The 72,089-nt window shown below is 34.4% G+C and overlaps 1 long non-coding RNA gene across 1 annotated transcript; it reads left to right on the forward strand.

Annotated features, from left to right (window-relative positions):
• Positions 1 to 34,237: 34,237 nt before the first annotated feature.
• On the forward strand, positions 34,238 to 34,945 carry LOC129748617 (uncharacterized). Its single transcript, XR_008737776.1, has 2 exons — positions 34,238 to 34,534; positions 34,626 to 34,945. It is a non-coding gene; the product is annotated as an uncharacterized LOC129748617 (long non-coding RNA).
• The last annotated feature ends 37,144 nt before the right edge of the window (positions 34,946 to 72,089 follow it).

Here is a 72,089-nt window from a genome sequence, read left to right on the forward strand (position 1 = left end):
GCACAAGCATGCCTCGAGGGCCGCATGCGGCCCGCGGGCCGCGGGTTGCTCACCCCTGCTTTAAATGATGTTAAAGTGAAAGATTTGAACATATTAACATAAGCAGAATATTGCCACATGCCTCGTGTGATTCTTCAGTATTGTGCGTCCAATTGAATAAAGAATTAAATTTAAAATATTATAGATTATTCATCAATGCTGATTAAAGCTTAGATTACTGAAAAAAATCTGTGGTTTGACAAGTATAAATCTGCAATAATGCGATTTTGTAAAGCCTACATTAAAAATTCGTGAAAAATAAAAAAGAAACAGTATACTTAAACTGTCTTAATCAGTTCAAGGATACTTTTAAAGTTTCCAAACAAAACTAATTTAAAAAAAAACCAACAGTGATTAACTATTAATAAAAATTGAAATGTGTGGTTTGGTAATTATTGGCTGCAGGCATCAAACTTGAAATTTTAAGTGAGTTCAAAGACTCAAAGTTTTTTTTAAATACAATTTTAATATTAAAAAAAACTGCATTGGGATGGGATGTAAAGGTCAATTTAGTAATTAAGGTATTCAGCCCGTGGATAAGTTCTCAACTAGATTTTCAGAATTGAAATTTTCATTCATTCTCAATGCTGATTCGAGTATGAAAAGTTTTCAAACTTTAATTTGTCATTCTCAATTCTCAGTCTTGGATTTTTGAAAATTTGTATTTGAATCTCATGTATGAGACAGCTTTACAGATTTTTTTCTGTACTTATTCAGGACGGACAAATCCAGGCATAGGGTTTCTAAATGTTAAACTCAAAACCGGGTTATATTCAGGCAAATCCAGCCTAAATCTAGGTATTTTCCACAAAAAAAAAAGGAGAGAAAAGCTGAAAAATAAACACAAACAAAATGAATTTTTACCTAAGCACATCTTAAATTTTATCACACAAATCCAAAAATTCATGCATGCGAATTTATTTCGCTGGGACAAGTTGAAAATCCTGGAAAAAACCGGGCATTTCTCCTCGATATCCGGGCAACCGAACCGGACCTGGCATTCCAAATTTTTTCTTTAAAAAATATGGGCAATAGACTGAGTCGATTCGGGGTCATTTTTGAATTTCTCAAACCCTGGGGTCTTAAAAGCTTCGTTTTGGTCCAAAACTCATCCATGATTTTTTTTTAGAATTTTTAAGTAACGTTTACATGAGTAAATTTGATTTTTTATGTTTGTATGGGAAAATTGAGTATTTTTTACTGATAAATCAACATCATTTTTGTTTCGTCTGTGGAACCGAGCATGCTAATGGTTTTTGTGCCAATTTATATAACCTTCAAAGGAAATTTTCCACTGAACAACTTTGTCGAATGTCATAACTTCGTATCTTTTCAGACAAAAAAGTTATTAGCTATTTAACAAGTGTATGTTTTTTGATATTGATAAACAATAAATTCAATCGACACCACTGCTGAGTGCCAAGCGAGGCATTGCAGGACCATTTTTCATACAATACATCGCGGGGCACAATCAGTGGTGTCAATTGAATTTATTGTTTATCAATACCAAAAAACATACACTTGTTAAATAGCTAACAACTTTTTTGTCTGAAAAGATACAAAGTTATGACATTTGACAAAGTTGTTCAGCGGAAAATTTCATTTAGGAATTTTATAAATTGGCACAAAAACCATCAGCTGGCTCGGTTCCACAGACGAATAAAAAATGATGTTGATTTTTCAGTACAAAATATTCATTTTCCCTTACAAACCTAAAAGTTGAAATTTACTCATGTAAACGTTACTTAAAAATTTTGCAAAAAATCATGGATGAGTTTTAGACCAAGACGAAGCCTTTTAGACCCCAGGATTTAAGAAATTCCAAAATGACCCCAAATCGACTCAGTCCAATGCCCACATACATTTTTTTTTACATTATTCGAGCACTTATCAAGCAAATGGAACCACATTTGGCTTGGAAGGACATTTGAAAACAAGGAATGGTTCTTTGAATATTTACACCCATAAAACTATTAACTTGAACGCTACGTGAAAATGTACATAGATTTTTACCACCCTGAAAATCATGTAAAGTCAACTTGAATTACAGGTAGCAAACAGAGCTCGCGTAGCAAACAGAATTCACGTTATTTTCATATGAATTCATCTGGAAGCGTACGTGGGAAAGGGATTCGTTCTGCTACACGTAGTTCATTTTTACATTTATTCCGAACCTTAAATTAAAAAAATAAATGGTTTCATCTTCAGAGGAATTTTATTACTACGAGTGAGTTTCATAACACGAATTACAAACTTCTCATTTCCACTTACACGCTTCAACAACACATTAACACCTAACTATTTTTTAAACACTCGTAAAAAAAGGCATTCGATGAGCCACAGTTGCTGGCCAGCCTAGCAGCCCAAATTCCAAATTCTATAAAAATAACAAAAGATATTAATAATAACGATACAACAAAGTTCATACTAATTAGGAAATATCTGCTTTTCTATCACCCATAATGTCTCTATCTTCTTTCGCCAACTGTTGGATCCACGCCATATTGATTATTGTGTTCTTTAACAGAGATTTTTCGAGGATGAGCTTTTTAGAGTTACGTGAATTTGGCGGATCACTGGATTTTCAAGTAAATCGAATGTGTCTTTTTCTGGACAGCATACAACTATGTGTTTTTTTTTTCTTGAATACAACTATGTTAATTTCACTTGATGATGAAGTGATTTTTAATTAGCAACCAGGTGTTTCATATAAATCAAGCAAAAATTCACGTAATGAGCGCCTACGTGAAAATCTACTTGAATTTAATGTTTCCTTTTCGACTGACTGTAGTCATACTGCCTCTTTCCAGTGGGGTGAAAGTAAGGAGAGAGGGGGCTCCTTTACTACTTTCGCATAACTTTAGAGCTTAACAAGATAATGGAACCAAATTCGGCATGAGAAGGCATTTGGATACGAGAAAAGGTTATATGCTTATTTGAGACTACTTTCCCCTTCAAATGGGCTCAAATTTAGTGAAGAGTAAAGCTCTCGTACAATTGTTGTGCATAAACCAAGAATTTATCTAATAAATGGAACAAAATAAGACATGGAAAATTATTAGGGTACGAGAAATGGTTCTATGATTATTTGAAACACAACTATTTTTCCAGGAAGTACACAGGAAGTGAGACGGGGGCTCCAATACAATTTTGTTGGTATAACTGAAGAAGTAATTAAGCAAATAGAATATAATTAGACATGGGAAGTCATTTAAATACGTGATGGTTTTTTGGAAAAATCGTGTACTTATCAAGCTATAGAGACCATGAAATATGAGAGAGGTTGTTTGGGTACGAATAATTTGAAACCCCCAATTTAATCTCGAAAACCTATCAGACAAATGGAGCCAAATGTGACGTTGTTTAGGAACTTAAAAAGTGTCTGTAGTAGTTCGTGAGTTCTTCCCGCATTCTTAGGGGAAACGGGTGAGGAATCCATGCCAGTAAAATATACATTTTGGAATAATTTGAGAATCAATCGGAAGCTTATAAAACATAGCAAAAATTGCAGATATTGGAAAACTAATCTAGAGATCAAGTTTCAAAAAATTAGATTGAATCATTTTTGTAGTGTAATTCGAAACTCCATTCGACGATTTCATTTTAAACGGTTGCTACTGAATTGTGTTGAAATATGATATTAAATTAATCCAACACCAAAAAACAAATTCAAATAATTTTTAAAATATCTCAAATTATAACAAAAAGTCGGCGAGGAGGGTGGTACCTATTTTAGATTTCTTTCCAAGTAAATGAAACAGATATTTTCATATTTGATCTCTCAAAAAAAAAAAGGAAGGAGCATCACAAGATCAATCTTTATTGAAATACGATAGCATAATTGATTCTAAACGATTTTTTTTAAGACCACATTGCATTGATAGCAAGAGCTATCTGAGGTTTTGAATGCCCTTTGAATTGTGTTTTAAAAAGTTTTAATTTCAACCGATTTTGTAGAGTTAAAATAAACGGCCCTTGCATTGTCAATTTATTCGATAATAAAGTAAAACATAACTTCTAAAGAGTTCTAATTTCTATAAAAAAAATCCAAAATGAAAAATATCAGGCAGGATTCTTGCACAAATTGGTATTCTATTTTGCCATCCTTGAACTCGAAATGTTGAAATTCATATTTAGATAACTTTATTTCTGTCGTCCCTTTCTCTATTTCCAAACCTATTTATTGACGACTAGGACGTGGCCAGCGCCGTTATTGATGTTCAAAGAGAGAGCAACAGTTTTGTGCATTGAAAATGAGTTGCTAGTCACAAGCACTATTCTTTTGACATTTGCTCGAAATTGATGGCCTCGGTCATCAATAACAACCATTGGCAATGTGGAATTTGTTCTACTGAGCCACACCGGCGATTGTGGAGTTCGAAATGCATTTGTAAACTATCTTTAGTACGAATATATTAAACTCTCACTACACAGCAAAAAATAATGTAACGATGGACGATGTAATTTCTGGGGATTACGTATTTCTGTTGCAATAATACATCTAAATGATGTACACAACGTGAATACGTCGTGAAGTGTAATATCAAAACCTTCTATGTAATATCGCATCAAGTAGTCAATGTTTTCCTTTGTTGACGTTGGAATTTGATTTCATTTCAAAAATAAAGAAACGGATTATGGACCTCAGCTGTATTTGTTTGGCTTGTAAGTACTTCCAAAATTTATTAAAAATATAAGCAAACCCACTGCTTCAAAGCAAATTTCATTATTTTTCCATTTTTAGGAAATTTGGCCCATATGGATCAGCGGTACGAAACAAATTATTTGTCTCCAAACAGCCGGGTACATCAATACAATGTAAAATTAGGTACCATTTGCGACTCAAGTTATGTGCAGGTATTTGATGTAATATAGCAATACTTTTTTTGCTGTGTACTTAAGCGGGTAGTAGGGTCTAACACTTTCAAAAAATCGATTTTTTATTTTTTTTTATTTTCTTATTGTAAATCATTTTAAGAATGTTGTGTCAAATTTTCAAGTCAATCGAAGCAAAACTGTAGAAATTATAGGCCTTTATCTCCTCTTATAGGCCTTTATTCTCTTATCTAAGCAAAAACTTCAAACGCGTTTTTCTCGAAAGCACATTATTAAAGTCAGTGGACATCGTCATTTGAAAACTACTTTACCGATTCTTTTCAAATTTGGAACATATTTTCTACATATTAAATACCATACCCCAAAGTTTTTTTTTACTTTGGGAAGATTTTACAGATAAAAAATGGCGGATTTTTTCGTGAAAAATCGTAGTTTTTACTTCAAACAGCCACAGAAATTTCATAAATTTTTTTTTAAGTTAAATAAAATCGTTGGGGTCCAGAAAAACAGCTATTAAAAATATCTTGCTCTGATTTTTTGACTTCAGATGATTCTGTGCTGAGATACAGTGTCCACCGCAAATCCTGTTTTCTAAAAGGCATCCTCGAAAGTGCTCCGTCACCGGCTTATTTTTCAATATATTTCTACGAAAAAATTACTAAATGTTTTTTAACAATGCTTTGTATAATGCAAAAAAATTGAATACATTTGTTTGAACGATAGCTCTAAAAACAATTCGTGAAAATGGTGTTTTTTTTACCCGTTAGACCCTACTCTCCCTTTTAACTGAAAATACACAGTTTTAAGAAATTTATCAGTTCATTATAATGTTTAACTTCATACACTCATTACACTGAGTAGTCAATCAAGACAAGCTATGCTAATGTTTAAATGAAAATAATAAATAAGGCTAAACGTAGCGTTCGGTATACTAAACCTGAGCCTCAACTGTTCACCGGACAATATTGAACCAAATTTAGACACGTCCTATCCAATACAGGAACAGAAAAATAGGCCCAGATCAAGCCAACTCGGCCAGAAGTTCTGTGACCTAGTAGCCATTTTCCCACTGGCTTTGCATAGTTTGCACTTCAACAGCAGAACCAGTCCCGGATCACACCCGTGGACATTGAGTTGTACAAATTTATTTATCTGTCAAATGGGGAACTGGTATTACTGTGTATTTTTTTCTAGTGTCTAGTTTCTCATCTCTTAAATCAATTGTAGTTCCAACGATAAGCCTGTAGAAGTGTATCCAAAATAAAACATATTCCTAACATCGACACCATAATATTTGGATTGTGTTTTAGTGGCCAGCACAAAGCCTTTGAAAGCATTGCTGAGTGGATTATTAGGGCTTTTTTTCATCCAGATTCCTCTTCTGGCGTTTGGAATTCCCCGAGCAGATTTGGACCGGACGTGTCGCAATGTTTCATGTTTGAGAGGAAAAAAAATGTATATCTCTATCAAGTGAATATGACATGGCTCCCAAGTTCGTTTATCCACACCAGGGTGCTACCGTTACGATCCCAGGATTGAGGTTCGCGAGGGGAAGATCCTAATCACCATTGTCTCTAATCGAAGCCGATACCCATCAGGGAAAGCTGCCTGCATACGCGATACCTAACGGCTATCGGCTATCAGCTTTTCAGATTTACTGATTGGTTCCGCTTAGTTATTTTTTGCTTCGTTGGATATTTGTGGACTTCTGGATTACGGCCTTTTATGGCAACGAACGACCAATCAGCATTTTTTTTGCCGAAAGTCTTACTATGAACTATTTTAAGAAATGTTGTACATATTTGTAGTGTTTTAGATTTATTATGGTCTGCACATCTTTGTTAGAGCTACAGCATAAAAAGCTAAAGCACATTCTAACCTACACCAAAGCTCTAATAAAGCTAAAATCTTGCTCTGTACTAGAATCGTCGTCATGATTAATTTTTTTATCTTCGATAAATGCATTATGCTGTAGAATTTTGATCACCAAAGCATTTTTAAAGCTTTTATGTCAGCAATTTTATTTTTTTTTCGATTCCGTGAGTTCTGCGAGTTTTTTTTTTAATTTTTTCCAGGATTCACGCTAATCATGAATGATGATTACATAATTGAGACATGATCTGGTGAAATAATTAACAACAATGCAATGTTTTATAACCATATTATGAGCATTTTATCTGCTGTTAGCCGACATTTTAGGTAGAATGTATATGAAATAGTAGGTATTTAAAAAAAAATGCGCCTTGTCAAATCTTTAGAGTAAATTGTAATGAAATATTTTTTTAACGAAAAAAAATAAAAACAAATAGGGTGATTTGCCAATCGTTGCACAGCTAAGCAAATGATTTTGGTTTTTATGCTGTATTTTAGTGATTTCAATCAAATTCACTCGATTTTTTTTTGTCGATGCACTCATACAGGATTGGTCGACAAGATCCAAAAGTGCAAGTGTTTGAAAAAAGTGACATAAAAATTTAAAAAATCATTTAAAACAGCTTGTCTGTGCCCAATAGTTGCACAGGAAAATTTCATGTCGTGCATAATGTTGTCCGATTTTTTCCAATGGTTGCACATTTTAAAAATCAGCCACCATGTGGTCGAAGAGGCTGAAATTTGTTACGGAAGCTTATTATGAGAACTTCTACTTCAAATGCAATCTTATTTGGAGACGGCCCTTTTTGAGGGGAGGGAGGGGGGGGGGGGTTCCATATAAACCGTCCAATGCACAATTGGAAAATTCGAACCCAAAATCTAAAAAAACAAAAGCCGCCGGTTTGAGTATCTGGAATAGCATTTATCACACGTGAAGTTTTCTCGAAAAACTCAAATCTAACCGAAGCCATTTGAATGGAGTGTTATTTGACCTAATCTGCCCAGTGTTGTTGAGCTTTTTTCTTTATAAGTCCTACCAACATACAATTTTATGTCTTTAAAATCCCATAGAATGAACTGAAAGGTATTTAATGCTTAATTTTTCAGTGCCTATTTACAGGTAAAAAGATTAGAGAACGTGATCTGTTTTGCCCCCTTTTACCCCTATGAAGAAGATGTGATTTTATGAAACAATTGTTTTAGGATTCACTTGGAAGTCGATAGATTTTTACGTAATGAATATCAATTTAAAACTTGAAAATGGACACAACCACGCCCAAAGTTTCAAATCGTTTGACTGATTTTTGCTCATGATATAGAACTTTGTATAAGAATTTATCTTTTCGAAAAGTTAATTGATTTAAATATCTTTTTCATGTAAGTGGGTTTATTTGTAATTAATGTAACCTCTGTAGCATTTCATCAATCTTCTGGAAACAATAACATCACATAGAGCTTTCCGGTTGAAAAACTGTTTTGGATCAAATTGGGTTTCACATAGCTATGACTGTTAATTTTTCTGGATGATAAGGTAGTATTTTTCCTATTGTACAATATTCTGACAATATTATTAACAATACCAAGGGGTTCGCTTTTGACATGGAATACAATTCTTTAAGATTTGTCGTCTCGAAATTTGAGAAACAGATTTTCCAGAAAATTTTAGATTCTTTGCATAAAATAATGAGTAAAATGGTCGGGATTAAAAATTTCAAAATAAATCTGATAAAAAAGTAGTCTCTCAAAGCCATTGCAGTTGAGGTGACTGACATTTTTCAGATAATGCAAGTTGCCTGACTTTCATACATACATATGTTTTTTCAACGAGTTTAATAATTTCAAAACTTCAATATTTAGATTTGACGGTAGAAAAATAAACATATGGAAATATAAAGTGTCTTTGAATTATTGAATTAATTATTAAAAATCAACATTGAGTGCAAAAAATATGAAAATTCTGAGTGGAAAATAATTAATTGGAGTACAGAAATTATTCAAATTACTAGTTAAATGTCAATATCCACTTAAATGTTCAGAAAAAAAAAATCATATCAATCGACTGTTCAAGTTGTTTTAGTTGCATGTAGTCGATGAACGTATTCAATTTTGTATGACAATTAGTATGGAAGAAGGAATTTTCGCATAACCAAGAAATTCAAATAAGTTTGAAATTTAATTTGTTTTAAATTATTGGTTTTGCCCATTTGCCCAACTTAGGAAGAAGCAAAGTATTTCATGAGAACAGTTATTACCATTTAAAAATAAAAAATCGAAATCAATTGAAAAGTATTATAAAATTGCTGGATTTGCTTCCTGAAGACTTCAATAATTTCATGACATGTTTTTGCGAAAGTTTTAAATCAACACACTTATTGGCTATGCAAAGCAGTATAATGCGATTCTTATTATCATTCTACGGTTAACCAGCTTTCACATTAGCTGTCAAAACACTAAAATTAAAAAATATTTATCTATTTTAAATTTTTTGTATGACAACCAATATCATTTCTGAGGAACAAGTTAGGTTTAGTTTTGTTTACATGAAATGTATTGTAAGAACCAAGAAATATTTTAAAAATCCAAAATTATGTTTTTTGAACTTTCAGTACATCTCTAATGGTTTTTGAATCAAAATTTGGATTTTTCCGTACAAGCCTCCTTTCTAATTCAAAACAAGTTTTTATTAATCAGGACATAATCAATCCCTTCAACAATTTTTCTTGCTATTTTTGGCTGTTTAAACAACTAAACAAAGTTTTTGGAGGCAAACGAATTTATAAATTTGAAATTTCCAAATAAATTTTGCAGCGGAATTATGTATAACAATGGGGCAGGAGAAGATTGGGCGGACCAATTGTTGCACAATCCGACATTTTTTCTGGTTAAGTATGGATCATAATTTTTTTTCAGAATTATGGTGTTAAAATTGTCCAACAAACGTTTCGTATAGAAAACTGATACTAAAAATGTTTTGTTCTGACGTAAAACCTTATTTGCCGTAGAAGGAATGTTAAGCTTTTTGTTAACAATTAGCACAAAAACCGCGCGAAAAAAACAAGAAAAATTAAAACTGTCATAAGATATACATTTAACAGCAGAAAATATCTTAAAAGCCTCATTTCATCAGAAAACATTTCAAATTACATGATTCAGTATTATTTTTGAGGAAAAGTTGAAAAACAGCTGAAATATTGACAATTTAAGTCATGCTGTGCAACGATGGGTTAGGGGACAACGATTGGCAAATCACCCTATATTTTGCGAAAAATATTTTTCAATCAATATAAAGGGTGATACGGTCAAAATTTGGTAAAGGGAAAACACGTGTAAATCGGTGAAATCGTTTGTTTCAAAAATCTAATTAATTTTTTTTTTCAAGTTTAATTCGTATAAAATTCAGGAAAAATATTCAATTAGGCTTCCGCTTTTAAAATCCGAATTGCCGGGCCTTACGTTTAACACCTGCCATCAGATTTTGTACAGCCACCTTGTCCACCTTCTTCGCCGCATAAAGCCAGTTTGCCTTGAACTGCTGCTCGTCATTAGCAGTTTTTTTGGTCTTCTTTAGGTTCCGCTTGAAAATAGCCCAGTATTTCTCAATTGGGCGGAGCTCTGGCGTGTTGGGAGGGTTCTTGTCCTTGTGAACCACCTGCACGTTGTTGGCGGCGTACCACTCCATGGCCTTTTTACCGTAATGGCAAGATGCCAAATCCGGCCAAATCAGTACGGATCAACCGTGTTTCTTCAGGAAAGGCAGCAGACGTTTATTCCAACACTCTTTCACGTAAATTTCTTGGTTGACAGTCCCGGAAGCTATGAAAATGCTGCTTTTCAAGCCACAGGTACAGATGGCTTGCCAAACCAGAAATTTCTTCGCGAACTTTGACAGTTTCATGTGCTTGAAAACATCTGCTATCTTTCTCCTTCCTTTTGCCGTATAAAACTCTTGTCCCAGAAGCTGCTTGTAGTCGGCTTTGACGTAGGTTTCGTCGTCCATTACCACGCAGTCAAACTTCGTCAGCATCGTCGTGTACAGCTTCCGGGATTGCGCTTTGGCCGTCATATTTTGTTTATCATCGTGATTTGGAGTCACTACCTTCTTGTAAGTCGATAGTCCGGCTCGTTTTTTGGCTCGATGCACGGTTGTAGACGATACACCCAGTTTATTTGTGGCATCTCGCACAGCAAACAAGTGTTGCTTTATTACATCAAAAACGTGCATATAACTTGAGTCGCAAAACATCTCTAATCCTATTACATCATTTTCACATATACTCGATTGCTTGTAAAAGATGTAAAAAATTTCACCAAATGTATGTAATGTATCAAAGAAAACAAACGAGAGCATAGCAACGATGGAAGTGTTCTGTTGATGTTTGACGATTTTGTTATTAAAATGTTACAAAGTTTTATGAAGAATTGTGGTTCTTTCTTCAAATATAGTATTAACAAGGAAACAAAAACAGAAAAGCGAAATTATTATCAGTGAAAAATGTCTTCTCCATTTTTATTAGCTAATGCAGAGATTTTTTAACGTAGGGATGAGCAAGTTATTCAAACTTATTCTGCGGGTGCGATAAGTCAACTTCTTTGCCCCAATTCGGGGAAATGCTTCAGGAAGAAAAATATGTTCGATTTGGCTTTGAAAGCCAATCGCATCTCATCAGAAATAAAATGCTTGATTCACAAAACTTATATGCTCTCGCACCACACAAAAAAAAGGAGTTTGATTTGGGAATGAAATAATAGAAGATTGATTTCGAGACTCTTTGTATAAGTCAACTTTCTATAAAATGAAAAAAATTAGAATGTTTTATTGGTATCATACACATATTCTACATCGATCCGAGAAATTGATAACATTAGCGAACCATCAAAACTATCGGCCACATATTAGGTACTAGCAACTTCCGATTAGCACTAGATGAATAATTTGCGATTCCCCATAGTTTTTTCAGCTGCTTTAAACCGTTTCTTAACCGTTTTTAGCTTTCCGGTTCTAATACATCCAATATTATTGGAAGAGGCATTCAGGTTGCCCAATATATTGAGGTAAAGGTCAACATTGTCCTGATCATCCTGATCAATCTAAGCGTAATCTGAAAAACATATTTTCTTCAGCCACATTTTGAGATCCGGATAATGGAATTCCTACAAATAAAAACAAAAACTAAAGAAGTTTTATATCGATTGATTTGATAACTTTTTTGCTGAATATTGATAGTACTTACAAATTTTAAAAAAATCTCTGAGCTTTGAAAACCTTCCATAATATTTCGAGTCGTGAAAAACAATAAATGACAGCAGAAACAACCGTGGCTACTTTGGTGTAATAATGCATAGCAGGTTGTGATATTACACTACCAGACGTGCTCAAAATTAGTACATTATTATGTGTATAGCACCAAACCGAATAGCGACAGTAGGACTAGCGACGCTTTTTTACTAGCGAGATTTCTGTCATTCGCAGAATTGTTTTTCTTTTTTCAGTTCAGTAGGCGTTTTCGATGTAGTACTCGAACATTGTTTATGTTATTTACTGTACATTTTCCTTAGGCCATCAATCGCATGCTCCAGGTCTCCTAGGAAACTTGCGGTGCGTCGTTATTATTTTCAACGTCGCGACGTATGCGAAGTATCGCTAGTAGGCAAAGCTGCTATGATTATAAGCGCTCAAATTTTGGATTTTTTTCTGCATGCATAATATTAAGATGTAATATTAGCATCGAAAATATGTTATATTTTTCAAATATGAGAATTACATCGTTAATCACTAATAATACGTTGAGTGGCTTACATTTTTTTTTACTGTGCGGAGAGAGAGGTTTGGGTTTCGCTTGAAACTACCGGCAACTCTCTTTGTCGTCTCAGCGGCTTCCGGTTTTCGATTTCCCCCGATTCAACTTATTGCAATTTTGCCAGCTTTGCGTGCGAGTAACTCGGATTTTCGCGATGCGCGAGCAAAATTTTGATACGCTGCTCTTCTTCCTTGGACGGCATTTTGACAACTGAAGAGTGAATTTCTAAATAAAAAAAAGCATCATTCTACACACACACACACACCTTCAAAATGAGGGGTGTTCAGGTTTTTTTAAATGCAAAATTGAAAGAAATACGTCAAGTTGATAATGACCAAATTTTGACCGTATCACCCTTTAGCTTCATTATGGTCATTACTAGTTATTGTTTAACGAATTTATGAGAATGAATTGTTAAAATTTGACGTTCCTCTTGCAAGCCAATCAATTACATGCGTAGGATGAGTTCCTCATTTCTGGGTTGTTAATCATCAGAACAGTAAATGAGGACAGACTTTTTAAAAGAAAAAAAGTAAGGGATTGGTTGTGAATATCCGATTTTCGTCGGATTTCCCTTCCTGACGCCAACTAGAAATCCAGGATGGCATGTTTTGCTTAACTTTGAAATGCTATTAATCACTGAAAATCGCATGAAATCCACACAATACTGGCATCAGTGTCCGAGTTTGAAACCTTATACCCTTCTCACCAGAAAGCCTTATTTGAGCCATCCTTCACCCAACAAAAACCCCAATTGCCCGATAACGTTTTCAGTTTCGTAACTACAATATATTCTGCAGCTATCTAACCCGGATGAGCGAAAGTGATTTTTTGACCCTTTGCAACCGCGGCTTAAGGTACCGAAATGGTGCTGGATGGTGGTAATTTATAGCATGACCATAACTATCCATCTATTGCACTTTCCTACCGGCGGCGGCCAAAGCTTCTCGATCTCGGCCCGGGTCGAAAGAAGATGGAAAACTGATGCGAATTTGTTTAGCTAGTCGAAAGGTGCCTCAAATTGAAATATCGACGTGCCCGTTGCTCTAACTTAGTTGTTGGGTGTCGTGATGGGCAAAGGCTTCCGGCCAGTAGACCCCTGTCTGTCTGGAGAGTCTGAGATCCCAGCTCTGTGTTATACAACAGTCAATCATAGCGGAAAATTGTACTCGTCAGCAAATGGGGGATAATTGTTTGCAATTTCACTCTTACATTAGTTTATCTTTCAACTGTTGCGGAATTTGTGTTCGAAAGCGAAAATCAATTCGGAGCTTACAGCAAAGCCGAGCGTCCAGTCCGCCTACATAAAGTTGAGATCTAGCTAGATTTGTTGTTTGAGGTAAAGTTTGCAACTCTCCTTCAGCTAGACTAAGCCGCGAAAGATTGGTGTTCGCTTTTTTTTTTTGTCTCTCACTTTTTTCTTCACTCTCCCTCGAGTGGGTGTAGACCATTCATCGCTTTTAATTTCTCATTTCCGTCATTTATCATAATTGTTATTTATTATTGCTTCAAATTAGTCACTCAAATTGCCGACGACTGGATATTTTTTTGCATTCAACACCCGCCATCGTTTGGACCTTTTTTGATATTCCGATGTAGTCGCTCCGATGCTTGGTGTGTGTTCTTTGCTGGCGAGGAAACAGATCTCACATAAATATTTGGACGACGACTTCATTCGGTCGACTTGAAGTCCCCCTTCTTTTTGATGGACACGTGTTGTATCACATTTTTTAATTCTTTTGGGGCCTCCGGAATGGGAGGATTTGCCATTTAATATTCAGCAGGGTTGTTAGGTTGTGGTCAACAGAAGATAGATAATAATAAACAGTAGCAAAACATCAAAGAGAATCTTCCGCGTCGGAGGCAAGTGCCCGGTTGAGTTACGGAGTTGCAAACTTTAGAGTTAGAATGCAGGTGATCGTTATTCATAGGTTTTTTGCTTTTTTGCGAAAATCCACTTGAATTGCTTTTCACTTTCAAGAACATTGAAAACTAAAAAAACAGAATTAGTTTTGCAACTTTTATGATAAACTCAATGTTTTTTTTTTTTAATTTTTCAGTGAACTTATTAAGGGGGGGGTAGGGTCTAAGGGGTATAAAAAAAACACCATTTTCACGATTTTTTTCTAGAGCTATCGTTCAAACAAATGTATTCAAATTTTTTTGTATTATACAAAGCATTGTTAAAAGAACATTTAGTAATTTTTTCGTAGAAAAATATTGAAAAATGAGCCGGTGACGGAGCATTTTCGAGGATGCCTTTTAAAAAACAGGATTTGCGGTGGACACTGTATCTCAGCACAGAATCATCTGAAATCAAAAAATAAGAGCAAAATATTTTTAATAGATGTTTTTCTGGACCCCAACGTTTTTTTTTTAACTTAAAAATATTTTTAGGAAATTTTTGTGGCTGTTTGAAGTAAAAACTACGATTTTTCACTTAAAAATCCGCCATTTTTCACCTCTAAAATCTCCCCAAAGTAAAAAAATCAAAAAAGAAAAACGTTGGGGTCTGGTATTTTATATGTAGAAAATACGTTCCAAATTTGAAAAGAATCGGATAAGTAGTTTTCAAATGACGATGTCCACGGACTTTAAAAATGTGCTTTCGAGAAAAACGCGTTTGAAGTTTGTGCTCTTGCTTTCTTGCAGTATTAGATAGGAGGAGATAAAGGCCTATAACTTCTACAGTTTTGCTTCAATTGACTTGAAAATTTGACACAACATTCTTGAAATGTTTTACAATAAGAAAATAAAAAAATAAAAAAATCGATTTTTTGAAAGTGTTAGACCCTACCCCCCCCCCCTTAAAAAAGTTACGATTGTTTATGTAGCTCTCTCTTTACTACTCTTTATTTTTATGTATTTTGAAGATAAAATAAAAAAGAGTTCAACATTCTGAAAAAATCCAGACAAACATTTGTTCATTGCTAATACACATTCCCCAACTGAAATTTTCATTGGGTTGGGAATGTGGATTGAAGAAATGTCAGTTAACAAATATCAAAAACTTAACTGAGAATGTTTTTCGGTTATTTATAGACACTTCAACACTCTCACGTCATTCGTGTCAACCTGCAAAATATTGCAATAATTATGTATGGCACCAATACGTTTTCAAAAAAGATGGGCCACTTCTAAGAACAAGTCGGAGATTCGCAATTGAGGGTTTACTTTTACCATGCGATATTCGAGATCTCGGTTTCCAGGTGTCCAGATTTGTCTGTAAAACACAGACTTTTGACCCATCGTCCAGTTATTGATCAGACACAGATTTTGCCTTGATTTTTGCACAGAGTGCCCATTTTACAGACTTTCAAAATTGAATGTTGAAATCAATATTCATGTATCGGATATGATCCGTAAGTGCCAGATTATACTCGAACTCTCGCTTGTATGCATTGGTATTTCATTTGGTACCACATTTGTGATCTAACTTGTGCACAGACATGCCCAGAATATTTTCCAAATTGCCCAGATTTTTTACCCTCAACACCTGGCATCTTTGCTCGAGATACGATCATAAGATCACAAAGAACAAACGTACAAGCTAAAACAAAAAAAAATCAAAACAGTGTGTAAAATTTGCTGACATCCAAAAATACGTTCAAAATTGACTTAGAACAGTGCCGTCTATTGCGCCGTTCAAAAGTAACATATCAAAACGATCGTTGGAAATTTTACACAAGTTTCGTGGGCTAGCTAGTTCGTCTGTTCTCTGTGATACGCTTTAGAATTCAGATTTTTATACAGATACAGCATTTAGATCTCAGCGTTTGTGAATTTCAATAATAAATATTCATCATAAATCAATCGTTAAAATTTAACAATAACGTTCAAAATTGAGGCCATGTTGCTAAATGTTTTCAACGTTTTTTTTCAATATTTTTTCAAGTTATCCCTGAAAATCATGGAATTTAATCGCAGATACATTTTAAAATTATTTATATTCAGAGAATTTATCTGTTACAAAATCTCAATGTGGAGTTTATAAAATTTTCTGCAAAATTTTTCTTCTGTTGAAAAAACTAGTAACCACATGAAAAATTTAAATTCTAAATTCTGTCACGAACTTCAAATTTAACGCGATTTTTTTGTATAAAATAGTTTCTATTTAGAAGCACAATGTATATTTGAATTGTAAACTATGAACGTTTAACTTTTTCATTTTTAAAATTCATATGCTTCTACAGATAATGAAAAATTTGAAAATAAGTTCGAGAATAAGAATTTCAAGCTTATCATAGACATTTTTTTTGACATGCCAATTTAAACCCATTTTGAAGATGTCTTTTCTCCATTAAGTGCTCTACTTAGTAGTTGAGGGTTCCGCTATGAAAATTAAATGTTATGAAAGATTTTTTGTTTGTTTTTATTTCAGGAAGATAAATTTCAATATTGAAAAAAAAAACTTTTCAAAGGCCCAAAAATTAAACTTCAAAGTATTGAACATTAGAATAATGATGGGCACTGCAATTAAACTGTTGTGTTATTTACTTTTCAGTTCGTTACACTATTTAAGATTCAGACAGCTTTACAAAAAATTATATTTTTTATATGTTACATATTCTAAATTTGCTCATGGTACTTTAGAAGTTTCAATGCAATTTTTAAATATCCATTCTGTTTTAAATAAGCCCGTGCGAAGGACCCGTCCAAGGGGTGTTTTTCAAACTCAAATTTAGCTAAAAATAATAACAATTCCAAAATTCATAGTTAGTAAGGAAACGGTTTTCTAATATAATTTTCATAATCAAAAATATCAGAAATAAATCCAAACCTCCAAAACAAATCACAATGAAAGTTTCATATCAATGATATTTTCGATAATTCATTAATAACATTTTCAAACTGATGCTTCTTGTTGTGAACTTAAAATTTGCTTCAAAAAAATTAGGTATCTAATTTTAAAATTTTAAATAAATATTTTCAAACCCCTGCACTGTTGTGGTTCATGGACCTTATTGAAATATTTTTTTTGTATAACAAACTTACAAATTTCGACTCTCAACTTTCAACCCTTGTCTCTCGACTCTCGACTCTCGACTCTCGACTCTTGACTCTCGACTCTCGAACCTCGATTCTTAACTCTCAACTTACGACTCTTGCCTCTAAGTCCTCAGCTATCGATTATAGAATTTTGATTCTTGACTCTCGACTTCTGACTCTCGACTCTCGACTCTTGACTGTCAACTGTCGACTTTCAATGCTCGACTCTCGACTCTCGACTCTTGACCCTCGATTCTCGACTCTTGACTCTCGACTATTGACTCTGGACTCTCGACTTTCGACTCTCGATCTTTACTGTCGACTCTTGATTCTCGACTCTCGACTGTCGACTCTTGACTGTCGACTCTTGACTGTCGACTCTCGACTCTTAAGTCTCGACTCTCGACTCTCGACTCTCGACTCTCGACTCTCGACACTTGACTTTCGACTCTCGACTCTCGAACCTTGATTCTCGACTCTCGACTTACGACTGTTAACTTAAAGTCCCCAGCTATTCTTTATCGAATTTTGATTCTTGACTCTCGCATTCTGACTCTCGACTCTCGATTCTCGACTCTCGATTCTCGACTTTCGACTCTTGACTCTTGATTCTCGACTTTCGACTCTCGACTCTTGACTTTCGACCCTCATCTCTCGACTCTCAACTCTCGACATTGGACTTTCGATTATCAGCTCTCAACTTTCGACTGTTGATTCTCGACTCCAAACTCTTGACTCTTGACTCTCTACACTGGACTCTCGACTCTCGACTTTCAACTCTCAATTCTTGACTCTCGATTCTCATTTCCTGACTCTCGACTCTCGACTCTCGACTCTCGACTCTCTACCTTCGACTCTCGACTCTCGACTCTCGACTCTCGACTCTCGACTCTCGACTCTCGACTCTCGACTCTCGACTCTCGACTCTCGATTTTCGACTTTCGACTCTCGACTCTCGACTCTCGACTCTCGACTCTGGACTCTGGACTCTGGACTCTCGACTCTCGACTCTCGACTCTCGACTCTCGACTCTCGTTTCTCGTCTTTCGTCTCTCGACTCTCGACACTCGGCTTTGGCTCTGTTCCTTGCTCTAGACTCTCGACTTTCGACTTTCGACTCTAAACTCACGACTCTTGACTTTCGTCTCTTTCCTCAAAGCTTTCAACTATCGAATTTTTATTCTTTACTCTCGACTCTCGACTGCCGACTGTTGGCTTTCGATTCTCCACTTTCAATTCTTAACTCTTGACTCACGACTCTTTACTCTCAACCCTCGAATCTCGATTCTGAATTCTAGTGTTACTACCGTCGACTCGTGACTCTTGGCCTTCAACTCTCGCGTTTTTACCGTCAAAATTTGAAGTTCACCTGGACCTTCGACTCTGAATTCTTGATTTTCGAATATTTACTCTTGAAGTTATTCTTTCAACTCTCGACTCGTTTTATTGATTCTCGACTCTGTACACTACACAGTTAAAAAAAATGTAACGATGGACGATGTAATTCTAGCAGATGTTAGCCATGTGATGTAAAAATTTGAATTTATGTTATTATATTACACAATTTTCTTTTATTACATCTAAACGATGTACACAATTTAAACATGTCTGTTCGTGTAATATCACATCATTGTATGAAATAACATCGAAGCAACTCATACCTGTCAACAGAAAAAAAAATCATATCAATAACGTCGGAAGGGTTTTAGAGGCTCTGAGGCAACCGATTAACTGGTAAAATATTTCAAATTGTTTATAATTTATAAGCAAATCCGTTAATATGTGCTAATATTTATAATTTTTTGTTTTTAGGACATTTAGTCTGAAGAAATAATGTACAAGGAGTGTGAGAAGAAATAAATAAATGGATGGAGGGTAAGTGTTTAGATTATGTTTTCTTCTGCTTTCGGGTGTTAAAATTATATTGAAACCTTTTATAGGCTCAAAACTACATCCCGTTTCTCCCTTCATGTCCTGCGTTACCTATTTGAGGCATTACATCAAGATCCAGAGTTGAGAAAGCCGAGCCGAGTCTACGGGATGCTGATAGTTTCAACGATAAACTACATTGCCGGAATCTGTTGCAGAAAAAAAAAAACAATCAAACATTCGATTTACTTGTGGCTTATCTTACAGACCATCAAATGTAGAAAACTTTTGAATGATTAGATATTATACGCGATTGTGAACGCTGGTGGCTAATTTGGTGAATTCAGTCGAAAATCCGAAACTCTCATTACTGATCCTATCTAGTCAAGTAGCCATTAATCAATTGCAGTTAAGGAGTTTTTTTTATTAGTATTTTGCTGTAATGAATTTCAATCAGAAAGTGTTATGTTTGTAGTACAATTGAATATTTACTCCTCTGAAATTTCCCCAGTAAATTTTGAATATAAAATCCTTCAGAGTATAAATTATGACCACACTGACCAACAGCGATTTTCAAAAATTAAGTCGTTTTTACTTCCTCAATTTCATCATTTGAAAGCAAAGAGTTCGACAGACATCTAATAATTATAATTGCAAACTTACACATAATTCGGAAAGAACAACGACAAGTTCCGAAAATAATATCTTCCCTTGTATGACATCCAAATTTTTACAACGTTTTTATGCACAACGTTTCTGTGTTTGTCCACTACGATACATTTTTATGTGTAATTTTTTTTATCTTAACGATGTAATTTTTTAAATCAAAACGATGTAATATTAGGTAGCATTTGCGACTCAAGTTATGTGCACGTTTTTGATGTAATATCGCAACTATTTTTTGGTGTGTAGACTTTAAGTTTTCGAGACTTTTTAGGTTTTCTCTAAATCTTTACAATTTCGAGACGTTTCAGACCCTTAAGACTAAATGTGGTGATTTTTTTAAACTCTTGATATTGTTGAGACTTTTAAAAATCGTAGAATTCTGAAACTTTTAAGACTTTGTTGTTATTAAAAGCTCATTGAGGGCTTTGAGGCTATTTAGTCTCTTCGGAACATTGAAACTTCGAAAACTTTTCAAACTACTAATATTCTTGTCATTTTTGGACTCTTGGTTCTTTTGGTACAACGGGCATTCCTGGTACTCTTAACACCTAAGACACATAATTTTATTCAATTACTTGAGACTATTAAGATCGTTAGAACTTCCGTAGCATACGAGGCTCTTAAAAAATTTTGGATTAAAGGGTCCCTGATACTCTTCAAGTTCATAAGCTGGTTTCTCTTGGACCTTTGAAGTTGTTGAGGTTATTGAGACTCTTGCGATTTCTTTGTGTGATTATGCTTCTTGAGACTCTCGGAATCAATATTGAAACCTTTGAGACCCTTGTGATTTTCATGACACTTAAAACCCTCGAGCCTAACGAAATTCCTTAAAGTTTCGACACAATTTAGTCAACTCCTCAAATTCCACCCTTGCCTTACTTAGAATTTTTGAAGCCACTGAAACTCTTGAATTTCTGTTTAATCTTAGAAGTCTGAATCTCTTAAGACGCTTGAATTTTAAGAGAATCTAAAAACCATTTGAGACTCGTCAGACCTTCGAAGCCCTTTAGATCCATGTGGATTTTGAAATTTTAGAGACTATTGTGAGCTAGGACACAATTAAACACGCTCAAAATCTTCAAAAGTAAAATCCTAAGAATTATAAAACTTTTGAAATTTTTGACAATTTTGATGCTTTTGAGACTCAATTTCCTCAAAAATTCTAAAATTTTTGGCTAAAGCCCACGAAGCTTTTGCAACCCTTGACTTAAGACACTTTAGACTTTTAAGATTATAAAAATTGTTGTGACTTCTGAGATTTTGCTGTATCGTGAAGCTCTTGAAACTCTTGAGTCTCTTAGTCTTCTAAGATTCTTAAGACTATTGAGACTCTTGATGAAGATAAGAGTCATAAGTCTCTACAGACTACAGACTCAACAATAGCCTTTCTCAAACCCTGGGATGTGGAAAGCTTTGTTTTGGCTCAAAACTCATCCATGATTTATTGCAGAATTTTTAACTAACGTTTTTTGAGTGAATTTGAACTTTTAGGTTTGTATGGGAGCCGACTTATGGTTTTTGATGCCAATTTTTAAATTTTTAAAAGGAAATTTTCCGCTTCATAACTTTTCCAAAAACCAAAACTTCGTATTTTAATGGACAAAAAAGTTATTAGCTGCTCAGCAGGGGTATGCCTTTTGGCATTGAAAAACAATAAATTCAATTGACATCACTGCTAGTTCCTCACGAAGTATTGCTTGAAAAGAAGTCATGCATTACCTTACTACCCAGTGAACATTTTGGTCTGTATATTTGAGTTGTTTTTGAGATATACACACTTTTGTACAATCTGAAAAAGTTGTGTAGAATATTCTATATGAGCCTGTACGTACCAAAGTGGAGGCAATATACGGACCAAATTTTGCTCACCTTGAAAATATAAAACTTTGTATTGCGTTTTCAACAATTTGATAGCAACTTAGCTTTGCATAAAATCTTAGGATTGTACAACTTACAACTTTCTATTGCCTGCCCTACAATTTGATTACAATTTCCTTTAGCAGGTAGCCTGAGGTTTGAACAACTTTCTTCGCCATTTAATACAATTTATTGTTACTGTATCCCAAAGCAATTATATTTTTCCTTTATTACGATTTTACTATGAATCGCCGTGAACATTAATACAATAGAATTTAATGTTCACTGCGAAAAAAAATTGAACCATATACAACTTTATGTGTCTCTTTTTCCTCAGTCTCGAACACACAACGTTCCGATCCCTGTCCTTCGATACTTCCTCGGCGCCATTTCATATTGATACAAACAAGCCAATTTGTTCATGTAGAGTTGAGAGTTCCGTTTAAAAATCAGTTGATCGTATAAAGTACCACTGACTGCATCATTTCGGACTCCAAATCTATTTATAGATGCAGTTTTTTGATATAAAACTTTAACCTATCTCATAGACGATTCGATTACAATCAATAATTGTATTCAGCGCTGTGCGAGCTTAGCTAGCTATTTACTGTACTGTTAAACAATTCGACAATCTGCAGATTGTTAAAATTCCATTATACGATGTTCTTACAATTACTGTACGACCTTTCATGGAAATAATGTGTCATCATAGATCGCAAGCATGAAAGATTGCTTAATTGTACAGAGGGATATAATATTGAGCTTTACACAATTCTACTGCAATTCAAAACAACTTTAGTGATCTTTCTATACGATTAACAAAATATTATCGTTTGTTATGAACTATACAAACCATAAACGATAAAATATAACTAGGTTAAGCTACAACATGATATTTATACAATTCCAATTTAACCTGGATGCTTATACAATCTACAATGAACACTGCTTTACGATTTCTGGTTATCTGGGTAGGCACCCAGCAGTGATATCAATTGAATTTATTGATTTTCAATGCCAAAAGACATGCCCCTTTTCAACACAGGACAAACAGAAATGATGTTGATTTTCTAGTACAAAATATTCAATTTTCCCATACAAACCTAAAAGCCCAAATTGACTCATGTAAACGTTACTTATATTTTTTGCAAAAAATCATGGATGAGTTTTGAACCAAAACGAAGCTTTTTAGATGCCAGAGTTTGAGAAGTTCAAAAATGACCTCAAAACGACTCAGTCTACTCTACAGGTTTTTAAGATACTTGAGATTGTCAACACTCTTGACACTCTTGAGTCTCGTCAGACTTTGAAAATTCAAAAGACTCTTGAGACTCTTGGCCCTAAAAAGAACCATATGTAAGTCTCAACCGACTCTTTAATCTCTTGAGATTTCTACAGACTCTCGATTTTTTTCGAATCTATCTATATTCTCAAAAAAAAAATCTATGAGACTCTCCAGACTGAAATCAGAGAGCCTAAAATCTTTAGATTTTTAAGATTCATGAATCTCTTCTCTTAAGCTTTTCCAAAATTTTGATTTACTTAAGACTCTTGAGAGTTCATATGAGACTTCAGAGCTTTTTGAGAATTTCTGCTCTCTTTAGAATATACTTTAAGAGTTTTGATCCTCTTTTAAAAATCGAGACTATTGATTTGAGAGCTTTTGATATTTTTCAAACTCTTGAGACTCTTCACGATCTTGAAACTTGTGCGATTCTTTAGAATCTCTGAAGGTTTTAAAACTCTTAGCGTTTTCAAACTCTTGATACTTTTCAGGCTCTTGAATTTCTTATTCATAAAGCTCTTGAGCCTCATAAAACTCATAAGGCTTTTGAGATTTCTAATACTGTAGAACCTGGACAAACAAGAACTGATTAAGTGAGAAATCTCTTGTGAGAGAAATTGCGACGTCACGTGCTTTTTAAAGTCCAAAACCTTTAAAAGTGAGAGTGTAAAACCTCTAAAAACCGGAGTTTTTTCCTGGCTAGACTAAGGAAATTCAAGACAATAACTTTTCCGAACTCAATTTTTGGTAAAACCATGACATCGTGATGCAGAGGGAATCTGAAAATAGATAAAAAAAAACTATAAGAATAAGGCTATGATCATTTAGAATCCGAGCAGTTACAAACGTGTGTATTTTAAAAACTATCATTTGATCGAAAAACTTTCTATGGAGGAAATGAAGGTGTTAAATGACATTTAATGTGAAAATAAAAAAAAAAATATCAATGATTTCAAAAAATACTCTAACTTTTTCATAAAATCTCCTTTTCATCTTTGCACACTTTTTTCAGCAAAACCTTTGCAAAATCATGAAATTTTACACAAACTCACCTGGAAAAAGCAATTGGAATCTGGTTGGAACCTTTTCATGTTTAGGCATCTCGAAGAATTTGATCTCTTAAATCCAGTTTTAACATAATTTTTTTTGTCCATCAGAACACATCTGTCATATTGTGCACAGATTGCGATCTTTGGAACTGATCATTATTAGTTATGTACAGGTGTCTACTAATCAGGCAACACTTTTTGCCTGTCGGAAATGGAATTTTTGCATTATTTAAGGAGTCTGCATTCGGTTAGACTTTTTACCATATTTAAGATCAAGGGTTCCACTGCGATGCTTGGTTTGAACTTTGCGAGCATCCTAGAGTGGCTCCTTATACTTCTTAATCATTTGGTCCGAAAAAAAAATCAGAAAAAATCAACAGTTCATGAGCTTTCAAGTCAACAATGAAGAATTTTCGAGGCGCAAAATCCGTAAAAGGAGCAAATTTGGGCAAAATTATTTTTATCATGTCTTTTTGCATCGTAAATATCTCAAACACACGTTTACTTAAAAATCTATCAAAAATTGGCAAGGTAGTCTTTTTCATAGCCAACACAACGCAACTAAAGTTTTGCAAATCCGAGCTCTATTAATGTAGATATCACCGAAATAAAGTGCCCGGATACTAAATGATCATAGCCTTACTCATGACTTTTTTTTATCAGATATTGAAAGGGTTTGTATTTTGTTCATTTATATGAATAACAATAGCATTTATGTGCCTCAAACTTTCTATAGTAAAGAACCTGGATAAATGAGATACCTTTTTAAGCGAGAAAAAAAGTTCCTGGACTCTCGTTTATACAGGTTCGACTGAATTTCGAGACTCATGACTTTTTCGAGGAGTCTAGCAGCAGTCTGCTGAAGCTTCTAGGACTTCAGACAACTTTCAGCTTATGAGATTCTTGAAACTCTTTAGCATCATGAGACTTTGGAAACTTTTGAGGCTTTTGAGGAATTTGAGACCGATTAAACTAATAAGGCTCTTTGGACTCTTCAGAATCTTCAGGCTCTATAAACTTTCAGACACTAAAGATTTTTGAGCCAACTCTTGCGACTCCTTGGGCGCTTTTGAGAATCTTGAGGTTCTTTAGACTCTTTGAGGCTTCAGAGATTTTTAAGACTTTAGAGACTCTTTGTACTCTTCAGACTTTTTTAACTGACTTTTCAGGTTTTTAAAACTCTTAAAACTTCGGCGGTTCTTGATTCATTTATTCGTGAAAGGTTGAGATCGAAAGTTGGTACTGAATTCTCAGAGTATAACCTCTACCTGATCTTTTTTTTACCAAAGGTGTTTAACAGCCAGGGTCATTCTTCCCTACCCTTTTTTCTGATCAATGTACTCTAAAACAGAAACATTTCGGTATCGAATTTTTAAATACTGCGAATGCACAAACATCACTGTTTCGAGAAAAACGCGTTTAAAGTTTGACAGCTCGATAAGCTCCCAGCAAAAATTTTATTTTGGTTTCTTTATTTCTCGAAAACAAAATATTAACGTTTAACAATCAAATTAAAGTTCTCCGAACGTACCTTTTCGCCCAGCTAAGAACTCCGTTTGTTCACATTTGGCGCATTCACCCTTTTCAAAATTCACTATCGCTCACTCACTATTCACTATTTATTCTAAGCAGTGAAATTTGCTAGGTAAAAGACAAGAGCAAGCTCTAAATCGCATTGATTTCGTATCAATTGTTTTGGACAACAGCAGAGGTCCTTAAATATTCCACCAAACGACCATACTCAATCGAACAACGCCATCTGACAACATTATTTGAGGGAACGGTTACAAACAGACAAACTTCCAGGGCAAAAAAAACGCCAGACGGACCCTCCAGGCAGCCGTTTGTTTGATTTGAGCAACATTCCCACCGCGATCAAGCAATCACGAGGGTGCAGGGAAATTTGAAACAAATTGAGCGAGCTTAAACGGTTTGAGCCTTTATTGACATTTGGGACAAGAACATTCGCTGTTCGCCGTGCCTTTAACTCGGTTTATTGGGGACTCAATCGACTGGAAATGTGCAACATTGGTTTTCTCGAAGTATCAAACGGAGCTCGTTGATGAATTTTTAATACAGTTCGATTGGTTGAATAAGGTCCGGTAGAGAATTGAGGCATGGTTCATGGAGGGATTGAAATTTCCCACCCAACAGCATAAGAACCATTTGGTCCATTCGAGGTGGACCTCATGCACACAGCTGCATGGAATCCGACGGCTTGAGTCATTCGTGCGCGGGCAACAAATTGCATGTCGTCTGGTCAACCGGCTGTCAGTTTATGTTGTAGCAAATCAATGTTGGAAATGAGAATTTGCAAACTAAGCTAAGTTTGACGATTGAAGCAGACTTTTATAGTCATCAATGAAAGAACCAAAAAACGATCATCTTAAATTGTTTTCAACAACAAAAATTACGTGTTTTAAACAATGAGATGTATGTTCTTTTCAAAATATTTCGACTGAGTTAAACTTTTAATATTGATAGTTCAAACGATTATTATTTATAACTGTCCAGACGTTCCTTATGCCAAATAAAGAGTTAAGGCAAATATTTTGTCAATTTTTATCAATGCGATAAAGACGAACATTAATCCAGTTTTATAAGGAATTTTGCAAAAACGTTGGCGAGCCAGGTTTTTGAAATTATTCTTTCATACACAGTTCTCTTTTTTTATTTTCTGACCTGAAATTATTTTTAGATAACAACGTGACTAATGAAATTACAGATTTGGGTCAACTTATAAACTTTTTTTTTTTTTTTTTTTTTTTAAAACGAACACACACATATAGGATCTCAGTGAAACATCATGTTTCTTTGAAGAGATCTAATTTACTTAACTCTAATGCGTACAATCTTTCAAGGATATAATTGGCTAGCATCTTACAAATGCTAAAACCACCAGACCACTGAAAGTGTACTATGTGTGCCGTGATCGGGATTCGATCTCATGGACTCTGGCTTAGAAGACTGGAACGCTGTCCTCTAGGCCACGGCCGGCGGCAAACTTTTCATGTTATTTGATCAATATTTTTTTATTTCATATACTTTTTTTAACAGTCAGGATTCGGGAAACTAATTTACTAAAAATATTAATAAAAGCCTAATGAAACGTTAGAAATCTAGAAAACCATACCATTTGTCTTTTTTCAATTTTTCTTTTGACAATAAAGAAGTTATGGATCAAAGAATAGAAGTGGCCTATGATTTACCACTCTACCCCACCAATTTATTTCAGCAAGTCATGATAGCAATATGATACCTTAATGATGCCGAGTTTTATAATGACAGATAAAAATTCACTTTTATAATAAGTTTGGCTATTTTCTGCTTTTGGCAACTTAGCTTTTGAAATGCCCGACGTTTAGACCATTTTTTTGTTTTTTCTCAAGGGCACTGGAAATTTATTATTTTTTCAACATAATAATGAGCATTGTTTAAATAGTATAAATTGTGTAGACGCACTTTGTTGATATTGTCAATATAGTTTTTGTCCATCGTTTAGAAGTCCAGTGTTTGCTTCTAACTGTTATTTCACAAAATTTCTTAAGGTTTTGATCGGTGAAAAATAATATTTTTCCCTTCCGATATTCTGAGGTCGAACTTCTACTTCAACCTACTTTTCAAATTATGCAATCTATTATGTGAAAGATGTGGATAAGGTTGAAGGCTGGGGTATCTGAGGTAATGTGTGGAATATTAACGATGCTCATTCGAATGTTGAAAAAATAATAAACTTTCAGTTCCCTTGAGAAAGACCACCAAAAATGGTCAAAACGACGGGCATTTCTGAAGCTTAGTTGTTCGATTGAATCCGTGGAACGAAAAATAGCCAAAATTTCTATAAAACATATTAAAATTTTCTATAAAACATTAATCACGGTCGAAATGATAAAAATAAATAATCACATAATACTATGCACACTACACTGGTAATGACTTATTTTTTTATTTGTTTTCAGTTGAATTTCAATTCAAACAACTTAATAAACCTGTTGTAAATGAGATACCATATCATGATATCATATTCGTCAATCATTTTTGATTTATGATAGTAAAGGAAACCTTGACGATGCCTTATTCAGCTCTTGTAGTAAAACCAACACCTTTTCGTGCTATCATGCTTTACTTTGGTATTGGTTAGTCATCGAATTTGTACATATTGATATTTTGATGGAACCTAAATTTGGCTTAGGGAAAAATACAACACTAAATAATACAATCATTTTGGCATCTATAGCTTATTTTGGCTATTGTTTGCTATTGATTTAGGCATCAATACCTGCTCGGATTAACACTTAAAGGCCTAAGGTCAACATAAGAAGGTCCTTCAAATTCTCTAGGTTTTCAAATGCCATTCCATGAACCAAATTTCATAAAATTACATTTTTTGAGATACTAAAAGTATTAAGTTTAAATGTGTTGACCATTTATACATTTGCATGAAATTTGAAACATTTGTGCAACGTATTGCAATTTAGAGGCAAATTTTTTTCAATTGTCACATCTTTTCTCTCATTTACAGAATTTCAGCATCATTGTTTTGTTTGAATATAAACGGGATGGAAATTAATAAAAATTCAATGAATGCAATCCAATTCTTAACGATTGCAATACTCTAAATATTTAATTGCCCTTACTATGGTTAATTCGTTGAGATAGGAGAATAAAATGTTGCAGTTATTTATACGCATTGAGAAAAACAAGATTTACGTGTTTTTTTTTAACTTTTATTATTTATACTTGTTTAACACACTTTGGGCCTCCAAAAACGAAAGAAAACACGTTGATCCTGTAATGTAGCAATTTAAAACGAAAACACAAAAAGAAACTCATATGTATGTTAACTATCAATTAAATCTGAAATTTTACTTAAGTTTAAGTCCCAAGCAAAAAATTAAACTTCTATGGGCTTTTTTAGAAAACGGTGACTTTTTGTTAAAATTTAAAAATACTCCTTGGTTTTCAATCTCGTTTCATAATTAAGAAAGAAAACATTTCATAGACTTTCGTCAGAAATCTCAAATATAAAAATAGAAGCGTTATCCTTATAACACCATCATGTACGAATAGGGCGTTCAGAATAACGTTAAATTCGGTACGAGGGTGTTTTGTGGGCCAGAGATGGTTTGTGTTACACTCAAAAGGATCTCCTACTTTAATGAAAGGGGGCTTCCATACAAAATCAAAATTCAATATGACAGATCTCGAATAATTTTCAAATTTATATGATGTATACAAAACTTAGTACGTGTCATAAAAAAAATGGTATATTGTAATGCAAACCGAAACATTTTTGAAGAAATTGATTTTTTGTCTAGACGAAAAGATCTTTTATTGAACCAAATCAAGAAATACAAACAAATTTCGATTCAACTGGTGACTGATTGTATTGAAAAATTTTATATACAAAAAGAAGGTGTGATGAGGTACCATCAGCTGAAAATTAGTTATACCTGAATTTTCGTATCAGGTGTTGAGGTGGCCAAGGATAGTTCGTATGATAGTCAAAAGCCCTTCCCTCTTAAGGAAAGAGGGCTCACACACAAAATCAACGTATAATAGGAGGCATCTTTCAACTAATTTAACTTATAATTGCCACATAATAGGGGCTACATACGAGAAGATTATTTATCTTTCTGAGTAACCCATCGTTACCTGAGTTGGAATGTGAGGGTCCTATACAAAACTGACATAAAGTTTTATAAAACTAAAATTATTTTACGAAAGTTTCTCATCAATTCCTAAACACAAAAATCTTCAGACATATCGAGATGATAAATTTTATTTGCTGACTTTTTTTTAAGTGAGGGGCGATAGAAGTAGTCACTATTATCAAATTGTGATCAAATTGTGATCAAATGTGATCAAATGTGATGAAAAGTTTTTCAAATTAAAGTTACCTTCCGCTCATTTTCAACATCATTCACCTTATTCTAATCTTCTATCCGTCTATAATCTTTCAATTCTTGAATATTCTTCCTCAAAGAATATAAAATTTCCCCGATATAGCCGATAATTTAATTTCATTAAAATAAATTTACGGTGATTAACTCTTCATTTCAAAAAACTTTTTTTTTATATTAAATAAATCTTTAAATCAGACAAAACTTAGCTAAGATAGAGAAATTTCATTATATTAACCGGAATGGTCATGATCTTTGCTCAAAAACGCCATCTTTATTTGAACATTTTGTCTTTCAGTTCAATTTTCACATCAACATCAACATCAACAAAATATAATAACTGTTTTTCTTCATGAATAAATAGTGAACATGTAGACGGCTTCAAAATGGTACAGTTTTTGAAAACCGGTGCAGTAGTTTTGAAGACACATCCAAAATAGTAATCCGGGTCTATATGGACGGGCTTATTCTCCCTTTTTAACGGCAAAAAAAGATTTACTGGATTCCATTCAATTTTTTTCATAAAGAAATTTTAACCAGTTTAGCCATTCGTCCTCTATTAAAGGAATGCGAAGTTTTCGGTGTTTAAAATAATTAAGATGTTTGGAGAAATTTATTTTCTTCAAAACATACCGAAATCTGGATAGAAAAAGAGCCAGGAAACCGGAATAAAGAGATAGTTGCCACTCGCTTCCTAAATTCTACAAAAGTGGTTTAAAAAAGAAAAAGTTTCCCAAAAAATTACTCACAACTGTCACAATACAGCAAAAATAATCAAAAAATATGCTAAATGCAGCCTGAATACGGAATAACAATAAGCCCTTTAAAGAAATATTGGAAACTCTTTTCTTATTTATTAAAGATCACAATACTTATACAAGTTCTTTCTAAAAAAATATGAAAAAATGTGGCTTCAGGAGAAGTTGAAATTTTTACCGAATTTGGCACAAGTTGGAATTCGGTTTTTTGTTTCGATCATAGTCTTTTTACCATCTTTACAGCATTCGCAACTTTATATCAACGTTGCAGTTGGCGATCTGTTATTGGAGAACTTGGCATTCTACTGAATCGAAGCAATCGAAAGGTTCCCTTTAATTCAAAAAGATTTGCAACCAAGTAGACTCGAAGGAATATTTAAAGAAGGTAGTGCCAAGGCATCCCTGCTGTAGTATTGGTACAGACTGTGAGGTCACAATCACGAAAAATCTGTTAGTTTACTAGGAAACCTGCCTTTTTGGTTGATAATTAAAACAATCTGCTGGGAATTTTCACTTTAAAAACACGTTATTCATGAAAGATTCTTGCTCTTCAATATCGGTACCAAAAAAGTAGCATTTTCAAATATTTTTTCTATAAAATAGACCATCGAAATTCGAAAACATATTGGATTTTCCCCACTAAAATTTGAAAATTTTTCAAAATAAGTTCAAAGTCTTCCATGAAAATGTTCAAGACAGTGCAGTTTAAGCTCCTCATTACAATAAAGTTATCAGTACACAAATTTGTATACTAAACTACAATCTTTTATTGGCATTTAAGTAAACTGAGTTAATAATCAATAATTGATGTATATTGTTATACATAAGAATTGTATATGGAAAACGGTTGGATAAAATTCATGACAATCAATTGAACACTCAATAGGCGGCATCCATAAATTACGTAACGCAAAAATGCACTTTTGACCCCCTCCCCCCCGCATGTCACAAATCGTAACGCTTCGACATACCCCCCTATGAAAATTACGTAACGCTGATAATTACCCCTCCCTCCCCAATTTTCTTATATTTTTAAATACTGATTTTAGAAGAAAAAAAAATTGTAACATAAAGATTTTCAACGTTCTACACAACAAAATTATTATCTATCCAAATCGTTTCTTAGTACTCATTGATGATAATTCGTTGATAAAATAAATTGAATATCTTATTACGAGTTGCTCTGTACTTGTTAACTAATGATCTACCTTGTTTGTCTTTTTGGTTCAAAGAGCATAACTTGTTACGCAAGATATACTCCACTTATTAATATCCGTCGGAATAATTAAAATTGCATTTTTTTTTATTAATAGAGAAAAAATAATACAATTTCCGTCTTAAGCATGAATTGTTTTCTTGGGGATAAATGTACCTAATATTCGTTTTTTTCGGATATTCATTACACATTTAAAGGAATCTATTTCAGAATATTGAGGGAGGAATGGTTACAATCCAGTTTCATGTTGAAGCTCACAAAATTTAAACTGATTTTGGTTTGCTTATCATTCTGCTAAAATTGAATGACATCAAAGTAGCTGCGATGAAACTGAAATTTTTAAGGAAAAAATCGTTACGTAACGATGAGTACACCTCCCCCCCTCCCCTATGTCACAATTCGTAACGCTCAAGCTTACTCCCTCCCCCCCATAGGAGCGTTACGTAATTTATGGATGGTCCCATGGCTACCAGCTAGACCTTTTTAAAGCTGAATTTTTCTTCATTTTTGTGCGTTTTAGCTTCAAGGTGATATTGCATCCTTTAATAAATAAGGAAAAAAATGATGCAATCTTCAAAGGACCTAAAAACTTCATAACGTAGTGAAATAGAGCCCTAACAACACAATCAAAAAGATATTGGAATCCATTTTCGTTCTAAAACGTGGTTTTCTTTGAAATTTCTGCCAGTCTCATAAAAATTTTCGATACAATCGGTTTTTGTGACGTCACAAAAAATATCACAACACATAATAGAATTGGCATTCTAGTTAAAAATTAATTTGACTTTGTTTAAAAATATGACATTTTTGATGACCTACAATGCATTTGAATAAAAAAATATAAATGCGAGTGGGACATAACAGTTGTATTTACGACTTGAAGCGCTCTGCATTTTCTAATTGATCACAATAAATGAAGATACTTACTGCAAAAATTCAAATAACATAACATTTCTAGCTCATTTTTGAAAACTGAAGTGTTTATTATTTTATTGATTTGATTTGTGATCTAATCATTTTACTACATACATATACCGTTTTTTGGATGAACCAAGAAGAAGTAAATTTTATCGAGAAATACCGAAATCCACTAAAATGTCTCAAACTGCGACAAATTGAAAGGCACTGGCCTATAATCGATAAAAGCCTTGAGAAACATGATACAGAGGCCAACACCATGGAAAGCTCCAGTAAATTTGGTCAAAAATGGCACTTAAATTTTTTGTTTCGATTATAGTCGTTTTAACACCTTTATGTCATTCGCAACTTATATCAACGATGCAGTTGGCGGACAGTCATTGAAATACTTATCCGGTACAACTGTGATCGATGAATACTTTTGAGCTTGAACTAGCGGATATCAGCTCAGGAAGCAATTGACTTGGCAACTGAGCTATACCGCAAGCCCGGCAAAAATGGCACTTAAGGTCACAAACAAAGTTGTGCAAAATTTTCCAAAATCTGTTTTTTAACCACAAACGCTCTAAAGACAAGGTGTAAGTGTGTACATTTGTTAAAATGTACACTTTTTTAAGATATTTCAAACTGAGTTTTAGATCTTATTTTCAAAAACTTAACTTTTATCATTAAAACAGGTGTCCACTTTCTATCCTCTAAAACGGCTATAATCGTAACAAAAAAGATAAAATAAACATAAGAATATCTCTCTTATCGGGCGTCAGTTCTTGGTAAAGCCCCATCAAAACCTTATGGTTGTATACTAGACCGCTGCAAGCAAAAATATTTCATTAAATTATTTAAAGCCATAGCAAGCAATGACTGCTATTTCTAAATAATTTTCAATAGATTCAGATTTTTTATTTCGAAATGGTTATAACTTTTTCATGAATTACTTATCTTCTTTTCATGTTTACCATGTAACCCAATAATAAAAGACAAACTAAATTTCAAATTTTCTTTGAATTTTCAGGATGAATTTGTAAAAAAATTTTTTCTCCCATACAAAATAGAAACGCGTTGCGCTAATTCAGGAATCAAACAAATCATTTCAAATTTTGCACTGAGGGCATCCGCAGCAATCGCGAGCAAAGTGAAAATGCTCACGAGTTTAATCACTTCCATACCGCACCGGAGGTTAGTATGAAGGTGAGCAAAATAGGGCCGATGCCGTCGGGACCGACGAAATCACCAAATTTGCTCACTAGAAAGGGGCGAGAGCAAACATGCACTGAAAAAAATTCTACCGTTTTGAGCAGAATTAAACAAACGATGTCGCAGCGTGTAGATGTTTGTTGATATTTATTTTAAGAAAAAACTGTATCAGATTAAAATTGTGGATGGTTTTTTTTGGAATTACCAGTTAAATTTGCAATTTCGTTACATTTTTTCGGGTTTTTCCAAGAATTGAACGAGAAAGTGTACATGCTGGTTCTGATGGTGAGTTATTTATTTTGTATTTTATACTGTTTTGGAATTTTTTCTATCTATGAATTTTGATAACATTTTTTCCTTTCTCACTCAATTTCAGATAAACAAACTTGAAGCATCGTAATTTGTGACCAAAAATGGTCACTCGGAGTTTCTCGGAGTAATAATAATCGAGACCAGTGCGCTGTGCAGGATTTTTGTATCCAACCGGCCAATATGGGTGGCATTCCAGTACTGTCCCTACCGATTCGGCTTTCGAAACGAGGTCTCTCAATAAGTTTGCAACTAATGGGACCCAGTTTTTCGGAGCAGCAACTATTTCAATCAGCACGTTGGATAGAAAAAGAAGTTGAAGATTTTTTAGAGAAGTATGATTTTAATATAAATATAATAAACAAATAAAGTTGAATTTTAGTTGAATTGTTTAGTTTGTTGAATTTTGTTTTTCGGGTGTGTTAGGGTGTGTTTCGGGGGTGTTTCGGGGGTGTTAAGAAATAAAAGTGCCCGGCGTTTTGAAAACAAAATCGAGCTTAATTCGAAAATATATTCTTATCTGAACTTATTCTTATCTGAATTTATTTTATTCAATCAAGTCGTCCTACAATGCAATAAGTTTTTAATCACAATCCAGCAAACGGGTGACACCCCGAATAGAATTGCACCATGAAAAAACAATGAATTCCATGTTCACACACCATATATTGTACGGTTTACACAATGATTATTATCGTCCTCGATACCGTGAATGCACATTAGAATTCATAGTTTTTGACCATACATTTCATCGTTTTGACGAAAATAACCATGAAAAAGGGGTATTGTTATGCAGCGTGACCATGAAAAAAATGGCGATTTTCCATACATTGAGAAGCCCAAAAATATAATGTTCATGGTTGAAACAGCTTCCAATTTTTCAAAGTAAAACCATGAAAATCCGATGATTTTCATTGTTAAGCCGCTGTAATAAAAATTTTCGCTCATGGTGGGGTTTTCGTACTTATTTTTTGGTTTTGTCATCATTTTCATAGTTTTTTTTTTAAATGAAGTTAGTTAGGATGGATTTATTCAAATTTAATATTTATTTTTAAAAAAATTACACTCAATATTACACAAAAATTAGAAAATTGCACTAAATTACACAGGGGCTCACACTACGCGGTGTTCCGAACCTGCTCCAGGCATCCATTCACTGCACTGTGATTGTTTTTGCTGAAATTTATAAAAATAAAAGATTAAACAAGATCGCCTCTTGTCAATTTCAATTTAACTCACCATTACGTCCATCTTCGAGCAATTTGAATGGGTTCTTTCTAAAAAAACACTCCCCGAATAGAACAGAACCATGGTATCACATTCATTTTCCAATGAATTTAAATGTGACCATGTACTTCATGGTTAAAAGTACATCCGAGCGTGAATTAATTTAGAAATTTTAAACTTTCTAAGTTTTTCGTGTACGGATAATTTGAAGGCTGCGGCTCGCGCGGCACTTTGTTTTTCTTTTTTCGTCTAAACTCTAAACACAATCGTCGTCGGATAGTTTTCGAGTGTTTTTTTAGAAAGAACCCATTCAAATTGCTCGAAGATGGACGTAATGGTGAGTTAAATTGAAATTGACAAGAGGCGATCTTGTTTAATCTTTTATTTTTATAAATTTCAGCAAAAACAATCACAGTGCAGTGAATGGATGCCTGGAGCAGGTTCGGAACACCGCGTAGTGTGAGCCCCTGTGTAATTTAGTGCAATTTTCTAATTTTTGTGTAATATTGAGTGTAATTTTTTTAAAAATAAATATTAAATTTTAATAAATCCATCCTAACTAACTTCATTTAAAAAAAAAACTATGAAAATGATGACAAAACCAAAAAATAAGTACGAAAACCCCACCATGAGCGAAAATTTTTATTACAGCGGCTTAACAATGAAAATCATCGGATTTTCATGGTTTTACTTTGAAAAATTGGAAGCTGTTTCAACCATGAACTTTATATTTTTGGGCTTCTCAATGTATGGAAAATCGCCATTTTTTTCATGGTCACGCTACATAACAATACCCCTTTTTCATGGTTATTTTCGTCAAAACGATGAAATGTATGGTCAAAAACTATGAATTCTAATGTGCATTCACGGTATCGAGGACGATAATAATCATTGTGTAAACCGTACAATATATGGTGTGTGAACATGGAATTCATTGTTTTTTCATGGTGCAATTCTATTCGGGTCGAAAACTATCCGACGACGATTGTGTTTAGAGTTTAGACGAAAAAAGAAAAACAAAGTGCCGCGCGAGCCGCAGCCTTCAAATTATCCGTACACGAAAAACTTAGAAAGTTTAAAATTTCTAAATTAATTCACGCTCGGATGTACTTTTAACCATGAAGTACATGGTCACATTTAAATTCATTGGAAAATGAATGTGATACCATGGTTCTGTTCTATTCGGGACGGAATTGGAAACACCGTAAGGGAAACTCAACGCTTTACCGAAAGGATCAATGTTGAATCGGTCGCCGAAAACAACCACCACCGGTTGAAAGCGGTGTCCTATAGATATGATGACGAGGCCAAGCGAAGCAAACATCCTGCTCGGAAGTTCTTGCTGCATCCGTCATCGGACCCGATTACTGGTGTTCAAAGTTGCTTGGCCTTGCTGCTGCTGTACGGCATGTTCAACCAGGATGTATAGACTTTGACGTCACGATACGGATAGCAGCTATCCCGTCAAATAACTGCCAACACCCCCAGGCCCTTTTAAGACCAACATTCATTAAAATTTCAGCAAAAAACTGACGACTCCGAAAATTTACTCGGTACGTATTAATTTAAGATTAAGATTTTCTTCAAAAGTTTTCTCAGTGCAATGCCAAATTTAAAAATAATTATGCTACCGCCCGGTGCGCAAAAGAGTGAGTATCCCAAAACCGGTCCGCTGAAATGAGCAAAACCGGGCCGCGTATACTCACTTATTGGTGCGTTTGCTCTGATGATTGGTGACCAAAAAGGCATCGAAAAAAACATATGGGAGTAAAAAGGACTTTAGCAGCACTACACTATTTTAAACGTTGTCAAGAAAAGAATTTCAATAGAAGTCTTCAATATTTATAAGTATTTTGAAATATTTACTAGGGATATTCTAAGATAATTTTTTTTTATTTTTCAAGGGAACTTGAACGTAGTCACATCTTTTAAAAGAAAATTTTAAAACGACCGCTTTCAGCTAATGAAGGTGTACCTAAAGTATTGCTCCCAATCTAAAACGATAATCTTTCAGAAAATTTTCCCCATAAATAGTTCACCCCTCTCAAATTGGTCCGATAAGGCCATTTGCAACGAATTTAAATTGTTTGAAATTGACGTTGATCGATCTTGATGGCCAGTGTCCCATTTCCTCTCAACGTGGCCTTTGGCCGCAAGCCACAAATATATTATTTTTTTGAAATTATAATCATCAAAACATCTTTCTCGGCCTGGTATTTTCAAACTTCTCTTACGCGAAATGCCAACCGAAAAGTCAAAAATCGCCCCAAACTACCGACTCATGTTATCCACTGGATCCGGCAGCCAATTTGAACGTTTCGATGGATGGAAAAATAATGTTTATAAAGGAAAAAGTATGAGCAAAGCGACTCCGGTATGCTGTTGTTGTGCTGTGAGTGAATCGCGTCCTCCGGTTGCAATATTTTGCATATGCATAAAATAAAATTTATTATCAAAACTGATGGATGCGTATGAAAACGCGCGACTCATGCTTGCTTCCTTGCTTGGAATGGCACCAGCGATCGATTGATGATCGAGGGGAACGCAAAAGCCAAACCCGTCGTACGCTTACAATTCACACCCGTACCCGTACCAACCAAAAACCCGATAACACAAAGTAACATTAAGAAAAGAACGAACGAAAACGTTAAAACTCCTGGAGTGATGTGGCCTCTCCCTTCGGATATCAGTCTGGTGCAATCTACAGTGTTGACTAAATTTTTCAACCGTTTTAAAGTGTTTCAACACTTTAATAAAGATACTTTCTTAGTGCTTTTTCCAGGTTACAAATTTAGTTTTATAAGTTACTTCAAGGAAGCCTTTAAACTTAATTCTAAAACAACGCCAGGCAAAACTTGATAGATACTTACGGGAGTGAAAACGCTCTTCCTTAAGAATTAAAAACCAGAACGGAAACATTATTTTGGAGTAAATTGAAAATCAATTTTAGAACCCTTTGGGTTTAAAAGAGTGGATGAAATGACCTACATAAATTCTCTGAAAAATCTTGAAAGTGAGGAATTTATACAAAATTCTTCAAAAAAAAAACAAAATTGCTTTGAAAACATATCCACTACTGTAGAACCGATATGCATATCCCTGTCCACATTCCACAGAATCTCCCGAACAAGGATGAAGACGGTGACGAAAGGTGAAAAAATTGAAGCGTTTGACGTGCATATATCGATCATGCTGATGACGGAGAGGACCTGTCCAAGTGCCACGTCCTTTCAGCTCCCAAGCTTCCAGCTCCTCCTGGGACCTGGAACTTCTTCCAGGGTCCCCATTCAGAGTCCTCCCGTCCTCCGCGAGATCTAGAAAGAAATGCACTGTGGCGGTGAAACGCATTTTTATGATGCCAATATTTAGCTGGTGGCAGTTATTAACGCAAATTATAGGCTCTCGATACCAACAACAACAACCAACAACAAATTGTGCGATTCTGGAACGGGTAAGTATTTTTTTTTACTGAAAAAGCCTCCATCGATCCCGAAGTGAGTGGTGAAATTGGGATACGATCAGGCCGCTCTGGTAAACCGGATGTGCTTCCAGTTATGTCGTGTCTTATGGGAGAAGAAAGCGGCGATAATTCGATGATCAATATCTTGGCAGTGTTTTGGAACTAGGTTCACTTCAAAATTTTTGTACGCTTTTTAAGTTTAGAAATTTCAGTTAAACTTTCTGTTTTTCGTTAGTTTTGTAAAAATTTCAAACTTTCAGACCGATCGAAAGGAAAACGAAATAACTCAGCTATTCTTTTAAATGCTCAAAAACGAATTCGAAAATTGAAGAGAGATCAGAGTTGCTCAAGAACGAATAAAAATTTATTTTTCGGTTTTTCTGTTAAACACGGAAAATGAGATTTTACATGTTATTGGGTATAATATGAGGAGTGAGAACTAGGGATGTTCGGTTGCACTATAATACGGAATTCAATACCTCCCTTAAAGCCGATAGATCTAACTTGTTGTCCTCGAGGTCTCCTGACTGTTAATGTTGAACACTACACCTAGCTATAACGTTTCTTCCGGTGGTAAAAAACCCATTAGGGACTAATGGGACTTATCATTAGGGACAACTTCTTTGCTAAGCGAATTAGCTCAACCTCCTCGTGGTGTAGAGTGGAAACGTGTCTGTAGTCAGACCAGGAACTCTTAAGCTCTCCGGAGCTTCAGGACACTGAGGCTCTTACTGAACTAGCAGTGACAATGGCGGGCGTTCAGGACCAGGTGGAATGTGTTAGAAAGGAGTCTAACACCAACAAAGAAGAGAAGGGCACGTGAAGAAGACGTGGTGATTGCTTTGCGGATGTAAACCATTTGGCCGAAGAAGGTGAGCGTTTTTGTGCAGACCGACGGCAAAGCGGAGTTTGCCGGAAACGGCAGTAGGAAAAGATGGTCTCCATCGGAGACGATCCCTGGAGTTCTGAAGAAAAAAGCCCGTTATCCTAAGGTCCGGTAGGATCCGGGCGGAAATAAAGAGGGAGGCCGAGTTCCTAAAGCGCCAAGTGGGTGGCAGACAGTTGAATCACCAAGACCGCAGAGTATTGCGTACTCACGCAAGAGATACTCGGGGATACTGCGGAAATCCGTGCCCTAAGCACCGTGGTTGCCTTCAGGTAAAAAATCCTGACGAGATAGTCACAGAAAGAGAGGTCAAAAACTCTTTGAAGGACTTGTGAAAGATTGAGACGGATCAGATCTCGACTGCAATTCGACTCTAGATACTATGTACCCTACGCCTCTGGTCATAATTCTCATCCGGACCTGCATAAAAGGCTGTACCCGAGGTGGGAGACCAAGTCCGCGCTTAAGTGCTGATCGGCTTACTCAGTTTCAAGTCCAGACTCCAGCATATATACCCTGCCTGTTGTAACGATTCAAGACTACGGACCAATGACCTCTCCTGTAACGACTCAAGATCCTCGCTTCGCTTCGCTCTTTGCCCGTCGCTGTGCCAAATCGAGAGCAGCTTATCTTGGACACGCGCATGCCACAGCACACGTCCGGGACTTTACGAAACTTCTCAGATAATTCCCGGCGAAAACCTCATCCTACACCGACTCGAGTGACTCACCCGCCGATGACGTAAATCTACTCGAGAATATTTCGCATCGTAAATACTCTTCACCCTATCTTTGTATGCTTTACTGCTAGGATCGGACGTACACTACTCGAATGCCCCCCGCCGAGAGGGCATTCTACTCCAACCGTGGTTCGGTCTTCCCCTTTCTTTTGGCTAGCAACTTTGGGGCTGGCAACCCTAGGCTTTTTTCTCGCCGTGTTCCTAATCAAGAGCAGCTTATCCTGGACTCGCGCCTGTCCCAGAACACGTACGGGTCTTTCACGCTTACGACTCAGATGAATCCCGACGGTGATGTCATTCTACCCGACTCGAGTGGCTCATCCGACGGCGACATGTTTTATCCCCACAGCCTCTGTAGCAGAGGACGCGTACGACGCGGATACTCTGCGACGGTAACGGTGGAGGTATCCTACACAAACATGCACGACGTACCAGGCATCTCGGCACACGCAGAAGGTATAGTCTTACCATTGTATACTTTACTGCCAGGCATGGCCGTAGGAACGGGGGGGTTTTGGGGGTTAAACCCCCCCCATGAAGGTTCAAAAATGCAAAGTGAAATTTGAAATTTCAAATCAAATTTTGATGAACAACTAAAATGATTCAAGAGTAACAATAATGTGACAATCTTGACTCCAAAACCTGAAAATCTCATTCCAGGACCACAAATCTACAACGGTTTTTCAAAAAATTTCTCATTTTTGGATATTAATTCAATCCCAAATGTTGAAACCTTATAAAGTCAGAATAAGCTTCCAGATTGTCTTGGTTCTGACCAGATTTTCTCACTCTATTTGCCAAATCAAACAAAAATATAAATTGAGTCCTGAGAATAATGTATCTTGCGCCCAAATATTTTTTTATACAAATTTTGTCAAAATAAACATAAAAGATTCTTTGCAAGCCTTAAATTTGATTCTCAATTGGCTTATGTGTTTCTATACAATAAAAACAGTTTTCCACGTGTTTTTCTTCTTGATTTTAATGGAATGATTCCGAAATTTGCCTGCATATTGTCCGGTTTTTTAGAAAATTCTTGAAACAATATGCCCTAATTTCACAAAGTTTTAGGAAAAAATAGGCCTAGATTTGCCCAGCCTGGATACATGCGGAAACATATCTAGTAAGTATCCAGTTTATTGTTCCTGGTTTTCAGTTTGGATCACCATTGCACAGTGGTCCGAAAGGGCTTTAAGTGGAACTTTTTTCGTAGCACCTCTGTCTTTCATCTTTTCCCTTAAGTGTCTTGAGAACATTCGCTTCTTGAAACATGCCTTATATCTTGAAGGCATCAAAAGTTAGTCAAAGTCATCTTTAAAAAAATTGAAAATTCTATCTTTTTTATTTCAATTGATAGAGCATTACTTTATACTACAAAGTTATAGAATACGTAAAAAAATTAAACTTTGTTGAATACATCAAAACTCTATCTATTTTCAAAGCAGAGTTATAAAGGTTTTATTTTGAAAGTTATTTAAAAGTTAGTTTTTAACCCTTTAATGCATAGTGTTGTTTTAAAACAACACTAATCAAAATCCAAATATCTCGAAAACGCGTGGAAATTTTTGAGTGATGTTTTCACAAAAAATTATCTTGAGATTAAAAGAAATAAGTCCATGGTATTTTTATTACGATATTCTAATGTATGTGCGAGATATCGAACAAAGTATGCGGAAAAACTGCAAAAATCAAATTTATTTATTTTTTTGAAAAAAGTAGTTTTTGGAAAATCGTTGTTTTTTCTTCAGATTTGCAAATTCTAACATATTTTTTAATCTCAATCAATCAGAAACACCATCCTGCACCCAATTATCAAGGTTTGTAAGAAATTGGCAAAATCGTATTGTCATAAATTAAGAATTTCAAAAATTATTTTTCAACTTTGATTGGCCATAACTTTTATAAAACTCAAAATAACGACTTCAAACCTGTTGTGTTGTGTTATTCGAATTAAAATGTTATTATTTCAATAAACCAATAGCTGATATTCTCATTTAAAAAAAGTCATGCATTAAAGGGTTAAAGCTTAACTATAGTTAGATGAGGTATTACATGAATAAGATGTTCTGAACATTTGTTGGGGCGTTCAAATCACATGAGTCCAGAATAGAAAAATGTGAAACAAATTCATTATTCACAATTTTATTTAAATTTGCAACTTCAATTACAAATAAATCATTAAAAAATCATAATGAAAACCATAAATTCAAAATCAAATAAAAGATTTCTGGTTAAGGATTCTGAAACAAATTTCGCTTTTTTGTTTCAAATTCATTGGATTTCTCTGATTCAGGTTTCTCTAGTTCAGACGTGGAACTTAAATCCAAGGTTTGTAATCAAATTTAGCAATTTTTTATCAATTTTGAAATATCAATGTTAATTTTTTTATGGATTCAAATTGAAGAAGATTGCAGTTTCATAACTTTTATTCTTGATTTAAAATAAAAATTTTCAAATTCAATCAAAGTCATCATAGAGAAATAAGATCTGGTTTCATTTCAAAGTATTTGTTTTTTCAAAAATCTAGATTTCCATTTTTGAAAACTTCGATTACAGGATTTAAACTATGAAATATAAAAAAAATTATAATTTTTAATCTTGTTTTTCATTCTCAGGTAAAAATTGAGCTGGAAATTTTATTTAACATTATTTACATACATATATCTATTGCTGATTCTCCAAAATCAAAGGTTCTAACTAAAATCTTAAATTTTAATAGAGTTTACTAGGGTAGAAAATAAACCTTATTTGAACCGTAAACCTAATGTTTTACTTTTATATCTGAATATTTGATACATTTCCATCCATGCTTAAATTGGTTATGCTTGTGGTTCAAAAGAATAAGCTTGCGAATGTAACTGAGCAAAAAAAAGATTTTTTTTTCTTAAAAAAGTTCAAAAAAGTCATTTCTAAATCATTTGCCATTCGCGACTTTTATCAACAATGTAGTTGGCGCACCAGTAATTGAAAAATTAACTGGAACAACTGTGTTCAATGTTTATTCTTGGGCTCGAACTCACGGACATCAGTTCAGGAGGCAGCTGATTTATCAACTGAGCTATATCACAAGTCTCCATATTTTTAAAGCTTCATAAAAAAGAATTGGCAACTCATAGGACTTATGTTCAAAAATAAATAACTTTTAATGCAAAATAACTTAAAACTGAATAATTGATACTTAATACATATACATTTTTTCACTTGTGTATGCATTGTTCAAGAAAAAATGTTATAGGAAAAATTTTTCATCAAAACCCCCCCCCATGAGCTCGTTCTTCCTACGGCCCTGCTGCCAGGTTCAGACGCACATTACTCAGATGCTCCCCGACGAAGGAGTCAACCTTCACTATTCGTGGACTGGTGCTGGTTCCAACTCCTCTGCAGGGCAGATATGATCCGGGTTAACCCATCACTGACCGTGCGCCAAGTATTGCCATCCTCACACATCCTCCGCACGATGTTGTCGGCTGTCGTGTCTGGTTCGTAGGCGGCAAGCATGTTAGTGCGTACCCCTTCGAACCTTGGACAGCTGTATACTACGTGCTCAGGTGTCTCAATTGTGTCACCACAGGTTGGGCAAAATGGCGAGGCCACGTTTCTAAACCGATAGTGGTATTGCAAGAAGCATCCGTGACCAGTCATGAACTGTGTCATGCAGAAATCCACCTCTCCGATTCATCCAAAATCCGACGTTAGGGAGCAAGCGATGGGTCCACCGGCCACGTTCCGAGCTGTCCCACTGGTACTGCCAGTTGGACATCGAGGCCATTCTGGCATGTTTCCGCACATCGGGCATGTGCCTGTGCTCGTAGCAGAAGATATCTTCCTCTAGCAAGACCGAGATGGGCATGACCCCCGCCACAACATCAGCCGCTATCGAGGACACCGTTCGGTATGCGTTGAAAACTCACAGGTTCATCAGCCGCTGCAAGCTGCTGAGTTTTTGCAGAATACACTGCCTGCTCAAGGCTGCCTTCCAGGTTGCTGCTCCGTACCGCAAAATGGACGAGGTCACACTCGCCAGGACCCTCCTCCTGCTGCAGCGGATCGCCGAGTTGTTTGACATGGTCCATGAGAGGACTGCTGTCGCCATTACCGCTCTTTTACAGGCGTAGTCGACGTGAGCCGTAAAGCTCAGCCGATCGTCGATCATCATCCCCAAAGCACTAAAGTTTGGGAGGTTAAAGGTGGAGTGGTCTTTTTTACCAGATAGCCATATCCCAGCAACCGGAAAGGTATTTCCGCTGTGTTGAGTACGGACACAAATCGTATATATGCAAGGGCAACGATAGAAGTGGCTTGTGCTGACGATGCGGTAAAGCTGACCATCAGGCCGCTAGCGGCAGCAATACGTTAAAATGTCTCCATTGCGACACAGGTCTGGAAACCATAGGTGCCCTACCTTCCAAAAGGCGACAGCTGCATCTTTGCGGGAATAGAAGTCGTCCAACTTAACCTCAAACAATGTCACTCAGCACATCAGCTGTTACAGCAGATGGCTTATGTGGCAAAGTAGGACGTGGCGTTAGTGGCAGACCCGCATCGCAGGACTTCGGAAGGGTGACCGATAAAGACAAACTGGCCGCGCTATGGGTTACAGTAAGATATTCCTTACAAGAGGTAGTGTCGGCAAGAGAGGAAGGCTTTGTGATAACCAAAATTAACGGAATCTTCAGCTGTAGCGGCTAATACATTTGGTGGTTTTTGTTATACACGGCAAATGAGATGAAGCATGTTATTGGGTTTTGTGATGTTAGATATTCCGATTTTAAACACACGCGTTCAGATTCTCAGTAAACAGATTTAATTATAAAAATCATACAAATTACGGCGATTAAAATCATATAGTAAACAGATTTCATATCCACGCTACCGAGTACTCCAATTGTTCCTCCGTTCGTTTAGCGGAACACTCGCGCATAGTAATGTCAGTAGATTAACAAAGGCGTTATTTTGGTTTATCCCTGCCTTCCGAAATCCTCCCTGCTTCAAGTCGCAAAGTTCCTGCATCAAGTCGCAAAGTTCCTGCATCAAGTCGCAAAGTTCCTGCTTCAAATCGCAAAGCTCCTGCTGACAAGACTATTTTTCTTGCTATCATGTCACAAATCTAGGCTATTTTATCTTGCCTTAGGCCGAGATCATACCCTCAACCTGCTTTCGTGCGCAGTAGCTCAAAATATCACATTCGTTAGATTCCTATGGGAATGAATAATTCTTTTTTGGTTTTTCTTATTTATTCCCCTTCAAAAAACAAACCTTCCACCTGGATCCGTTTGGGAAACAGTTCCGGAACCGAGTCTATCCTAGATTTTGATGAAAATCCGTCCTCGTAGCCAATTTGTGATGTTTGATATTCCGATAATAAACACACGCGTTCAGATTCTCGGTAAACAGTGTTGTTGTTTATTACACACTCATCTCAAATCAGTCAGTACAGTGGTCACAGATATCAGAAGACAGATGTATCACCTCAGGTATAAGGCACTTCCCCACATATGAAACGATCAGCTGATTTCCCATGTTTACATTTTCTCGGCAAATCGTGGTAGGGTAAACATAACAACAACATTGCGCATGTTCAATGACCAGATAAAGCATGGATCACTACAAATCTGGACGCATTAAAACGGGTCTATCTCGGAGCTACATATATAAACGAAATAAAAATGTTTTGTACTTGAAATGTAGTGTTTTTATTGCACTTTAAAGGAAAAATAATAAAAAAAATTATTCCGATGTTGTTTTGATGAATTTTCGAACTTTTGGTTGAGTATCACTCATTATAGTGTGAACACCCTATTCGCTGACCTCAGCGGTCATTTTGTTCCACAATCTCTTCATCTCTGTTGCTTCCCGAGTCGTCCTACCATTCTTCTTCATCTTCTGCTTGACAATTGCCCAAAATTTTTCGATAGAGCGGAATTGAGGGCAGTTGGGTTGGTTGATGTCCTTTTCGACAAAATCCACCCGTTGGCCTAATACCACTGTAGAACCTCCTAGCTGTAGTGGCAGCTTGCCAAATCTGGCGAAAACTTAACTAGTCCTTTGTGAGATCTAATGTACGAAAAAAAAAGTTTTTCAGGCATTCCTCCTTGTAAACTTCGGAGTCCATGGTCTTGTTTTTAACAAAAACCGGAATTTTTCGTCCGCAGCTGCAAATACCTTGCCAGATCAAACACTTTCTTGCAAACTTATCAGCAAAAACGAATTTGAAGTTGCCGGGGACATCACCATGACCAGTGCAGTGCACCATTGCAGTGGCTTTACATAATTTTTGGCCAGAAAGCTGCCCAAAATCCATCTTCACGTACGTTTCGTCATCCATGAGGATGCATCCGTCGAACTTCGTTGGAATCTTCTTGTATAACTTGCGGGCACGTCCTTTGGCTACTAAATTCTGCTTCAATGTCCGCTTTGGTTGCTTACTGGTCCGATAGGATCGTATTCCTTCGCGTAGACGAATTCTGCTGACGGTGCACCGGTCGGCGTTGAATTTCTTGGCAATGTCATAGTCCGACTACCCCGTGTTTTCCTTGATCGTTCTCAACACCTTCAAATGCAGTTTCCGATCCTTAATTCCACTATGACGCTTGGTATGAACCTGCCGATCTATAGTACGCATCTCACGGAAACGTTTGAGAACGCTACACACGGTTGATTTGATCATTTTTAACGATTTCGCGATTTTTTAACCCGACCACGTCGGTTTTTGACGTGGGTGTTCAAAATTTATTTTCATCTCGCGGCTTCCATCACGTGTAACTTTCTGAAACAAAACGAATCGTAATGAAATTTTTCAGCACTGGTAGAAGAAACATTCCTCTACAAAGTGCTGCCAAAACATTCCAGATCCGACAACTAGGAGCACTATGGTAAAATAAATAGTGCGTCCAGATTTGTAGTGATCCATGCTTTAGCAACGAAATAAAATTGGCAATGCAATTGTAGTGGTTTGCAAGCGCACTTTGGGGAGGAGAATATAATTTTTTTTAATTTAATTAATTGTAAATTTATGACAAGTTAAGATTTGAAGGTATGTTAATGATTTTATTTAAAGAAGTTTTAAAAAGAAAGTATTTAACAGTGCTTATCATCAAAGATCAAAATGGCGTCCAGTTGGTGTTTACATTTTTCGAAACAAAAACACAATCTGTCTCAGAAAATACTCTATAATATGAGTAAAGAGAACTCGGGATGTGCGGTTGAACTATAATACGGGAATCAATAAAAGAATCTTTAAAAATAATCTAGCGTTCTATAAAAATGTGCCAAATGGAGTAAAACAGCAATGCTGACTTTACCTCACATAAAATATAATTTTTGAAATAAAGAGTGATACGGTCAAAATTTGGTCAAGGGAAAACGCGTGTGAATCGATGAATTCGTTTGTTTAAAAAATCAAATTAAATTTCTTTTTCAAGTTTTGTTAGTATAAAATTCAGGAAAAATATTCAGTTAGGCTTCCGCTTTTCCAAATCCGAATTGCCGGGCTTTGCGTTTAACCCCTGCCATCAGATTTTGTACAGCCACCTTGTACACCTTCTTCGCCGCAAAAAAACCAGTTTGCCTTGAACTGCTGCTCGTCCTTAGCAGTTTTTTTTGGTTTGCTTTAGGTTCCGCTTGACAATAGCCCAGTATTTCTCAATTGGGTGGAGCTCTGACGTGTTGGGAGGGTCCTTGCCCTTGGGAACCACCTGCACGTTGTTGGCGGCGTACCACTCCATGGCCTTTTTACCGTAATGGCAGGATGCCAAATCCGGCCAAAACAGTACGGAACAACCGTGTTTCTTCAGGAACGGCAGCAGACGTTTATTCAAACACTCTTTCACGTAAATTTCTTGGTTGACAGTCCCGGAAGCTATGAAAATGCTGCTTTTCTAGCCACAGGTACAGATGGCGTGCCAAACCAGATATTTCTTCGCGAACTTTGACAATTTCATGTGCTTGAAAATATCTGCTACCTTTCCCCTTCCTTTTGCCGTATAAAACTCCTGTCCCGGAAGCTACTTGTAGTCGGCTTTGACGTAGGTTTACCACGCAGTCAAACTTCGTTAGCATCGTCGTGTACAGCCTCCGGGATCGCGCTTTGGCCGTCTTTTTTTGTTTATCATCGCGATTTGGAGTCACTACCTTCTTGTAAGTCGATAGTCCGGCTCGTTTATTGGCTCGATGCACAGTTGTAGACGATACACAGCAAAAAATTTCTAAAAGTATACGGAATCTAAAACACGAGTGATCTATTTTTTTACGAGTGTAATTCACAAAAGATGCAATTTTCAACTCCTTTTGATGTAATTTTAGTCTTTAGAATAGAAATAAATTGTTTTGATATAATTTTACATTCTGTGATGTAAAAACCAAGCGGTCAATGATATTTATATCACAAACAGTGTAAAATTATATCTGTTTGTTTAAAATTGAATGGAGATTCTCAACTTGTGGCATTTGTGTTTGTTTTTGTCCGATCAGCCATAAAAGTTCCAATCAGTTTGGCAAGAAAATTTACTATGAAAAAAGCCAAGGAAAATAAATAAGTCCACGGAATTCGGATGAAGATAAGGTAAATGACATATGTAATTGAAAGATGTGGAACCTAATTATTATTTTTGTTTCAGCAGATTTACGCAGTGAAGTGGAACCACGATTGGAGAATACTGATGACGACGTTAACCGGTAAAAATAGGCTGTATGAAGTCCATCATCCAAACCTGGCACTGCTCACGATGGTGGGTGAACTTTTTTTTTATTTTTATGCTTCGATTTGAAAATAAATTCCTCCAGTAAAAGATATAAGTGTGTTTCAATAATTTATTATTTATACCTTCAAAAGCGGCAAACAATCAAAACAAAATCATAATTTACACCGTTGTGTATTTTTACACGGCAAAAGGCGGTTCCATTGGCGTGCATCGTTATCGATCTAAATTTACACGCCCCAAAAATAACATTCTTGTTAAAAATGCACAGTGATAGAATTTTAGATCAAAAACGATGTTCCGATTGCGTGCATCGTTTTCGATCTCACGATTTTTTCTTGCTGTGTACACCTAGCTTATTTGCGGCATCTCGGAGAGAGAGGTTAGGGTTTCGCTTGAAACTACCGGCAACTCTCTTTGTTGTCTCAGCGGCTTCCGGTTTTCGATTTCCCCCCGATCCAGACTTCCTGGCTGTCGTCAAACATTTCCCAAATACTTTAATTACATTTGTAGCAGTTGATTTGGCAGCGATTTTGCCAGCTTTGCGTGCGAGTAGCTCAGATTTTCGCGATACGCGAGCAAAATTTTGATACACTGCTCTTCTTCCTTGGACGGCATTTTGACAGGGAGGGAATTCCAAAATCAAAATAGGAGCAACATTCTTCACACACACACACACACCTTCAAAATGAGGGGTGTTCAGGTTTTTTAAATGCAAATTGAAAGAAATACGTCAAGTTGACACAGACCAAATTTTGATCGTATCACCCTTTAGTGAAGTTGAGATGAAAAAATTTACAAAATCGAAAGATGAAATATGGTTTCCTCACTCGATTTTGTTAAAAAAAATTAATGATAAAGCATCCGATCGACTATTTGGTAATACAGAAAAGGGTAATCGGTGGTGTCAACCTTAAAATATATCAAAAACTAAGATTTTCTACGTCATCCGAAGTTACGACATTTATAATGCCTTTTTAAAGGATTTAGCAAATGACATAAAGACGAGAAAAAACTTAACAACACGCTTCATTCAAAACTCCTCTTTTCATGTACGGGATTAAGTATCATCCTAGATTTTGGAGCACGGAAACTTGAAATTGAATGCTGTCAGAAACTGTTTAAGACGGCGAGTTATTGATTTTTTTCAAAAAACATAAAGACTTTCAAGGCGAAAAGGCTAGTCTTTATTCAATATTTGATTTTTTTTTTCAATTTGTTTTAAATTTTAATTTTCAGACTTTTGCGTTTGAAAGAAAAATACAAATTTCCGAAAAACATATGTGAAATGGAAAAACACAACAACTTGAATTCGTGTTTTCTCAAAATAAGCTTATATGCACTTATACCAGGACCGTAAGGAGAACCGAACAGTGGAGGGAGGGAGGGGGGGGGGGGGGTTTAGTGATCGTTAAAATTCTTTAAATTTGTTTAAGAGTCTGATAAATCCAACTCAGTTGATTTGAGCATTACATAAGTTTTTCATGGAGAACCTTCCATTTCTAAAAAAAAAAACTTATGCTTAAATTAAATCAAATAAGCCCAACCTTCCAAACTCTTTTGATAATTCAAAAAATTTAAACTTTAATGAAAATAAATCAAATTTTCAAAATAAAAGAAGGAGAAAAAAATATTTTCGGATCAAATTGGCTTAATGCAAACTTTAACCAAATTAATGATTTTAGTTTGAAAATTGGCTACAAAAAACAGCAATAATAACACATTGCGAACCAAATACGAGATATCTCGGTTTTTCGCTTGCGCCAGTATGCTCATTCTAAAAACATGATTCAAATGTTATGAATCTAATAATAAAATCTCAATCTACAAAATTCAAAACAAAGATTCCCGTTTCTCAAATCTGTTAAATAACCAGATTTTTTTCTATTGGATTGTGAAATATAAAAAGCCAAATTTTGCTGTCTGATGGCTAAAATTTTCTCGTGAACCTTAATGTGTTAATTATATTATAATCAACAATGAACTAAAAATAAACAGAACTTTTTGATGATTTTCAAGTGAAGATCACGTACATGTTTTATTTTCAACAGCAAATGTTTTTCGTAAGAAATCAACTCCATAATTAAATCCTGTGAATATATTTTTTTTAATATTAGGGGTTTTTGCATAATACAAAGTAAAAAAAACTCAAATTCTATTTTTTTATGTAGAGAAATGAATGCAACTGTGTTAGATGAAATTAGATGAAAAAAAAATTGAAATTGAAATTGAAATTAAATTGAAAATTTGGAATTCGGGAAACTGAATTGACAAGCAATCTTAAGCTCATGATCTCTAGAATTTCTCGACAATTTATGTTAATTGTAAAATTTATTCACAAGCTTAATCTTTTTATGAATTTAGAATCTGCATTCTGAATCGGAATTTTGAACCTGAATTTTAAAATTTAGTTTTCAATCTGTAGGAGAGAACAGGGATACTTGATCCCATTTTCATGTTTTCATTTCCATCTTTCGCATTTTCTGACAGCGTATAATTTCAAGTTTCTATGCTTCAAAAGTTCGGAAATACTTGATCCCGTTGATGAATTAGAAGCATTCTGGTAGAACATAAATAAATAGTGATATTTTTAAAGGTAAGGCACACTTGATCCCTTATTAAAAGAGACTTGATCTTTTATTCAGGGGGCCCTATCCCTAGAGAAAAATTAAACAAAATCGAAAGATGAAAGGTCTATTGACTGTGTTGATCCATTTAAATTCTCATTTCACTATTTAGGGTGCGAGAAATAGAGTATTCTAATACCGTATATTCAATCCTATATTCATTGCATACTTAAAGGTGCTTTATTCTATGTTTTGGTCCTTTTTACGCAGCTGTCATAGGAAAAATATTAGATTGTCAATAAACATGAGTAATTTTGTACTAAGCTATAATCACGATCTATTCAGCTGAAAAAAATATCTTTTTGAACTCTAGGGATCAACTGGAAACACAATTAACTGTTTAGAAAACTTTTCCGGGCCATAGTTGAGAGATTATCATTCCTTCAAAAATTCATTTTAAACGATTGACAAATTGAAATGAATATTTTTGTTACCTTTTATTCATGTGAGGAACATTTTAACCCATTCGAGACTGCGACTTTTTTCGAACGCGTCCCCCAGGAGCGAAAAATTTTTATTGTTTGATTCGATTAATTTTTATCTAAAAAACACGAATTCAATTAGATTTCCAAAATTTAATCGTAAACTCACAAAAAAAGTCCATTGCACACCGTGTGTGCAGTCCGCTCCTCGAAATAAAATTATTAAAAATCCACCATTTTAAATATGTTCATCATTCGTTTAATTTTTGTTTGGTTATAAAGGAAAGAATAAAATGCAAAAAAATTATATGATGTGGTTTAAACAAACAATAAGTTTTTTCAATTTTTTACAAAATGTGTTTACTTTTGTGATTCATCACCATGTTTTCAACTTTGTCGTTTAGTTTAACCCAATTTTTTCTTGTGCCTTCCTGTGGATTTTTTCTATTTGAAAACTATTTAAGTTGTTCAACTATTTAAGTCCGGCTAACCAACTCTTATAATAATGTAGATCTTTATTTCATAAAAAAATATACACAGAAATATCCAATGATCGTCACATAATCTTGCGTATATTCAACTGAATAGCACCTTGAAAGGAGGGTGATTTGTCCAACATTTCATGAAGACACATCGAACGGAACGTTAAAGTTTCAAAAATTTCAATACAATATAAAACAAAAATTTTCTAGAAAATCATGTTATCATTGTTTGAACACATTCCATGAAAAACAAATCCATGATAACGATATTATTAGCAATTACCATAGCGCTGAAGTTTATTTGTTTTTTTTTAGATAAATTGTTTAAAGTTACCAATAAATTAAATTTTATTTGATCATACGTTTAGTAGAATAGCTACCGTAAATAATGTTTCAACTATAAGATACAGATTTCACCTTGGTGAAAGTAGAATTTACTTAAATAACTCTGTCAAGAGCTGGAGAACCCAACAGCACGCTCTAAAGCTTGAGAGTTTAAAAATTAGACTTATCAATACGAAGTTCACACAAACGCTGTACACCAGGTCCTAGATGCATATCAATTTCAGTTATTTCCCCTTACCATAACCTTAACAATCATCGACGCACACTTCCACAAAAACAGCACAAATAGCCTGCAAATGACCTACTGTCTGTATCGACGAAACGAAACTCTGTCTGCGCGACCTTATTTTATAAGACACTTTCAACCTCAGATATTTTGAAGACATTTTCATACACAGTGAAACCAATGCCAAATTACGATTATCTGTGCTCTTAAGATTCTATTGGATCAAGAACCATGAAAATCGGTCCACTAGTTTATTCAAAATCATGAAACAGTTAAAACTACTTCCATTGCACACACGGTGTGCAATCGGTCTTATAGCCTCGGAAAGTCATTGCACACACGGTGTGCACTCCGTCTCGAATGGGTTAAGTTGATAAAAAAAGATCTTCAAGTAATATTTTACGAAATTTATGAACAACCACTCAAAAAATAAATTTGTTAAATTTTTTTGAGCTTATAGCATAATTGTATTGCTCCATTTTGCACATCTTTTTAGAAAATTTGATCTTTGTAAATATTTTGGTTTCGAGATATAGCTAAGGAATCAAGTATCCCCACTCCCCAGGGATCAAGTATCCTGATTCTCCCCTTTCTGAGTTTCTATACGGTTTCTGAAATGTACAGAAAATAAGATATCCGAATCCCAATTTCAAATCAGAATATTATGTTATGGAGCCCTCAATAATGAATCTATTGTTAAAATTCTGTTTTTCAGGTATAATCTCAATTCACTATTTTAAAACATTATAATTATTCTGTATTGCGAATCTGAATTAAAATATGAATTTCAAGTGATGAATCTGAATCTGAGTTTTCAATTTTTGGACTGCCTTTTCGAAGCTTTGAATGTTTGATTTTGTGTAAGAGTTAAGTTTAAGAAACTTCGAATTCAAATTTAAGACAATTTTTTTCTTTTTAACCATATTCGGAAAATTATTATCAAAACATTGAAAATACATATGATCTCGAAAAATATTTTCTTTTCCAATTTCCAATGATTATTCAAACTGAAAACCAAGGATCTTGAACTGGATACATAATCCGAAATACGAAAATAGAAATACAATTTTGGTAATGAGAATTATGGAATCAGAACCTCCGAAATGGGTTTAATTGAATTCAAAATTTAATATTCAGACTTATTTTTATCAACAAATGAAATTTTTTTTGTTGAAGTGTAGCCGAATATTGAACTTGGGATGAGTTTTTGAGGTTTTGGCAATAGCTTTTAGTCTAGATTGTAACACTTGAACAACCTTACTCTACCATCATAATTTGATTCTGAATTAATAATTTTTGTGAAAAGTAAAAAACCTTGCTTTCTTTTTTGAATTCTCATGGGAGGGGGATAATTAAGTGAATGTATTTGTGAAATTGTTTATCTTATGAATTTGTTTCTTAAGAAAACTTTCCACATGATTTAAAAAAAATCAATTTATAGGTACAAAAGTTTCTATCAACCAAAGATCATTAATTTTGGTGCTCATGCCTCACAATTAAATTTGAAGTTTATTTAGAGAGGAGTCTCGACAAGCTTTAATTTTTCAGATTAGTTCATTGCTATTAAAATTGGTTGAAAATTCGAGTGACTTATTCAATTTTCAAACAAAATTCATCAACATTCGTTTGTTTTTATAAACTCGGAGGGGAGAGTGACAAAAGAAGAATTTGATATCTGAACTGTGTGAGATATTTGTACAAAACAGAAAATTGGAAACAAAATCAGGCATCTATACAGGAGAAGAGTTTTTTTTTATGGGATATTGAACAACTTGCAACTGAGAAAACACCACGGTGAAGATGTTAAAAAAGATATGGATTTAGTTAAAGTTCGACTAATGGAATTAGAATCCAAAAGGTTAGAATATTTCTGCAACAAGCTAGATGACTTTAGTCTAATCCAAAAAGAAACAACCACTATTTTTCAAGTTTCATCTTCAATACAAAGATATGTTAAAACAGGAAATTTAAAATTAAAAGAAAACGGTGTAATAATTCAAGAAACTTCAAATTTTAAAAGAAAAATCTATGAGCACTTCGCAACTCAGTTTGAAGAGCATACATTAAATAATAGAAATTTAGAACAAAATCCTTTGAATGAAATCACCAAACAATTAACAGACGAGCAGAAAGGAGAATTAATCAGAAACATAACTGCTGAAGAAATTCAAGATACCTTAAAACAATGTTCTAAGAAAAAAACTCCAGGTCCAAATGAACTTTCTTATGAATTCTACATGAAGCATTTCGATATTCTTAAAGAAGAGTTAGTCAAAATCTACAATGTCCGGTAATGTTGAGCCACCCTCTGTCTTTAATTCAGGAATAATTACTTTGATTCCCAAAAAAGGATCAAAATATGAGTAAGACAATGTTCGTCCGATAAGTCTACTGAACTGTGATCGAGTAATAAGAAGCATTTACTATTTCTTGCATACTCACGGAACATGAAATCTCAATATTTTCCAAAAGAGCTGGATTTTGAATGCGTTTGTTCTATCTAAGTTTTGGTACCTATCTCAAATCTTTCCTGCATCGAACAAGCATACTGCTGAGATTAAAGCAGCGGTTAGTAAATTTCTATGGTCTGGATATATTTTCAAAGTAAAACGAGACCAGTTATATCTAAAATGTACTGACGGCGGATTAAGTTTGGTAGATCCTGATTCAAAAATGAAATCCTTATTTGCTAAAACAATTTTAATAGACAACAAAAGTGACGAAATGTACATTCTGAATTATTATAAACCACAAAATTTGACTTACTACTTCAGAGATTGGTTAGCAGCTGCAAGTGATTTGAAAACGAAATCTAAGTTAAATAGTTGTGCTCTGATATATAATCATTTTATAAATGGAAAACAAGTTGTTCCTCAAGTAAAACAGGATTTTCCAACTATTAAGTGGGACATAGTTTGGAAAAATTTCAACAAGCCGTTTATTTCATTATCGGATAGATCTAGTATATTTGCTTTTACAAATAATATAATTCCAAATAAACAAAAACTATTTGCGTATAACATAGGCCGTTTAAATGATAGTAACTGTGAACTCTGCGCGAGTACTGACAGTAACCACCACAGAATATCTGAGTGTAAAAATGCTAAAGAAGTAGTCGATTGGATAAGAATAGTAGTATTGAAAAAATGTAAAAAAGGGATCAACAATTTGGAGGATATTCTTTCATTTGAGATCGACGATAAAAGTAAAGATCATAAAGTAACTTTATGGTGGTGTATTCGTGGGATTTCGCATTGCCTTCAGCATTATCCAAATGCAAACTTGTTTATTTTCAAAAAAGAGCTACGTGATTTGCGATGGGAAAATAGAAAGATTTTTTCGGCAATACATTAAATGTGGAATAGAAATGTTAAACGATTTTCGTAATTAGACAGGATATTTATAGAAAAAATAAAATAATTTTGTAATTTTAGATGTAAGTTAACTTTAAAAAAAATAGTTTTGGATTATGGTAAAAAAAACTGACCTTTTCATGGGAGAACTTTTACAAGAGTGATAAACTGAACTGTTTAGAAACCAAATCGAACTTCTGGCCACAAAATCTTCAATCCTCAAAAAATCATGCCGAATATGGAGGATAATTCTGTTCCAAAATATTCGCATAATAAATCATTCAGGAAATAGATAAAACCTCAACATATTTTTTTTATTATCCTGCTTCAAACTTGATTTTTAATCTAAATATTTCCTGTTTCTGTTTGCTAGCAATTGAAATAGCATGATTCTCCTCAAGCTACCGAGCATGTGGAATGTTTCAGATGAATTACAAAACCTATCTTACACAGTGCGAACGACAAAGATTTTATTACGGAGTCGAATTGATTCAACTAATCAGAGCAAATTAACGTCATCCGCGAAAGGCGTCCATTGCTTTACCTAATCTCCGGAGCAATGACTTCACGAATCGGTTGCCGTCGGCAAAGCAGATTTGAATTTGCCAAATCTCTGGTTAAGCCTAAAACGGCTTGACCTGAAGAAGGAAACCCGAAGCATCGAGGTCATTTGTTTCTCCCATCGATCTGCCATCATCAATCGGACTGCAAATGGTGACCAGCTTGGCGCCCTGGAAGGTTTGCCGTGAGAGAAGTTGAATTAAATTGAGCAAACATCATTGTTGCAACATCAGATCGCCGAGCCGCCGCGATTGTCAGCATCCTTAGCAGTACTTATGACTTACTTGGATCCACTAAGCTTTGTGCCCGAACTGCTCCGAGCTGACCTGGCGTGGCGTGTGGTGTCCATTGAAGCTGATTTCATTGACGGGTTGGTAACGGAATTTATTTACACACGCAATCATCCCCCCTTTCCCAGGTGAAGGCTTCGAGCGATGATTATGGGCAGAAGATGGAGGGTTTCCAACAGTCTTGGAGTGGAGTGTCAAGCTTGTGGCAAACTTTGTGAAAACGTAAGAGCATAACCTCTAAGCCTCTTGGAGACTCAACTGGGAGGTAACTGGCTCGGTTGATCAATAAACTATAATATTATGGCTGTCATCACTAACGATGATAATGATGATGAGGAGTTGAAACTTGAAACACCTTTCGTCAGTTTTGGTTCGTAGTTGATCTACTCAAAAAGTGATATAATAATTCGGCTCAGTGTAAGTATTGCATACGTTTTGCGAAATCAATTGCGCTCTTTGATACACCTTCTTTGCCCCATAAACCATAGGTTGTTATGGCTCTTGATGAGTAGTTTGAAACACTTTCGAAATAGCGGGGATGTACTGATGCCAGCAATCGGTGATCCATATTTGGAAGGATGACGATAGTAGATGGAGCCGCTTTTGGACAGCTTTTTTTTTTGACGATGACAGCAATCAAATGTACTAAGTGAATGCTTTGCTAGCAAAAGGTTACTTGTTACATAATATTTCCTAATACGATAATTTTATTTGTGTCAAGAATTTAAAGTTTTTGGGTTATACTTTCCAATTTTTATTTTATTTCATAATAATTTTTAATTTATTTTTATAAATTTATCTTAAGGTTGCCAGAATGACCAATTTTATCTGAGTTTGCCCAGATGATTATAACAAATGTTGGGAATAGTCCAGGTCCAGCCCAGTTGTCCGGATTTCATCGGAAAAAAGCCCAACTATTGTCCGGATTTTTTAACTTTATTTGCCGAATTCTACAAAAAAAAATTGTTGAAAAGTTTTTATTTATGCGTCGAAACGGATTTTTTTTTTCAGCTAGTTTAAAAAAACATAACAGGTTTTTGGAAGCTCAAAATACGATTTGAAATCTGATGTGAGTGTTGTTGGAAAAAAATGATTTTTTAAGTTTTTTCCTTCATTTTTGTTGAGTGATTCTTGGGTTTTGACAAAAATTGCCCGCTTTTTTGTCGACAATTTCGAAAGCAAATGCCCGAGTCGTGCCAAGTTTTTAGATAAACTGCTTTGGAAACGTGCGGAAAAAATTCTGGTAACCTTAATTTATCTTAAATGACTTGTATTAGTTTTTTCGTCTTTCATCTTCAGTATTTTTATCCTTTCGTGGTAATGAACGCACGAAACCATTAACTTCAAGGTCTATGTGACTCGAACTGAACAATCTCGATGCGATACTTCAGGAATATAAAAAGCTATTTGAACTAATCTGACTACTCTTTAATGAGAAGCTCCGCCATTGCTCATTTTTAGTATTTTGAGAATTTTATAAATGTCTGCTATTAAATGCGGCCCTTCAGAGTTAAAGAGGTTCTAGAGAATAAGACCTGATAGAAAAAAAAACATTTTCATATTAGGAATCAGCGGCAGCAAATTATCCGAAATTGGTTCATAAATTTCTTTGCACCACGGAAAGATAGTTTTCATTGCCTTGTGTTATTGTTCTGAATGTATGTAACTTAAAACTTAAAATATTAAGATACATCAAAAACTGAAAGAAAATCAAATTTGTGGAATATTGTAAATTAATTTTCGTGTTTCTTTACGTGTTAAAAAGAAACAAAACAAAATTATTCAGTATTTCCTTCACAATCCAAATTTGCAAAACGTTGTCTGATTACTTTTTTATTAACCATCATAAAAATTACCGTCAAACGGGGCATCATGCAACAGCGGGGTTCGATGCAACATTTATATAACACTACATTGAATCAATTTTTAATTTAATGTATTGTAATAAAGTTATCTTTTAATGATAACAAAATGATGATGACATAATTTTTCGCATCTTAAGCTAGTTGTCTTAAGTTTTTTATTTTTATGTAAAATTTGAAAAATTGAGCAATAAATGTACAAATTTTAACATTTTTTGATGCCGAAAAAAACTTTACCCAGTATGACGGATCGGCTTGGTAAAATTACCTACAAACTTTTTACAGGTTTCCTCACGTTATACCAACATTGTTGGTGTAAAAATATTTTTCGAACAATCACCCAATTTTTTTAAATGAATATTTTTAAAATTCAGTTAGGTGTCTGGGGTTAAATGCAACAAAATGCAAATCAAAGAAATACCTTGTAAATCTCGTTTCCATGTGCTGGAATATGAATGTTTTGCATCACGCGTTTGTAAACACTTAAATTTCATTCATCCAAGCATTTATTTTTATGTTTTCAGTTTGTAGAATTTTTCGTAGTATTATTTAACCCCTAAATGTATGCAGCATCCTTATTTTCAGAAAAAAAATGTAAAAATTTGTTTTTAAAGACCCAAAAACTACTGAAATTGGTGTTATCATGCGTAATGGTCTTTAAGGCATCGCAAATATATTAAAAACTATGAATTTTCGTACGTGTTCATAAGCTTTTTCATTAAAAACAAAGTTTGTTGCAAGTTACCCCATTTTCTAAGGAGTGTGAAAATCGCATGTTTTTAGAAAATTAAAAATAACTGAGGAAACCAATAATTTTTTTAACTACGCCAATTTGATGCCCCAGCATCCTTAAAACTTTTGATGCATAAAGGATACGATTAACTGTGAACATAAGTTTTTTAGAAGCCATTGAAGTTGAAAATTGTTGCATGTTGCCCCAGTTGACGGTACTATGTTTTAATCTAGCAACTTTCATTACTCCTGAAAAATATTTATCCAGCTGAAATAGTCAAAATTTATTATAGTTTACGGTCATTTTGGGTAAACTTTTTATGTCTGGGTTCCAGGCGCCAAATAAAGCATTTGATAGGGGAAAAAAGTATAAAATTTTGTCATGCAATAGAAGTGATAATTATTAGAAATTTTGTTCTTATTATAGCCATAAAGCTGTGTATAATATGTTTCTTTGAGATTAAGATTAGAGTGTCGTTCCTGGGAATCGATAAATCTGACGAACCTTTTCCCGGGAAAAATTTAAAATTGAAATTTTAACACTCTACTGCATACAAAACCTTATCTCTTTGGTATTTTTAATTTTCAAGTCAATAGTTATGCAAAACATTTCAAACTTTTAACAATGTTGAATCCCAAGACCCATAAACTAAGTACTTTAACCAAAAAGCTTGACTGATTTTTTATGCCGAAATTTGAAATAATTGTGAAAGGTTTTTCTCCATCGATAGAAGTTGGCTAGCTAGACTTCAGGTTATTCAACAAATTTGTAAATTTTCATACTTTTGTTTCAAAATATGTCATTTCTTTGCGATGATTTTACAACTGTCAACAGTTTGCGAAACAGAGAACTAAATGATGAGTGTTGCAAAATTGACCATTTAGATTTTTTTTTGGTAGCGTTCCTTTATTAGTATTGTTTGGTTTTATAGTTTTTGTTTTGTCTTCACTTAGTTTTCGAACGAAATAACATTTTTTATCAAATTCAATGTATTTTCCACTTTTAATTAAGAAAAGGTTTAAGTCTAAGCCATATATCAAGGTAGAACCATCATTTTTCTTGCTCAATCATCGTGTAAATTGTTAGTTATTAATCATTTTTTATTGGGTTCGAGAGTTTCACAAGAGTTTTGACGGTTTCCCAAGAATCGGGAATTCTCGAGCTCTTTTCATTCCCGGGAATTTCCGGTCGGAAAATGTCGGGTAGGACACTCTAGTGTAGATGAATCGATGAAGTAAAACATCGTCAATCTGTCGATAATAAGAAAATTGAGAAACACACAAAAATAAAAAAAAATATAATCAAAAAAATCGTTGAAAAATTACCAAATTCTATAAATTCAAATCTTTAATTTAAAGTATGAACTCAACGTTTACTGAAAGTTTTGGTTGGTAGAATAAAAAATAAGATTCAATAAAAGTAAGCTGCTTATCTGTGCGATAATTCAAAATTTTGAGTTTTTTGAGATATTGAAGGAATTGAAAAATATAAACTTATATTTTTGTAATATCCATACTTCGAAAACCACAGAGAATTTTTGAAATGTTTAAATGCTTCTGATGAAACTGCGTCTGATTTTAAATTTATCCGCTTATATTAAATTTATCCGCTGTCCGATTCTTCTCGAAAAATGAAGTAATTGCCAGTTTACCCTCAATTTCCTAATATTTTTGTATAGTTCAGAAAAGGCTAGTTCGGACTGAGAAAATTTGGAAAAAAGGAGTCCTTTCTTGTGTGGATTTTTTCAAGGAATCGAATGAAGGCTGTTAAGTCAAGACACGCATTGGAAAAAGGAATTATATCTAATAACTTTAATTCCCCAAAAATTAAAACGTATTACAGAAAAGCATGGTTTGAACAATACAAGCGCGGTTCTATGGGGAGGGATGATCGGGGTGATTACCCCCCAAAGCGAAAAATCCGTTAAAAATACTCTCAAACGCTGGAATTTCTATAAAAACTTCGAACTTTTCCTAGTGGGTGTTCCTTCGAATTTTCAAAATTTTCCACTCCGTGGGGGTGATTGTTAAATACAAGAATTTATTAATTTCTTACACTCTTAAAATTGGAAAAAATTGGGTTCGCCAAACTAAAACAGCTGTAACTTGCAATTTCCTGGACCGATTTTCACCAAATTACTTTTGTTAAGGCACCTACATTGTTTGATTTAATTTGCTGACCATATATGTTTCTTTTATGTATTTTGATACATTCGTATTTATTCAATTTTCTAAAAATATCAAAAATTCTACTTTTAAAATTAGAGGTGATGAACAAAATCTGATAAAAATTGAGTTCAAGAATAAACCTCCAAAAACAGTTTTTGAAACATAGGCTCCAAAAACATGCCTATGTATTAATTTTTCCCAGATGAGATTAAACCACTGATAATAATATCCCGTCATCACTGGACTGTTTTCTCTGGAACAAGGTCATCGCTCAAGATATTTTTCCTAATTTTTGACCAACACGGCTGGAGTTCCAAATTAACATCAATTATATCGTCGATACTGCAGCTCATCAACACAGTAATAATTAAAATTTTAAGTAAAAATCCAGCTTAATGATTTAAGTTGCAAATCTACCCTGAATCTGAAAAATCCGTTATTTCAATTGTAATTGATTAAGACTTTTCAATGTAAAATAGTAAAAGCTTTATAAAATGAACCCTTTCTTATTTTTTAACTTTAAATTGTAAAATAAGTTTGAAAATATTGAAAACATGTTAATATACATATTGAAAGTACGAAGCAAAAATAAGATTTTTCACTATTTTACTAAATCATTCGTATCAAATTTGTAACTATTTCTTTCAATACAGTTCCAATAAATTTTAAAATCTCTGAGAGCTTTAAATTTAAGAGAAAACAAATAAAATTAAAAGACCGAAAGTTGCATACCCAAGAATTTGATTTTAATGATTTTGTTTAAGATTTAAATTTATATCTAGAAATTGAAGAATCGAAACAAGAGTTTATATTAATTCGTTTTTTCGAATCACGATTCAGCAATATAATTCAAAAAAATTATAAAATATTCAGTTTTAAATTCATAGCAATTGGTTACACTTTCTCAAATAAATGTTTGGATTTTCAAAGGGAATCACTAAAATTTTGGTGGGAATTTGGCGGTGATACATAGATACTCAAGAAAAATATTGTAGATAACTTGAGAATTTTTTTATAAAAATGTGTGTATTTTTTCATTTGTTAAAGTACATTTATATTGGAAGATTCTGTAAAGAGTTTTTAAATTGATAATTTTTAAATTGCTCAATATGCAAATAACGAAAATGATCTTTTTTTATCAACAATTGTTCGCAATAAATATTATATTTGTTTTATAAAGAGATTTATAAGTTGTTTACAAGGATATCAAAATATGTATGTGTAGAAAGTTTGTTAAACTTCTCTAATTTCAATATTTTTCTTTTAAAACAAACCTCTAATTAAGTTCAATGAAATTTGAAGGGAAGAGGAGAAGCAGTGTGCATCATGGTCGTGTAGGGGAGAAGTGGGCTATATGCGCCTATTAAGCAGAACACTGTTTCAATCAAATATCACATCGAATATGTGTACAAAAACTATATATACGTTTGCAGTAGACTGGCCCAAATTTGTATGGGATGATTTTTACAACACTTTTTTCAACGCGGCACCCCCTAGGTTGGTGCATTTAGGTGAAAAAATGACTTTCTGAAAGTTTCAGGTCATTTGGAAGAAGCACGAGCTGGCGCAAAGGACTTAAAATTTGTATGGAGATTTTCGGCGAAATGTATGAAAAATCGACATACTTTCACTCTTTGTGTTCTAAAATATTTTTCCAGTAAGCTAAACAGCTCAGAATTTCAGGAATTGTAGTTCAAACAATGATAAACAAGTTTGTAGAAGATTGTGACGCGATACGATTTGACTGTGATGAGTTATCCGCAATTGAATGTGTCTTTTTTTTCTCATTTCATTGATATATCGTGAACGGTGTATGGGCTAATAATCGCACTAACTTGATCGCGTCGTCGCACAATGCAGCAGTTTATAGTTTTTCAAACCTGTCTTTAATTTTTTGCAAAGATATTTGTTATAAAATAAGCTACAACTTTGCCGAAGACTGCCAAAACTTTGCCAAACTCTCTATCTGTTATTCTCATTGTGTGACAATGCGATCAAGTTAGTATTAATAATCCAACTATACACCGTTCACGATATATCGATAAAATGAGAAAAAAATCACACATTCAACTACACATCATAGTCAACTCGTATCATGTCACAATCTTCTACAAACTTGTTTATCATTGTTTGAACTACAATTCCTAAAATTCTGAGCTTTCTAGCATACTGGAAACATATTTTGGAACACAAAGAGTGAAAGTATGTCGATTTTTCATACATTTTGCCGAAAATCTCCATACAAATTTCAATTTCTTTGCGCCAGCTCGTGCTTCTTTCAAATGATCTGAAACTTTCAGAAAGTCATTTTTTCACCTAAATGCACCAACCTAGGGGGTGCCGCGTGGAATATATGGATTTTTTTTTGGTATGGGCCAGTCTAGTGTGCAGGCATCTGTTTTCTATACAATGGAGTAATTTTTATGTTAAAATTTTCTTCTGTTTCCAAGAAAACGATTTTATTGAAAGTGTTGTCCAAAATGCCGAACCTCAAACCGTGCGGACTAAATGCGCCTATTTATGTTTTGAACAAAATTTCTGGTTTTTGGGCAAAATTTCCGTATAATTTCATTGAAACTGCTAGGAATTAATCATTTCCGTAGGACAAAGCTGAAGTTTTATAAAAATCTATGTATATTATAATTTTATGGAATAAAACAAAAGTAAGGGTTGCCATACTATGGAGGCAGTTCATCCATGAGAAAAACTTTGTCAAATCTGTTTTTAGATCTTCAATTCTCTCTTAAGATGTTTTTCAGAGCTTAGAGTTGAAGGTTCAGTGATAAAAATCATTTATTTATTCTATTTAACCTGTTATTTTAGGATGGAGGCATTTTACAAACATGATGGGGGCATACAAAAACACTGTATTATTCCACTATATAATCATTATTAAACGTCCACAAAAGCTGAAATATGTTGAATTTCTTAAGTTCATTTGAGTAAGAAACAAAAACCATCCTAGTTTTTGTTTTAAACTTCTTTACGTATAATTTTTAAAAGTTGAAATATTACATCAAAATGTATCAAAACCTTGTATGATTTTTTAAATTTTTTTGAGTTTGTAAATTCATAAAATTCTTTCTTGCCTTATGTTCTAAGCGTATCACCCTCAAAATGCATGGTCATATAAGCTGTTTAGTCAGCCATTTTATCAAACAGCCGTAGGGTCATTTAACCCGATAGGCCCATTAAGGAAACCTTTCCCCTAATATTGTTTTTTTTAAGAAGTGTATCTTATCAAGTTCATCCGTTACTTTGATGATCAATGATTTAGATAAAAAATATTCTTTGAATCATAACAAATTTTATACTGGTATGAAATTTTTTTTCAAGAACTCAATTTCAGCCTCTAAATATTTTCTATCTAAATGTTCAACTCCGCATTCAAAAGGGTATTTATCAATTCACAAGGCCACAGAATTAACATTTTTTTAGATGAAAAGAATTTATTTAAGAGCTAATTTTTATTTTTGTTGGTGCCCGAAATTATTTTCAAATAGATTAAAAATTATTTAGTAAATTCTGCACTTTTCTAACAAAACTTTTAAACATAGCAATTAAAATTCCAAATACGGGTTCATACCACATTTCTTTCCACAGGAACGCAAGTAATTTTGACTTCTGTGAAAAACAAATTGAAGTTTTCTGTTCCCAATTTTGTAAAATAATAGACTTTCAACGAATGTTTAAAGAAGTAATGACTACCTTGAATTTATGATATTTCTCAAAGCAGAAACTAAATCGTTTTTCAGACTTAAGCAAATTTTTTTAAATGGAATAAAATCTTTGTTTTTAAAACTTTCTTTAGTAATGTCAGAAATACTTGTCTTTCCGAATTATTAAAAACGGAAGATTTTTCAGAATCAGTCTTTTTTCATGTTACCTTATAAGTTCATCAGTTTTCAATGATTGACTTCACTCAAAACTGATTCATTTAAAAACTCCATTTCACCAAAACGAGAAGTGATAAACAAATCTTGTTGAAGATTCGAGTTCAGCGCACCAAAACATACTAAATCAATTATTAAAACATAAATACCAAAATGCTACCTCTTGAATTATTTTGGTAAGACGTTTTTGTTAGAAACAAATCTTTTCCAAATGTTTAAAACTAATCTTTGTATCTTCATGTTATAATCTTTTTATCTTCATATTATATTTTAGTTAATGAAGAGTTAAATCACCATGATTTTGTTTGTTAGATTAATTTATTGACCTTATTGGTAAAAATTAGAAGATCATAACTAAGAACATTTCAACTTTATGAAAATTCTTGGCAAATAGAAAGTTATAAGAAATATATGGATATTGAAAATGAGAGATCAGAATTTTATAAGAAGCATCTAAATTACATGTCATCAATTTTTTCCTCATGGATCAAAAAATAAACAATGAAATTAATATGGTTAGTAATTATCATAATTATCAATTATTCTGACCTGATCTGATTTTTTGTTGGAATTCAAGTTTAATTTCTTATCAAATCTGGTGTTATATTTGATTTTTTTTCTTCCGGTTCAAATTCTGGCTTTATTCCAAATTTTAATTCACATTCTGTTTCTGATGTTTTGAAAATACTTGATTTTTTTAAATACAGAATAAGAACCAACATTTCGAATTATTCATTGATGACTAACCAGAAATAAAATTGTTTTCAAATATTGATTCTAATTTATTTTGATTCGTATCAGTAATTTTTTTTTTTTTCAAGTTTGTGTGATGATTATGGGTTTGTATATTGTTTTAGAAATCAATTTGCTCAAAAAATCAAGTTCTGACCTGAAATTTTTTACCCGAATGAGACTCTCTAGATTGGTTGAAAATTTTCAAGTCCGAACTTACTTTTTCCATAATTATTTGAAAAATATAGGGGAATCAAAAGTAAAATAAGTCATAACTCCCTTTTTCAAAACTTGTAATGATCAATCAATTCCTCGGAAAAATCAAACAACATTGGTCTGTTATTGTTAGAAATTTCCTAGTCTAAGCCAGTGTTTTTCTGGATTGATTACTAATTATAGGGGAATTAAGGTTAAAATGGCACTTTATCTCCGTTCGTAAGCTCGGGTGGTGCCTAAAACTGTGTCCAATCGATTTTCCGGACAGTTTCACTGAAGGAAGGTGTATTTTCATAGATTTGATTCGTATAGGAGGGAATATGTTGAATTTCATCTCGATTTATACACTTGTTCATCCATTGTGCAACGGTTATAGTTTATTAATAAGTCAGTTTCTACTTAATTTTGAATATGGATATTTTTAACCAAAACGTTGTATAAAACATGGAAATAAAATCTCAAATGGTGAACAAAGTATGTATATATTCGTTTCAAATAAAGAATTATAAAAAAAAAGTATGTATAAGCATCATGTGAATGAATCTCAAATCAAAGCAACATTTGTGTGCACATTTTATGAGACTTAAAAGTTTTAAGTTAAAGCTATCTGATTGAAAACATGAAGACCTTTGAATGGTTTTAAAGTTTAAGAACAAACTCCAAAACAAGCAAAGATGAAAGGTTTTTCCTCCCAACAGCCCAGAAAATATTGCGGGATGGTTGAAGGTTTGGAAATCGTATACGAAAAGGCCAAAATAATGGATAACTACTCTCGAAAATGAACGTAACAGTGAGTACAAACTACAACACTTATTTATCAAAATGAAAATGGTGTGAGTTATGGTTAGTGAACTACACCCACAAATCATACTCTACTCCAATTATGACCTTCCTTTGAAGTGGAATTATCGACATAAGATTCTATGCCGGACCGGCACTAACAAGCATTCTCGTCGCTGGGGCATTGTCCTCCCAGGGCAACTGCATTGCAAATGTCTGAAAGAAACCAAACAAAACATATCCCTTATCCCATCACAAGACAAAGCAGGATGGAAACAATCAGCCAGCAATGATATTGACGAATGATGTAGCGAGCACTATTATGTACCAGTCCTAGAAAAAAAAATCCATGTTTCCAAACCCCGGCAAACAACCACCGGCTAAGATGTCCTGCAGTAAGTAGCTGTGCGTGTGTATGTAAACCGGTATTAGAAAAAAGTTTCCCGATTCCCATTCCCATCCCATTCCCATCCTATTCCAATCCCATTCTCATCAAAGACAAAGGAGGATGAAGAAACGACTGGCCAACGCAGTGCATTTTATTTGGTGATCGGGCGTTGCAGAAAGACTATGATAATAAACCTTCATTTGCTAACTGGCTCAGTTGGTACACTGGTAAAGTTATCGGACTGGCAAGTCGAAATAAGATTGTCGCATTAGATTCGATCCTCACTTAATTTTTTTGTTTTGTGTTAAATTATCCAATAGGATTAAAATTCCATAAAATGATTTTCTTGTTCCGCTTGAATTTAGTGGTCATGCATCATTTTGCTTGCGAGCTCGAGTTCTTATGCCAGTAGTGCTTTTCCAATCATATCATCTTTGGTACAGTACACTTTTCAGGGCATTTCGGCACAGAGATTTGCTAAATTGGCATTGGATTTTCGAATAGGTTGCGAGGTTGAGTGTAGTACCATAAATAGTACACTTGCCCTGATTAATAAGTCTAGTGTAGGTTTTCTTGTTTACTTTTCCCAAAATAAGTGATTTGGAAAGAAAATTTGCCGACAAAAATTGAGACGTTCATACATAAATACTTATTCCTGTGCAAGACCACTAAATTCTCATTCGAAACATCCCAGATGTGACAAACTGATTGAGCTGTGCGACCACCCAACATCGAAACAAGAGATCCGTGTCATTCCGATAAGTGAAGATGTCCAACACCTATCAGTCCGCTGTCCGTTGCCCGGGAGCTTTCAGTGTCTTACAATATCCAACATTGTTTCCTCTCCTAAAGTCAATATTGAAAAAGCACTGACTCGTTTCAACAGAACAGCAGAACGAAAAAAAACCCAAAATTCGTCAAAATCCCTCCCGAGTGAAAGATTAATCGATGTTAGCTGCATTCCCCGGAATCATCCGGATGAGTTCAATGTTGATGTTAACGTTACATAACCGATTGGTTGCGCAGGGTGCTTGACCAGAAAACTGAAAGAAAAAAGGCCCAGCAAACAAACAAACAAAAAGACCGCCCTCGAAGGTGCCTCGTCCCGATGTCACAATCTTCATCACGGGGGGAAAAGGCCGGGTGAGAGAAAGAAGACACACGCATGTCCATTTATAAATTGCATCAATAAATCACACAGCAGTAAAACGACGAATGTCCGAAACGACGACGACGACGACGACATCAAACGTATATTTGGAACAACGAAAATCCTGCATGCCCTGAAGAAGAACAAAACGGATGGAGGATAAGTTTCGATGAGCTTTCCGCAATTGGTATTTTTTACGGAATCATCCTAGTGTTTAGTTTTAACCGATATTTTTCTTAAAAACTGGAAAACTGGTTAGCGGTTTGTCATTCATCCTCAAGTTAAGAAAATTAAAAAATTAACACGTTTTAGCCAAATATTTTTTGGGCTCACTAATCGTTGAGTTATTTGGGACATATAGAAAACAATGTTTTGATTCCCCTAGGATCGTTGAAAATAGCGTAAAATTGAAGAAAATTAACTTTATTAATCCCAGAAGAATTTAGCTTTAACTAGCGCTGAAAATCCAAAAAAATCGTATATTTTCTTGACCATTTTTGCCGCTGGAGTTAGACACCATCAGTAACATTTCTTCGGAAAAAGTGTGGGTTATAAAAAAGTTGATTACTGGGAAGGGATTGGAAATATGAAACAAATTCAGCAAGGCACTATGCACTGATTTGGGTTTTAAATTATGAAAGCTTAAATGAAAGTATTTTTTTTGTTGAACTGATTCTAAGCACAAAAGTTTCTCAATAAAGAAGAAACTGTCCACATGGGGGGTGGTCAACAATTAATGTTAAAAAAATTGATTTAAAAAAAACCCCTACAACTTTTTTTTTTGTTCAGGAACACCACCTGAATCAAATCACGTTCTTAAAGAGCAGCATTTGGCAAAAATATTATGGAAATAGTCGCTAGTTAAGGTGTTATGGTAGCCAGAATTTTTTCAGCACGTATCCGGGCCGGAAAAATCCGTGATATTTTTTTTTTCTATAAATTTGGCAAAATCCGGGCATTTGATTTCAAAACTGTCGACCAAAAAACATCCAACATCTTATTTTGTAAGATTTGTTAAACGAGGTGAATTTATGCGATCAAAATCCAGGCCATTTCCCAAATATTGTATTAAATATCTGGGCAGTTATGTTATGATGTTAAAATAAAGAATGCGCTTTTTATTCTAGGAATGGCTATTTCAATTGCATCGAGAAAACAAGCTCCACCTAAATTTTCCACAAAGCTCTGCAATCGCCTAAAGAACAATCTTTTCTTTAGATAAGAAAACGCTACCATTTTGAAAGTTTCAGGCTCATATCAAACATAAATCATGCCATATGCAAAACCCTATAATGATATGTTGGTGTTATTATCCACGTAATATTTTTTCCCAAGAACAGTAATCAGTACATATTTTTTTAATATAAAATGCATCTAATTATGGGGCCTCCTGGATCAGTTTTTTCCCCGTTAAACCCTATGTTAATAAACGGCACACCAGAGCACAGTGACGAGTTCTGGTGGCAGGCAATCAAAAAGATTATCTCTCGGATGGCAATTTTCAAGAACATAACTCAACTCAGTGCAGCACTGCCGTTGGCCAATCGCGGCTACCAAACATAAAACATTTTTCCAACATAATAAAACAGCTGCCATTATTCGGTTCGGTATCAATCTCTCGGTCTGTGGGAGCTGCCGTTTCCTGTAAGTAATCGACATTTCAGCCATCGACGTTGACGTTGACGTCGTCGTCGTCTCCATCGGGTCTATCTTATGGGAGGGATCTTTTCGAAAGTTTTGCCGGCAGCAACCGGCAACGCGTTGGGGTGAGAGCCAACCCCTATCATGTCATGCTGTTCCTGTTGGCCGGTTGTCGGCCTCCCCTTTTTTTTTTTATTAGCACACCGGTGCCTTGATTTTACATATACAGAAAATGGCGATCGTTACAAGCTGCAATTGCGGTCTCATGACGGAGGGATCAAGGCTTGGCATATCCCAGGAATAAGTTTGAGTATTGGTTCAGAAAATAGTTAATAATTATAAGTTTCAACTAACTGCCATTTTCGTTGACTACTGCAACGAAAAGGGCAGTAAAATAAAGCTTATAATTATTTGGGTACTATTTCCTGAACCAATATTCAAACTCATTTCTTGGACATTTTCGAAATGATAATATTTCATATTCTCAAACCTATTTTGAATACGATAACTAATCATTTACAGATAAATTGAAACATTAGATGGTGAAGCTAAACAAAAAATAAACATGAGAATAATCCAAGGCAAAAGTTTTGTCATTAACAGTAATCTAGCATAGGGTTACCATACCCCGCAATGCTAAAATGAGTACAGTGT

The sequence above is a fragment of the Uranotaenia lowii genome, chromosome 2 (genome assembly GCF_029784155.1).
Source record: "Uranotaenia lowii strain MFRU-FL chromosome 2, ASM2978415v1, whole genome shotgun sequence".
NCBI lineage: Eukaryota > Metazoa > Arthropoda > Insecta > Diptera > Culicidae > Uranotaenia > Uranotaenia lowii.